This window comes from Eptatretus burgeri, chromosome 9 (assembly GCF_056783735.1).
Source record: "Eptatretus burgeri isolate ZD-2024b chromosome 9, Ebu_testis_v1, whole genome shotgun sequence".
NCBI lineage: Eukaryota > Metazoa > Chordata > Myxini > Myxiniformes > Myxinidae > Eptatretus > Eptatretus burgeri.
In genome coordinates this window covers 9548602-9606101 of record NC_140969.1, presented here as the reverse complement: position 1 = coordinate 9606101, position 57500 = coordinate 9548602, and the positions used below count along the sequence as shown (strand labels likewise).

At 43.3% G+C, this 57500-nt stretch overlaps 1 protein-coding gene and 1 long non-coding RNA gene across 2 annotated transcripts in view; one reads left to right on the top strand and one right to left on the bottom strand.

Annotated features, from left to right (window-relative positions):
• The window catches only part of SSR4 (signal sequence receptor subunit 4), an 11328-nt gene extending 862 nt beyond the window's left edge, over positions 1-10466 (bottom strand). The window contains exons 1-5 of the mRNA XM_085894051.1: positions 10310-10466; positions 8008-8126; positions 5513-5587; positions 1520-1609; positions 209-274 (exon numbers count right to left, since the gene is read on the bottom strand). Of these exons, the coding sequence (XP_085750177.1) occupies positions 209-274; positions 1520-1609; positions 5513-5587; positions 8008-8126; positions 10310-10364 (405 nt within the window). The 5' untranslated portion in view covers positions 10365-10466. The remainder of the gene's footprint in view (positions 1-208; positions 275-1519; positions 1610-5512; positions 5588-8007; positions 8127-10309) is intronic.
• A 9688-nt stretch (positions 10467-20154) lies between these two features.
• Positions 20155-28237, top strand: LOC147019502 (uncharacterized). The gene is made up of 3 exons (XR_015062016.1): positions 20155-21637; positions 23122-23290; positions 27949-28237. It is a non-coding gene; the product is annotated as an uncharacterized LOC147019502 (long non-coding RNA).
• The last annotated feature ends 29263 nt before the right edge of the window (positions 28238-57500 follow it).

The following is a 57500-nucleotide window of genomic DNA, read 5'->3' as shown; positions in this document are numbered from 1 at the left end:
TTCACCAAAATCTAATCAATTTATCCTCATCACACACCCAACCTGTCCACCAAATTTCGTCAGAATGCATCCATAACCTCTTATTTTTAGATATCCTGCTCATCGACAGACAGACAAACAGGGGTGAAAACACAACCTATGTTCACCTTCGGTGGCGGATGTAATGAAGGTGAAATTAAACAAAATGGTCAACAATTTATTTCCTTACCCTGTGCTCCACGTTGACTGTGAAGAGTGCCTTGACGCTCTCAATGTCTCCGGTGCTTCTTTGTGCCTGAGAAACAAGTTTGTGCAGACGTTTACATTATTCAAATCGATTTGTTATTACACGTGACAGCTTGCCAAAAAGCAAAAGGACATCGTTTTGGAACCTCCGAGATAAACTGCTACGATCTTCCATTCTTCATTCCTCTTTCCACTCTCCCAACCCTGTGCTTAACTTGATTTATAATGAAAAAGTTTTTTTTTTGTATACATAGTCATGACTCATGGAAGAGCTAGAGCAGAATTAATGGGAGAAAAAAAAATGGAAAGGGGGAAACACCAACAGCAGAGTCAAAGTGAGAGTAAGAAGGAGATACAGGGGTGAATAAACAGAATTAAACACAGCAAGAAGAGGTGGGGATGAAAGAGAAAAGGAACAAAGCAACTAACAACGAACAAGCAAAAAGGAATGAGGGAATGGTGGGAAGTCATGATAACGTGGAAAAGGGGAAATTCCTCCTTTGGAAATGCCAGTGAGAAATATCAGTGCCACTGCTGTGATGTCATTGGTACCCAGAGTATCCCAGGAAGTGACGGCACTTCCCCCAAGCTTTTTGGCTATTTCTCTCGTCTAACAGTCGTGTATGTTGGTCTGTATATCCATGTGTGGGTGTGTGGCAGCTCCACTACGAGGCTGAGATCATGTAACAAAAAAACTCCAAAACAAATTGGAGTGATTGGGCATGGAGTCATTTGGGGTAAAAGATCATGTGCATGGATGGGGGATGACCTGTCGTAGTGGTGAACAGCTGAATTGAGGCTCTGTAGCGATGAATGAGATTGAAGAGAATGGGGAAGTTGGTTCCACAGATGAGAGGAAAGAGGAACAAATGAGTGGAGGTGAGCAGTGAGCCTGGATTTTGGGAGTTTCACAAGAAAAGGGTAACTGGCACATCATGTGCATCCTGCCATGGGAGGGATAGAGCCAAGAAAGGGGAGAGGGTGCAAGACCAAAAAAGGAGGCGGTAGAATAGAGAAGCCACCAACCTGCCAGCGATGCAAAAGTAACAGGCCGAGACAGACACTCAGTTTTGTTGCGAGAGATCCCAATGATTTTGAGGGCCTTGCTTTCCACAGCACCAAGAAGGAGAAGGTGCGAAGCAGAGGTGCATTTACCTCTTGCTAAGCAGGAGCCAAAGCAATCAATCCCATTTCATTGCAGAATGGCGTGGACGACAATTCCTGGCATGGTTTGCCCTATGAACCAGAGCTCTATAACCCGAATACAGCAGTGAAAAAAAAAATCCCAACTCACCTTTCGAAGAGCACCAAAAGCTTCTTCATCGTAGAACTTCACCACGTAGGTGCCGCTTCGTGCATTCTTATGTTCGGTACTCCAAGACACCTTGAAACGGAAGAAGAATCACAGATTAGGATGAGAAAACACCAAGTGCAATTGACAATGTTTGAAGGGACAAATCTGATGAAACAAAAGCCTTCACCATTGGGAGGACAGCGTGCTTAAAATTAAAAAATAAATCCACTTGTCCAGGTAGGAAGACATTCGATATACTTACCCAGAACATTTCACCTGTACTCGTCTAAACATAGTAATACTTCGCACGGAACCAAAATGAACGAATGCTAGCCCAGGTAATCAGATCTTGTAATGCAACACAAATCAATCAAACAGTGGTTTGTGCATTAATGTAAACGATTAAGTATAATGTACACTGAAAATGCCTTTGCTCGTTTGAAACAACAGGAATCGGTGGGTGGCAAGCATAATGAGAATGTGTGTGTGTGTGTGTGTGTGTGTGTGTGTGTGTGTGTGTGTGTGTGTGTGTGTGTGTGTGTGTGTGTGTGTGTGTGTGTGTGTGTGTGTGTGTGTGTGTGTGTGTGTGTGTGTGTGTGTGTGTATATATATATATATACACACGATATTTTTTTTTTTTTTTTTTTTTACAATAAAACATGATTGTTACCTCTGCCACCGAAGACGGAGGTTATGTTTTCACCCGTTTGTCTGAAAGCAGGATATCTCAAAAAGTTATGGATGGATTTCTATGAAACTTGGTGGATAGGTTGGATGTGTGCCAAGGACAAATTGATTCGATTTTAGTGAAGATGTTGTACCAGACTCAGTGGTGTAATGGTTGGCGTCTGCTCCGAGTCTGGGATGTTCGTGGTTCAAACCTCAGCAGAGTCATACCCAAGACTTTTAAAATGGTACGTGCTGCTTCCTTGCTTGACATTCTACATTTAAAAGGATAGAGCACGGACAAACTCCATGTGGAGGGGGAAATTCTTCTTGAGGAAATGTCCCGCTTAGTTCGGTGAGAAAAGCGGCGCCATTATTGTGACGTCACTGGTACCCAGAATATTCAGGGAAGTGATGGCACTTCCCCCAAGCTCAGAGGCTGTGTTAAGTGTTTGCCTTGTCAGTATGTCCATGTGTGCATGAGCAGCAGCTCCATTAAAAGCCTTAGACCTTGTATATAAATAAATAAAATAAAAATATATAAAAAATCCAGATCTGGCCTATCAGAAGGATGGTATGACAACATAACCTTGCGATTGATGGTCTGACTTGGCCTACCCATCATTTCGGGCTTATGTTGTGCAATGTGAATAGACTTCACTTCTGATAAAATTTAGTGGACAAAGTTGTTCTGTGTTCCTAGTTGAAATGTGCAGCTATTCGATACACCAGATGTTGAAGCACTCTCAACATACACTAGAAGTTCAAATACAAATGCTTGGTCCACAATCCCCCCCCCTCCCAGCCCACTCCCCCATAGCTCCCTCCCTCATGACTTCCCTCCGTGCCTTCAATAACCCCTTAAATCACCCCTCTCGAGATCTTGCCTTCATCTACCTGAATTGAGAATCATGAGAAGTCACGTCTACAGAGGTTGTCTGCACATGACCAACAACTTAGATTCATGTCCATTAATGGTATCAAACCCCTCCATGTCAAAACTGAGCTGTTCCTCCTCGACTGGCCCACTCATATCTTCTCCCCCACCTCACCCTTTCACAGCTGCCCTCTTGCCCCACCCACTCTCCACATTAATACATCATGCCAAAAGTGCCTCCTCCCCATCCCAAAATGCGTGGACCTCAAACATCTGAGGCCTTCGCTCGAACCTGACAGATATATCAATCCAGACTGTTACTGATAAACCTGAGATCTATTTAACAGAATCCTTCCTCCCACAGGACGTCCATGGCTCTTTAGGGCCAAATCTACGATTGAGAGACTGACGTGTGTCGAATCGCGAATCGTGTGATGATCACCTGTTCAAAGTTAATTGCCACCGCCGAAGAATGATAATCCAATTCGTGATCAAAACCTAATCACAAGGGTTTAAATAACAAAGAAATTTCCAAACATCGGTGAGGACATGTTTAACAGTGCGTTTAAGGCCTTGAAGCAAGCATTGCATGGCTTATATAACTGGTAGTTTACATGAGACGGTGAATATGGATATGTTAGGAGTGCTTGAATTAACTCAAGAGGAGGCAGAAGAGGATATGAATCGGGCAGTTCGCCGACGTGCATTGAGAATCTGAGGATAGATGCAATCTTCTGGACAAGTATGACAATATCAGACTTGTCCGCCGTTAGACTCTCGAAGGAATTGTTTTCTTGGCTGCTGTGACTTTGATCAACCTACGATGAGGAGCAATGCACTGAATTACCTCCAACAATTGTCCATGGCGCTGAGATTCGATACAATGCATCATTTCGATTGGATGTTGGAGATATGTGCGGTGTTTCACAGGCTAATCGGCTGTTAAGACGCACACAACTAATCGGGTGTTTATCTCCCTTCGTAAATTGCTATCTAGACAGGCGATTCGCTGTGCGTGTACAACCAACGATGTTTTTATCACCGTTTAAGGGTTGGGCGTGTGTTAGCAAGGCGCATTTCATAAATTCGGCCCCAAGTGTCTTTCTCGGGCTATTGTCTCCTCCAGTTTGACATGACTCACCGCATCCCAAGAGCAGAATTACATTTTATATCAAGAACTCCATTCCTCACTGTGCGTGTACTGCTCTTACACCTACAATCCCCCCAGAAATATCTTTCCCTGTGACTTCCCCTCCGCTCCCACCTCGTGTCTGTGTGTGTTTGACCGTCCTCTAATAGTGATGACTCCATTTACATCTCTCAGCCAATTGGACCCAACTTTTAATCACTCATATGTAGTGATTGCAATTGTCACCATGCAAATTGGCTGAGTGTTGGTGCATTTCTCACCAACCATTGTACTTCAACAAATGACTTCTGTGACTCAAAGGGACTGACTCAATCAACAAACTTTCCAACCCAGATTTCTGTCAATGGCAAATCCTTCCTTCTGGACTTGTTGATGTCCAACTTTCCTGCAAATGTCTCCTGTTCTCCAAAGCCAGTCGCCGACTGGGCATCCTCCACCATACAAAGCATGACGGTGTACTGCTATATTCCTTTGAGCTGGCACACCTGCCTCACACCTTGCTCAGCTTGATGCCATGGAGACAAAGGCCATCAAGATTAATGAAATATCCCATGATGAAGCAGAGTCTATGGGTTTCCCACTTTCCCATCACAGACCAGTCTATGGTCTATGGTCTCTGTCTACTGCTGCCTCCTTTTGTGGATTGCACCCTCTGTTCTTTCCTTTCTTATCCCCCCCACCCATCCCCCCAGGTTTCTACAGGGTGCATGTGGTTCACTATCAACTTCCTTCTGGTGACTCCCAAAATCCAGCAACACTGCTCACCTCCACCCTTTCGTTCATCTTTTTCCCCACCTGTGGAACCAACTCTCACATTCTCATCAATCTCTTTCTTCCCTTCACATGTTCACTGCCGTCTAAAACCATGATCCTTTCTTCTGCCGTTATCCCCACCAACCATGTCCACCTCCTTCCAAATTCATAATTTTTCCTTCCATATTCATGTTGTCCACCTCTTGCATCCTCCCCTACCTCTTTCCTCCCCACACCCGTTTGTACAACTCTCCCTCCATTTTGGTCTTCAATCCTGCTGTTGCCATTTCCCCCTCTTTCTGCTGTCCCTTTCACTCCGTTGGGTCCCGACGTGTTCAGTGTTCTAACTTTTCCACGAGCCTCGACTCTGTAGACAAAAAAAACCCCTCAATCACCTTACTCTCCGATTGGTTTAGACTTTGCATACAAATAAGTTTGTAAAGTAGGAACTAAAAGGTATAACAAAACGTATAAAGAGTGAGAAAAAGAACAACTCATGAAATAAAATCGAAAAATCCCCAAAAAATGCAAAACAGCAGGAACTCACCTGATAACGTCCAACATCCTGCCCTTTGGTAACTGGAAGTTGCTTGCCACCAACGTCTGCGTAAAGCACCATATTCTATGGGACAGGAAAGCCATAAGATAAAAACTCACCAAAAATCAGAAAAACAAAACAAACAAACATTCACATGACTGGGTTTGGCAAAACAGATTGAGCCGGTCAAAAAAGACAAACTTCATATATCTGGGATCATAAAGCGATCACCAAGACTGAGCCTCTCGCCCATACGACCTTAACGTTCAACATTTAGGGATAGAGTGTAAATCAAGAAAACGTGTCCCCCATCTCCAATCCATCCAGGAAACTCAACATCCAAAAATTCAGAGGAAAATTATTAAATTTATGATTCAAAAGGGATTTTTTTGTTGTTGTTGTTGTTAATTGGGTCACAATCTGAAAGAAAAAAAATATAAAGTAGGTCAAGGACGCAAATCAAATACCAGGTGCACAACTTCATTGCAGATGCGCTATTATGATGCAAGGACATCTTGGAAGGCCAAGCAGTTTGAGATTCCGCAAGATTGAGCGATGACAAAGAACTATGACCGACATAAATGCAATACAGCACCACGCGCTACAATTCCCCCCCAATTTATTTTATGTCGCTTTTATTATGCAAGATGCGAATGTAAAAACTGTCACTCTAATATGGAGGTAAACCAAATAGTCATTGGTTAGCGTAAGCGGCATTATGTAACCCCAAGGGAAACACTTCCTCACCCCCAACCTCCCTGTAACACTCACCCCCCCACCCCCAAACATTACAATGGAAATTGGATGATGATTAACAAAATTACCACTGGAACGGCTTTAGGGAGGTGCTTACCATGCATGCCGAAGGGCTTGATTAAATCTTACGAATAATTTTTATTCAACATACGATTACATATTTCAGGGTCCCTTACCGTGAGTAACAGTCACACTCGACCCAAACAAAGCCAATGGAAATCTGATGCAACAAACCTGGACAGTGTATAATCAGCAGAGCCCTACAGGCCTAATGTGGTAGGCCCACCAGAAAACCAAGATGGTGGCAATACCATTTTGTCTCGGTGTTACAGTGGGTAGAGTCAAGCGGCAGATGTGGGTGTGGTCCAGCAGCTATCCAACCAATGGGTGCACATGAAAAAAAAATGAACCCCCCCAACAAAAACACCAACAACAGCAATGTGATGCTCTTGTATATCGACAACGTTTGGCAGGTAAAATGGCTCTTCTGGGTAAACAGTCGCACAAGCCACGCCTATTAGGCAAGAGATTAGCAGAGCAACAGCACCCTTCATCTCCGTCGGATTGTACTGCAGCCAACACCGTGAAGAGAACAACTCATTACTGGTGGGGTCGACAAAACTGACTACAAATACTGTGACGGATTTGGAAGCCATTTACACACAAACAGCCAGAGTCCCCGTAGCTTAGTTATTTCGATAAGTATGTGTTTATAGTTAGAATCCCTCCTGTCTAATGGGAATTTCTTGTGTGCGCTACGAGTTATTTTATAGTTAGGTTTTTACAACAACAACAACGACACCACCCTCACTCAACCCGGTCGCCATTGCCCATGTGTTTTTGGCTGAAGGCGTGGGCGGAGCCTCCATCACCTCAGATCCGACTCCGCCCCAGAAAGGTGGGAGTTGCCCCACCTACTGTGGGCCTGTCCAATGAGGGACGGCCAAAGGGATCGCGCGATGGGACCGTCCAATCAGGAGGCGAGTGGCGAGGAAAGAAACCGCTCCCACCTCAAGAGAGTAGAGCAGTGATTGTGGCGATTGGCTTGGTCTGCGGTCGTGGTTCGAACGGTCTGCGGTCCTTTGCAGTGTCTCACCGTGGTGGTGGTGACCGAAGAAGAGTGATCGAGGCGACCACCTCGCGTCTGGAGTGATCGTGGCGACGGCTGAGCGTCTGCGGTCATGGTGGCTTGGTCTCGTTCGTGGGCCGTGGACTTTGGGTCGTGGGTTTGAGTCCCACCGTGGTGGTTCGGAGTCGGTGTGACCGCATAAGGCGGGAAGGTACCCCGGCCCGGCACGACTGAAAATAGACCCACGGGGTCCATTTCTTTTGTGAGGGTGTGTGTGTGCGTGTGTGCGTGTGTTGCCGTCCTGCAAGTAGAAACTGTTAAGTGCTTTTCGTTCCTTGTAAATTGTATTTCTTTTGTTTGGACAACTCTGCTCTTTGTGTGCTTCCCCTCCCCGATTATTGTTATAAATCAACCCCTGTTAAATGTACCAGCTCGTTTTCTGTGGGAGGAACTGCTCGCTTGGCGGACAACACTGAACGCGTGACAAGGCGTCATGCAGCTGAAACGGCCACGCACGTACGGGCACGCGAAAGCGAAGGAACGGCCTGTGTGGTTGTTTCTGGCAGGCGGTTTGAAAGTTTTTTTTTTTTTGGCACGTACGGCCACGCACGTATGGGCACGTACTAGTTCATTAAATTGTACAAGATGAACACAGGAGGTTGGTGGGGGGGGGACCTACCTGTGCTCCATTTTTGCAGGACAACAAAATCTCAACAATGAACACCGTCTCGGTATTTATGACAGCATCGAGTGTTGTATAATAGTTGGGTACAACAGTTGGTTCTTCACAAGTTTCAGCTGAGGAAACAAAAACAAACAAAAAAAAAAAAAAGCATTTGATATACAAGATAAGAAAACAAAATGATCAGGAATTTGAAACAAAGTCAACGAATGTATAAACACCAATAAATAACGAGGATGGTACTCGGTAAAGCACATTCCTCCGCCAGGCTGAACGCCTTACGTTTTGTATCCCACTGAGAGGCCGGATCTGCATCTGGACCAAAACAAAGTCGAATCGCCTTGTTCTTGTAAACTCATCCACCAAGTGTTGTCGTAATCCATGCACCACTTTTTGAGATATCGTGCAAAAAATCATTTTTGACGCCAAGTCTCAATGGTGAAGAATCATTTGAAAAATTCTCGTGTCCGGACCCAGATCCGGTCTTCACCAAAATCAAATCAATTTGTCCTTGTACATACCTAACGTGCCAACCAAGTTTTGTCCAAATCCCTCCATAACGTTTTGAAATATCCTGCTCACAGAGACAGACAGACAGACAGACAGACAGACAGACAGACAAACAGGGATGAAAACATAACCTCCATCCACCTTCGGTGGCGGAGGTAATGGATTACTGCCACGGCACCGGACCTCCCAAAGACAGGTCCACTGGTGACGACCTGGTCGACCTTGCCAACACATGGTCTTCAGCTCTCGAGCACTCTCTATAGTTCAGAGAAAGTAGAATTGTTGCACTGGACATCAGCAGAGACTTTGACAGGATCTGCCAGAAAAGGCTCCAATCAAAGCTCTCAAAGTACAGTATTCATCCTCAGCTCATCTCATGGTTTTGCTTGCTTCCTCACCAGGTGGTCGAGCTCCACCTGCATTGATGGTGCCCTCTCTGACCCCTCACAGCATTATCTCTGGGGTGTCACACAATTATGTTGTGTCACCCTCCCCCTCTTTCTTATTTTCATCAGTGATCTCACAGCTATGAATAAACCGTCCATCCCTTCGCTAACAACTCCACCCACCACCAGTGATGAATCAAAGTAGACCTCCCAGCCCTTTGCTGCTAATCTCCTCTCAACTGTGATCTCGATCTCAACATCCAGTGTACAAGATTCAAGCCTTCCTTTTATGGCCAGCTCTCAACTCCAGCAGTCCTCCGTCATTATATTGTTGCGGCGCTGGCGGCCAAGGTTAATCCTCCCGACCCGATCTAATTGAAACTTGCCAGGTATATTGCTGGGGACCTGAGGATGTGCCTTTTCAAAGTTTGATAATCAGACAAGTGCTTCCCAAGTTATGGCCATTTATTTACCAACCAATGACATGACACGTTGCTGCGCCATTTATTTACCAACCAATGACAGGACACGTTGCTGCGTAGGCGTGGCTGTGTAGGCGGTGCGTGGCCGGCCGACGATGACGTCACGGCCGTGCCTGTCACATGGCAGCGAATGTCATGGCAAGCAAAGACAGGGAGGTAAATTTGATTTTAATTTGGATTTCAATTAACTGTGTGTGTGGAAGTGTGGTTGTCGTGAGAACGTGAGAGCAAAGGAACTGCCTGTGTGGTTGTCGTTTCTGGCTCGCGGTTTGAGTTTTATTGTTTGTACCTATGGGCACGCACTAGTCTATCTATAATTCCAGCAATCTCTGTGTGTCTGTCTGTGACCGCTGTTTATCGACAACCGCTGGTCCGATCAAATTGAAACTTGCCAGGTATATTGCTGGGGCCCTGAGTATGTGCCTTTTCAAGGTTTGATATTAATCGGACAAGTGGTTCCCAAGTTATGGCCATTTATATACCAAACCAATGACAGGACACGGTGATATGACGTCACAATTCTTCTTATTTTTTTTCCCCACTTTTTTTTTTGAACGTTCGGCCACGCACTCCTCTATATAAATACAAGATCTACAAACATCAAGATCTATAAATTCAAGATCTACAAACATCAAGATCTATAAACTCAAGATCTACAAACATCAAGATCTATAAATTCAAGATCTACAAACATCAAGATATATAAATTTAACCCAAATGACAAATCGCCATTGCACGAAAGTTGAAAGACGTTCGGTACTAACTGCGGCCACACTTTGTCAGTTGTTACATATCGACGAAGCCACGTCAGCACGACGCAGCGTCTTGATAGAAGCCGACATCGATGTCACAACTTTCACTACAACATTCCATTCACAGGCAGACACGAGAAAGCTCTGAAAGTCGTTCTTGCTCAATTACCCCGGCATGAAGAAGCAGCCAGAAGCAGCAGGCACAGGATCAAATGAAGCCTCATCTCTCCACGTTTCCGAACACGCGATGACGCGTCACGCAAAGCAACTTCCGCTACGTCATCGGGGGGGGGGTTTCCTCTTTTCTTCCTTCTCTTCTTCTTCTTGTTGTTCTTGTTGTTGTTGTTGTTTCATGAACTTCGAGTTTCATGAACCTCCAGCGGCCGCTCCAACCATTACGCCTCGTGTTCGGTAATTAATTGTTTTAAAACATTCCACCGATTCCTTCAGACGACACGACGGGGAATAATGTGGTAGATTCGATGATGTGATGGTTGGAACATTCGAGTCGAGGAGGTCGGTGGTTCAAATGGCGGCGAACTTTGTTCGTTCGCAGCACGAAGGCTGCGGGGTGGTGTCATTGGCTGAGAGAGGGTGCGGCTGTGTCGCTGATGCAGTGCCCTCCACTGGTTGGGGCAGGAATTTGGAATTTGTTCAGAGTGCCGGCGATAGCTTGCCCACTCTTCCTGAAAGACACCGTGGGATCTTTAACATCCACCGACTAATCCAGACGAAACATCCAGTATTGTTACGAATCTGGAAGCTTACTGCACTCAACATTCGGGTCCTTATAGAACTAAACAGTTATATCGGCGAGTGTGTGTTTATAGTTAGGGCCCCCTACCTGTGTCTAACGGGAACTACATGTGTGCGCTGCGGAGTCTCGTTTACAACAAACCTCCTTCACTTCACTTCCCACACCGACGCCATTGCCCACGTGCGTTCGGCCACGTACGTGGGCGGAGATTTCCATCGCCTCGGACCGGGACTCCGCCAGGGAAGGCAGGGGCGTGCACCTTGTCCAATCAGGCCACAGAGGGCGACTTTCCCACGGCACGCCGGCCAATGGGGGTTGAGATTGCCACAGAGAGTGATTTTTTCCCACAACGCCCCATCCAATGAGGGTGGAGAGCGCTTCAGACGCGATTTGCTCACCCCGGAGGAAAAAGAAATAAGGAACGCCAGGCTGGGTGGGAAAAAGGGTCTTGAGGGTCGAGGTCGTGGTGGTCATCATCATCGTGTTGCGGGTTCAAGTCCTGCCGAGCCGGATCGTCGAAGACCACATGTGGTGGACAGGTCCAAGCACAGGCTCTGGTCTCCATCTCACATGTCCTCGAGCTGGAAGCCTTCAATAAAGACCATCAGGGTCTGTGTGTGTGTGTGTGTGTGTGTGTGTGTGTGTGTGTGTGTGTGTGTGTGTGTGTGTGTGTGTGTGTGTGTGTGTGTGTGTGTGTGTGTGTGTGTGTGTGCCCATCGTTAAGTAGCAACTGTATAAGTGCTTGTGCGTAAATTTGCATTTCTTTTAGTCGGTTTAACCCTGCCCCTTGTGTGTTCCCCCCTCCCTCCCCCCATTATAAATAAATCCCCTGTTAAATGTTTCAGCTCGTTTCTGTGTTTTCTTTATTGGTTTAGCACGGTGCGTGTTGGGAAATTGGGAAGCGGCAAATCGTGCATTTGGACCGACGGACCTCGGTAACCATCCGCTCGGGTTATGCACAGTTTGAGCACGCTAACGACTCGTTCCGCTCAAGCTCCGCTGAGGGTGAATTTCCCTGGTAGTTTGGACGACGTGGGTATTTAGGTAAATTGAAATTGGCAATCGATCCTATCCCACGCTGTCAACCTATTGGCGATCTTCGCTCCGATAAGGGACCCGCCGGCTCCAGAGTTATCTGGGGTGACAACCTATAAATTCCGGGTGTTCGGTGGAGCCAACTCTACTGCTCCACCTAGCGGTCATTGCTCGCCGCCGAAACTCGTCCCCACAGTTCAGTATAACGTCCATCCGAGTGACGGCACACACATTCATGAATCACCCTGCATGTGAAACACCGGGATGACAGTTTATAGCTGAGTCGAGATTCAAACCCAGGCTGGACAGCTAAGAGGTGATTGTGCATACCTCTGAGGAGTCTTAGCCGTCCTGTCAGCCCTGAACCCCAGCCGGGTCATACCCCCATGTTAAAATGGTGTGTGATCGCTCCCTTGCTTGATGCTCAGAATTTATAAAAAAGAAAAATCACGGAGAAAACAACCAACCGTAGGTTGGCAATAACAGCGCAGGCTTTGGGTCAAACGGCCAACACGCATCAAAATTCCTTGTGATGTAACTCATCTAATTGTTGCGTGTACAGAAATTAATATTTTATTTATCTTCTATAGTCTACAGCTACACTAATGTCAGTGTGTCAGTCCATCCGTCCGTCTGTCCGTCTCCTCCGTAACTCCAAAACCCTGAAACATAGCGGACCCAAACTTTGCATGCACACTAAGGGAACTCCAAGGTAGTGCATGAATGAAAAATGGGTGTTTGGATTAATTAAAACACCCCTTTTGAAGATAATTAACAGCCTTATTCAAGTATATCCTTTATCAGACGCATCCTTAGTAACCCCTCCCTCCTACACTGGGGTCTTAATTCTCCATTTTGTTCGGCCTACTCAACAATGCCTCGACTTGGAACAGGCCGCCACGGTTTATCCTTGTAATTCCTGGACCAGTGTTTGTTGGTTTGTTTGTTTGTGGATTTGTTTGTCGGGTTTGTTTGTTGGGTTACTCCTCCTACAGTTCTGGCTCGATTACATCCAGCCTTGCTGCAGAAGATCAGTATAACCTCAATTAATGTTCCGGGTGTTTTTTGTGGCAAAAAGTTTTGTGGTGTGCAGGGCTGGCGCTACCATAAAGCCAACTAGGCAGCCGCCTTGGGCGCAGACCTCAGAGGAGCGCATTACTGACCTTTAAGGGTCACAGTTTTAAGAAAACACATTATAAAAGGAAAACATAATATTTTATTGTTCATAATAGTTTATAGTTCATTGTTAGTTCATAACCAGTTTATTGTTTTCAACACGAACAACACTATTTCTTTTTTTTGTCTATCTATTCTTCTTTCTTTAGGCCCAAGTCACATTTGCTCTACGGTGAGGATACGACGGCCGTACGCCCTCTGAATTGACAGAAACGTGCGGCGGCCGCAGAGTTTCTGAGGTGGCCTCAGAGTGGCCCTACGCCGTTTGGCCATATTTTACAGGTCGTAAGGTTGCCGTGGAATTATAACGCGGAGTTATAACTTTTTTCATTTCTACGTTCGCCATAGCAATTCGACAAGCCGAAACAAAAGAAATGGTCAAAAAAAAAATAATTAACCCATTCGTTACCGTCCGTCTGGCCGCACGTTCGCCTTAGGGCCTCCTGCGCTCGCCTTGCGAGCACCTTGAGGCTACCTTACGTCTGCCTTGAAAATTCTATGGCCGCCGCAGAGCCCCCTTAAGGTCACCGTGCGACATCAAATCAAAGACCGTACGGCAACCCCACGTTTTCGGTCTCCACAATTTCTAAGACATAAGGCCAAAGTCACATTTGCTCTACGGCTAGGATATGGCGGCAGCACGCTCTCTGAATTGACAGAAACGTGCGGCGGCCGCAGAGTTTCTGAGGTGGCCTCAGGGTGGCCCTACGCCGTATGGCTATATTTTACAGGCTGTAAGGTCGCCGTGGAATTATAACGCGGAGTTATAACTTTTTTCATTTATACGTTCGCCATAGCAATTCGACAAGCTGAAAAAAAAGAACTGGTTAAAAAATAATAATAATAAAATTAACCCATTCGTTACCGTCCGTCTGGCCGCACGTTCGCCTTAGGGCCCCCCTGCGGTCCCCCTGCGATCGCCTTGTGGGCACCTTGCGTCTGCCTTGGAAATTCTATGGCCACCGCAGGAACGCCCTAAGGTCACCGTGCGACATCAAATCAAAGACCGTACGGCAACCCCACGTTTTCGGTCTCCACAATTTATAAATACGCCGTGCAGCTCCCCCAAAAATAAAAACATATGTGACTGCTACATTGTGTGACCGTGGAAATACTGCGGCCGCCTTATAATTGCTAGTGGCCATAGATTTTGGAGACCCAACGGCCGCCATGGCAAATGTGACTTAGGCCTAAATACGCCGTGTGGCTCCCCGAAAAATAAAAACAAATGTGACTGCTACATTGTGTGACCGTGGAAATACTGCGGCCGCCATATAATGGCTAGTGGCCGTAGATTTTGGAGACCCCACGGCTGCCGTGGCAAATGTGACCTTGGCCTTATCTATTCTATTCTTTCAGTCGCAGGTTGGTGACAAAATTTGCAAAGGAAAAGGCACACAACGTGAGATTTCGATGTGTCTGAAATTGAAACTCTTATGAGACGTTTTTAACTCTGTCTATTTTTGTTTGTTTCTCTCTCTGACTGAAAGCAAAATATTTTGCAAAAATAAATTTATCAGTTTCAAGTTTTGTGCTTTTTATTTTTTTCTACAAAACATGTTTTTAAAAATCGAAGTTGGCAACAAAAAAAAATTTGGGGGTGGGGGGGATGCTGGCCTTACCTTGCCTTGCCGAGGCAGCAAAATAGTCTGGCACCACCGGCCCTGGTGGTGTGACAAAACCAAGATGGAACTTTTTGGCCTAAATGCAAAACGTTATGTTTAGCGCTAACCCAGCACAACACATCACCCAAAGAACACCATCCCTACTGTGAAGCATGGTGGTGGCAGCATCATATAATGGGGATGTTTCTCATCAACAGGGACTCAGGCACCTGTCAAGATAGAGGGGAAAATGAATAGAGCAAAATACAGAAAAATCCGAGAGGAAAACCTGCTGCCCTCTGGAAGAAAGCTGAAATTGGGATGGAAGTTCACCTTTCATCATGACAATGACCTGAAGCGCACAGCCAAAGCTACACTGGAGTGGCTTAGGAACAAAAAGATAAACATCCTTAAGTGGCCCAGTCAGAGCCCCAACCTAAATCCAAACAAAATGCAGGTCTAAACATCTTAATCTTAATGGTCATGGAGGTATTAAAGGGTCTTATGGATCTCAAGAACGTTAGGGGTCTTAGACTAGTCTTATGGATCTCTTATGTCTTATGGATATATGTCTTATGTCTTATGTCTTATGGAGTCATAAGACTAGTCTTATGGATATAAAGGGTCTTATGGATCTCAAGAACGTTAGGGTTAGAATAGTGGCCGTTGCTCAGGGAGTTTTGTGCACATGGTTGTTCAGAGCATTAAAATATAAATAAAAATCCCACTAAAATAGGTAGTTACTTGCTTCTCCGATGCATATTTTGTGGGTCATCCACGCCTTCTAGTGGTTCCCTCGGTATCTTATCCAGCCCCTACCAGGTGAGCATCCAAATGTGTTGCCTCCATTTTTGTTATTAAGATTATTGTTATTCTTCGAGTGTTTTTTAGATCCTCGTGGAGGATCTCTAAGTCTTAGGTTATTGTTCTTCATCTTCTTCTTGTGGACTTTTATGTTTCACAGCCTACAGTTTTCATCAAAACTTCCTGAAACTTGGCATATATATATATATATATATATATATATATATATATATATATATATATATATATATATATATATATATATATATATATATATATATATATATATATATATATATATATATATATATGTAAAAATACCCTGCACAGACAGTAACCATCTCCGATTTTGAAAATTCCTCCTGGAAAAAAAGTTATGACGTCAAAATATATCTGCTAATGGAAATCGCCTAAAAAATTATCTCTGAAACTGGGCAAGCTTTTTGAATTCTGTTTGTGGGAATCGAACAGGGCATTAGCAGAGATGAATTACCGCACATATGATACATCACTATGACGTCATATCAATTTTTATGACGTCATTCCTTTTTTTGACATTTTTTGTTTCACAACCCCGAGTTTTCGTCGGATCTTCGTGAAACTTGCCATGTATATGCAGAAAGCCCACGTGCAGGCAGTAACCATCTCCAATTTTGGAAATTCTTCCTAGAAAAAAAGTTGACGTCATAATATCGCCGCTAATGGAAATCGCCAAAACCATAATCTCCGAAACTAGGCAAGCTGTTTGAATTTTGTTTGCGGGAATCAAGCCAGCAATTAGCACAGATAATTTATCGCAAACCTGATACATCACAATGACGTCATATTCGTTTTTATGACGTCATCATTAAGAGGACGAGGATCTTAGCTCATTTGAACTTTATATCCTTTTTTTGCTGTATTATTTTTTAACATTTTTTTCTCAGAAACCGCTTATTCAATTGACATTATATTTTCAGGGTCGGAGCGAACCCCCACCCGCTCTCCCCAATGGAGAATATTTTAATAATAATTGTGATGTCTCAGGTGATGTGGTATGGACGCCATCTTGGATTCAACACAAAACCTTAAGGCATCTTTATTATAAAAGTAGCCGTGTCTATCTGTCTGTTTGTCATGTTATAACTTGAGAACGGATTAACGGATTTCAATAATTCCAATGACGCTGGATTCAGGGAACTCCCGTGAATGTTTTTGACGAAAACAAAAAAATGTAAAACTTTTTTTTATGGGTCCATGGGCACACGTGGCGAAACTGCAAACGCCAACTTGTGATGCTGGTTATCCCCACACTCCCAAGAATCCTTTTTCTTCTTGCCCTATTGATTAGCCATCGGCAAAGATTGGTATTTCCATCAGCAACAGCAAAGATTGGTATTTCCATCAGCGAAGCGATGGGTCTCATATTTAATATAGACATAAACAGAGGTATTTTGAAGGACATTATCATCAAAAGAAAACACAAAGCTTTTCGTTGTGCTCTCATCAGATGAAATTCACACAAAGTGAAGAAGTAATGAAGAAAAACAGTCTAATAGACACCTATCAACAGTCAATTCTGATTGAATGTTCTCTACTGACGCATCATCATCTCCCAACGGTCTCGGTGGGAGGAGCCTGTTCAGTGTTCAGCTCTCCAATTGGAGGTTGCAGAGTCTGAGGCGGAGCCGCTGAGGTTGTTATAGAATCCTCTTCATCACCATCTATGATCGTAAGACAAGTTCCTGTTCCTCTTCTTCTTTGCTCAAATTCTAGTATCTATATATTAATACTGAAGGACCAATTTTGTGCTCCTCCTAGCGGTCGCATCACGTTTTTCTTGGTACTGTGACCTGGACTGAAAGAAACTTCGTACCTGCAAGAGTGCATCGCACATAGTGGCAATAGTCAACCTTCAACTCTGAAGCAGAATAAACACTTTTCGTTTTACATTCGTTTACATGGCGACGTGTGACGTCACCGCTGAGAGGCGTAAGGACGTCATGACATCATTGGTCATTCGCTGACGTCATTACGTCTGTCATCGACAGACCGTCACCACTGAGAGATGTAATTCCACTCCTCGAAAATAGCGTCCGCAATGTAAAACCCTCTTCTGCACATGCTGACTACCTCAGAATGTGAATTTCACACAAAAAAAATGTAACAAGAAACATTGTATCTATATATTAATACTGAAGGACCAATTTTGTGCTCCTCCTCGTGGTCGCGTCACGTTTTTCTCGGTACTGTGACCTGAGAAGTTTTGACACGGTGTTTGTACGTCAAAGTTGACACGTGCACAAATCAGGGGACTTCTTCACAAGGAGTAGTGTACACCAAAAATGTCGTGTACAAGGACGTTTTGTAGGCCTCATTAGGTAAGGCCATGGAGTACATCGACTGGGATCCGGCTCTTACAAGAGCCGCCACTGGTTGTCATATTGGGCTCATGGAACGGAATCCGTCTGTGACGGGGTTTCGGCGTCTCTCATATTCTCATATTGTAGTATCTCTGAAACTGCTGATATAAAAAAATTGAAACTTGTCACATCTCATTCCACTCCCAATGGGCAATATAGTATTGTAATGATATCATCGGTGAAGTGGTAGACCAGTCAAAATTTTTTTAATCAAAATCCTTGTTTACCATTGAGATTCAATGTGTATGTCCAGGCCGTAATATTTTTACCAATTCAGCTTTTGCAATAAAATCTTCAACAAACCTTTATTATGAGATTGTGGAGAACATAAAATAATAAAATGTTCAATGTGTTTTTTTAACTGTCGTTTTCGTCAAGTTCAGTTCGTGTACAAAGCGGACGCGGACAGGCTTTGCATTTTGAGATGCTTTGTAGTTTTTCTTTGTGATTAAGTGTGTTTTCTTTCAAATAATGTTTTCACATGTGCTTTGTTTCGGCACGTGAACATGTGCATGTAAAAAGAAAATGTATTGCAAACACGATCTCTACGTACTTTTAGAGTTTGACCGAGTGATGCTGGATACCCGGGGAATAACAGAGCGTATGCTCTCTTACATGGAAACACAACTTTGTAGTGCAGTGCAGCTGTGCGGCGTGCAGTCGTAGTTTATTACAAACTTTCATTGTGATCTTTTAGTTGCAGAGAAAGTAAAGCAAAAGCAGCATTTGAAAGAATTTTCTTTTTCATATGCTGCATTACCATCTAATGTGCTCAAGAAGCAGTTTCTAATTTCATGCCAAAGTGAACTCCAGGAGAATGGACTCCAGTGAAAAGTCAATTAAGCAATGGTCGAGATGCCAAATATAATTGTGTGCAAGTCTGTGAGATGTTTTTGGTTGGAACCAGTGGTGCTGTTCACCAACTATTGTGAGGTATGCACTTATCTTTCGGTGTTAAATAAGAATTTGATCGTGTCTACAGAAGCCTGTGTGCGTGAAGTTTTCAACTTCGGTCCGCTACTGATGAATCGACTTTGACCACTGCATACAGCTTTGCGGTATCGGCATGCAAAATATCTCTCCTTTCATGACTAATGTACTTGTTATTATTATCCTCATTTTTTCTTAAATTGTTTTTTCTCATTTTATTCTCCACCACCCTCGTTCCCCTTCCTCCTACCTTGTACACCTTGTGTATCGATATCCCCTTTATTGCTTTAACAACACCAGAAGCATTGCAGTATTTTGATCGAATGTTTCCAATCATGGCATCGTTGACCTCTCTCATGGCAAACACCGATGGATCAATCTCCACTTGACGTTTTCATCAGCAGCCAAGCCTGCGGCAATGCTGCCTTTTGCAATTATAAGCGTGTAGAGCGTTTGTCATGCGAGCTTGTCTTCCATTTGTGTCTGTTGTAAACTTAAGTCTGGTTCATCTCGAGGCCAAGACCTGAGCTGTACTCATGCTAACAAGACAGTGCATAACTCAGCTTTTTTGTTTCACATATATATTTTCAAATTTAAGGTTATGGCTTTAAATTTGCACAAGTTAACCTTTTAAAAAAAAATCATTTCAGTTAGCTCAAGATTCTTGTGCTGCAACTACTTGTTTTGTTTCACACATTGATGAAAAGAAGACCATGTGCAATCCCTTGAACTCCTTGGCCTCATGATCTGCCAAAGCAGTTATTCCTTGTTAATCAATACATTTGGAATTTTTGATTCAAAGAAACTTGATTTACTGCGTTTTCAGTTGCCTCACACCGAATATTTTAAATAATAATCCGATATAAATATATATATATATATATATATATATATATATATATATATATATATATATATATACAGTATATATATATATATATATATATATATATATATATATATATATATATATATATGTATATATATGACCGTGTTGTTATCAGTCTCAAGATTTTCTATTCAACATTGGTATAATTGCAGTGCCACCATTTTCTGGCTGCTTTCTGTTGTTGTGAAATGGCTGTTGCTGACGCGTTTGTATGTTTTGTAGAACAGTTTGCAGCAGCTGAGTCATGGGCAATGAAGAAATTGTATTTCAACATGTCCATCATTTATAACACCTTTTGTGACGAACAGCAGTCCAATATTGTGTGTTTGAGCAGCAACAATGTAAGCAGGCCAACATTTCCATTCTCTTTATCAAAAGGTTTTCCCTTTTCAAACTCGATGTCGAGAATACATTAAATTTACTTTAAAAAAACTACAAATGCATGCCTCACCATAACCTCTGCATTTTCAACTAAATTCGTTTGATTGAAGAATTCCTTCACTCGCTGTCTCTCGGTGTGTGCCTGTCACCCTCTCTTGCTGTATCTCTCTCTCTCTCTCTCTCTCTCTCTCTCTCTCTCTCTCTCTCTCTCTCTCTCTCTCTCTCTCTCTCTCTCTCTCTCTCTCTCTCTCTCTCTCTCTCTCTCTGTCTCTGTCTCTGTCTCTCTCTCTCTCTCTCTCTCTCTCTCTCTCTCTCTCTCTCTCTCTCTCTCTCTCTCTCTCTCTCTCTCTCTCTCTCACACACCCTGATGCTCCCTTGTGAGTGTTTGTTTCTGGGTTTGGCAAAAAAGCGGTTGTTCTCGTATCCTGAGGTGGGCAACACTGCCGTGTACCCTCCCCACTTATTTTTGTTATTGTTTGTACTCCTGTTGCACATTATGCTCCTCACCCTCACCCTTTTCCCACACCCCTCCTCAACTTAGAGAGAGGTGGAGAGAGGGACTCAGAGGGAGACAGAGACACGGAGGGAGACACACAGAGAGAGAGAGAGAGAGAGAGAGAGAGAGAGAGAGAGAGAGAGAGAGAGAGAGAGAGAGAGAGAGAGAGAGAGAGAGAGAGAGAGAGAGAGAGAGACGGACGTGACAGGCCCTGGATACAGACGAAGCTGAGGGGTATTTGCTTCCAGCACATCCCTCCCCCTGTGTTTCTATTCTGTTACTCACATTATTTAATGTTCGTTGAATAATAACCTTATTTCATTTCTTATTTTTGGGCAATATTGGCCTTAGCCTTATAAGTTGTAACTCTTTTCTCTTTTGCTGAAAAAAAAACCTTCCGATTAGTGAAGGTTAAATTAACGCTGCCAAAGTACGGCCGCCACGGCCACTGCCGCCTCTTTCGTTTTACAGCCTTTGGAACCCTAACATGGAAAAATGGGTTTTTATGCATGCCTCCCGATGGTGAGGTAAACTTGGAGGACATTGTCTCAAAATGCGAAGCAAATGAAGATTCAGCTTCTGGACTGCCTGTCATTGTTTTTCTGAAATGATACAGAACAGTAACTGAATGCAGGAAATGGTGGAAAGATAAGGTGATTTATTGGTCACAGGTAAATTTGAGACCATGTGTGAGCAAAAATGTGGTATGGTGTGTTCTCACGAAAAAAAAAAAGCCTCTTCTCGGATACCAATGTGGTGTCCTCTACTTGTCCATCATGTGACACATTAAATCCCAAACTTCAATCTGATCATCAATTTGTCACTCATCTTTGCTCTTTCTCTCCCTTTACGATTGTGCGCGTATCTCATCGTGCATGCCAAGTATTGTTCGGAATGCAAAGCGATGAGAAAGGAGACGATGCGTGGATGCATCAGTCACCTTCCAGACGTGCTGATCCTACAACTGTTACGTTTTAACAATGTGGGAAAGAAAATCAAAACCGTGGTCGACTTCCCATTGATGTAAGTACCTGGGAATGATGGAATGTCAACGTATTGCTAGCATGACATGCCAACTCCAATCAACTCATCGCAATAGACTTTGCCATTATTTTGTAGCTTTGGATTACAAGGGAGAAGTAATTATTGTCCGATGAGCCGGGGCAAGTGTGGCTGGATTTGTTTTACCCTGATCAGTATGTTCAACTCTTTTTTGTTTGTCTTCTCCCTGATCAACCACTCATCATTGTCCGATGCACCTTCCTCCTCCAGTGGTCTTGAGATGGTGCCATATTGTACCGTTGTTGCGGTTAAAAGCAGTTATGACGTTCGACCTGTACGCTGTCAGCAATCACCAGTTGTTGTCTACGGACGTGGCTCATTTTATGAAAATCAGAAGTCATTTTAATATAAGGATCTCCAAACTAAAAAACTTTTCAAGGATTTTGGTTTTTTTATACTCCAAGCATGTTAGCTTATGATCCATCCATCCATTAGGACCATACTCTGTGCAGAGCATTGATGCTGCCTAAGCAGTCTCCTAAACTATTGGGCATGTGGTGGAATAGAACTCAATTTCCACACGATGGATCAGCATACCAAAAGGGAATCTTTAATTTCGTATATACGGAGGGAGAACATTCAATGATTCACTGAAACATTGGAATGAACTTCACTAACTGGAGGCCTCAAGCAATTCCTCGTATACTCATTTGACATCGAAAAAATGGAAGGGTGAGACATTTGGCAATTCCACTATGAGATGAGCTGATGGGCACTATGGGAAAGAACTCAGAACTGCAATACGTGGCCACTTTTGGTGGGAGGGAAAGAATAACACAACCATGGCAAAAGTTTGCAGTGTTATCAACCAGGTCAGCCTGTTTCTATGCAGCGAGCAAGACCCTTTTCATCATAAGATATTCATTTATCACTGTGTGGGTCAAAAGACTCGGGAAAAGGGAAACTTTACTTACAGCCAATTCGACTGTAGTACAAAAATCAAATTTATAAAGAAGCAGCAACAATTCAACAAGTGAATATAATTGAGAATAAATGAACATAATTATTTTTCTTCCTATTATTGTTCATGAATCATTGAATAGTCTCCTAAACTATTGGGCACAATCCTGGAAAGGTCACCACTCCGACACAGGATACGTACAAGCTGGCACTCATTTTGTCGACCTCGGAAGGATGACAGGCAGAGTCAACCTCACCTGGTATTAATTCAACAGCTGAGCAGGATTTGAACTCAGGATCACAGGATCCCAAGCCCACCAATTAACCATTAAGCCAACACCAGGCATATAGCTTCTGATGGTTTTGCAAAATATTTTTTTAAATGTTTATTCCTTATTATAATTTGGTCACAATTTAATGTTGGTGTTATTTTATTGATGACTGTGTAGATTCAAGGACAATGTGGCCAAATAATTGTTTCATGTTGCAATGATGAGAGTTTTGTTTTGAAGATGTCCTTGCTGATCCCACGGTGTGATGTGCAGACTGGAGGCTTTTTGACGACAAGGAAGTGTCCAATGTGGGAGAGCATCAGGTGTGCAAAAAAGACGCATACCTGCTGATGTACCATCGAAGGCGCACTCCTTTAGGCGCTGCACCTTGTGCTAGAGATGCCACCATATTGTGCTGGAGGGAGAGGCAGTCACACACCAGGTACGGTGTTCTTACAAGACAATCAGAGCTGAGGGAGTGCAGAGTTATAAATTACAAGTTAAAAGACTCCCAAGTCGTTTATCCCATGATGTTGCCTTCCCAATTCCCGGTGTATGCCCTGGTTAGAATAGGTGTACCATATAACCTGTGTGTCGTCAGGAAGGGCATCCAGCCATAAAACATTTCCTCAAGAAAAAGCCCAACCCCTGCACAACAGGGAAAAATGGCTATAAAAACGGTCATTTTTTATTTTTATATTGCCTTCCCAATCCAAGGATTCCACCCATTTGCACAGGCTGTTTGAACCAGTTGAATATTCACCAGATAGTCTCGAGCTACCATGTGAATAGTTTCACCATGTTAACCTCTTCTTGCTACGTATAGCCTTCAGGCTTCAGGCCTTGTGCTTCTGGTGTCAACCTATGGGCTGGTGCAATTGTAATTATGTGAGCTGTATGACCATGTTGTATTATACATGCACACTAGCAGGGGTACCCGGTGTTGCCCGGTCTTTATTTTGTGGGAGCCTAAAACACTTCCCTCCGCCCATGAAGGAATGGGGTCGGGGGTCATTTAATATTGCCTTTTACTTAGCCACAACATCCTTTTTTCAAGATTTTCAATTTTTTTTCCTTGAAAACACTCCACAGCACTCACTGATGAACCTCTGAAAGTTTGACGAAGACCCGTTCAGCCATCTCTGAAAAAAAATGGCGAAACGTGCACACAGACACCCTAACAGCTGAGTCATTCCATCTAAAAAATACCAAATTTAAGAAAATGTTCCCAGTTGACCCCCTCAGATTTACTTTAAACTTTCATAAAATAGTTCCCAGGTATCAAAATGAAGCTTCGTAAAATTTTAGGTCCATTTATGCGGTCAACTCTGAGATATTGAGGGTTGAAAATGCGGTTGTGGCCCTATTTTTATGTCCGTTGCGAGCATCACAAAATGAATGGCTACTTTTAAACTCCCACAACTTTTTAAATGTTAATGCTGGAGCCTTGAAATTTTCAGAGATTATTCTTCTATAACTGCTCTGTAAGAAACAAACATAAAACGGAGTATACCTCTATTAAATTTCATGACCTGATCAGTTGAAAGCCAGAAAAAAATGTTGGTTTTGTATGAAGCACCAACTTTGAGACCCCATATATTTTTATTGACCCATCCCAGAAGCTTGAAATTTTTTCATGTAATAACTGTATGGTAGTAGTAGTATTCAAATACATGTTTACTTTTCTTAATCAGTCATATATATATATATATATAATACAGTCATGATCCCTCAAAAATTGAAAATTTTCATTTTCCCCAGAAATTCAGGTGAGGATTGCAAATATATGACAACGTATACCACTTGACATTGTTCACCATTGGAAAGAGCATATTCAAGTTTACAAAAGTGTCAAATATCAAAGTGGTATATTTCTTTAAAATATATTTTCTATTTTTTAAAAAAACTATTGTTAACACAGTCGTGAATGCATGCAGTGTGTGCATGGTGTGGGCACCATGGTAATCATGAATGATTAGTTATATGATTCAAATTAATAATACAAAAATATATCGCATACTGCAATAACAATGTAACAAAACATTTCACGTAAATGATTTGAATAGGTCCTTGATCTGCTTTTCCAAGTCAGGTGCGAGCTTGTACTACCTCCCAGTTGATGTTAGGGGAGCATCAATAACTTTCATCACACGAACCAAAGGAACCCAACAAATGTCCTCCCTTGAATGTAAGTATATACACTGCTGACACCAGCAGATCAGCCACTATTCCTGAGTTCTATTTTTAGCCCAGCCAGATGAGTTAAGCTCTTGCTATTTACAAATGAGAAACAAAGAATTACAAATTCAAATTTCAAAGTATTGTGTTCATGGTACCCTAATAGCAGATGATATGTATGAACATTGTATATACATGTACTACACATATGTACTACATGTAAAAGGACTGTTCATTAAATAGCACACACAGCGTGCACTGCACTGGCAGAACATCATTTATTCAAATATTTTTTAAAATATTGATAGAAACATTATACCACTTTGATATTTGACACTTTTATAAACTTGAATATGCTCTTTCCAATGGTGAACAATTTAAAGTGGTATACCTTGTCATATATTTGCAATCCTCACCTGAATTTCGGGGAAAAATGAAAATTTTTAATTTTTGAGGGATCATGACTGACTAAGAAAAGTAAACATGTATTTGAATACTACTACCATACAGTTATTACCTGAAAAAAATTCAAGCTTTTGGGATTGGTCAATAAAAATATATGGGGTCTCAAAGTTGGGGCTTCATACAAAACCAACATTTTTTTTTCTGGATTTCAACTGATCAGGTCATAAAAAATAATAGAAGTATACTCGGTTTTATGTTTGTTTCTTACAGAGCAGTTACAGAAGAATAATCTCCGAAAATTACAAGGCTCTAGCATTAATATTAAAAAAGTTGTGGGAGTTTAAAAGTAGCCGTTCATTTTGTGATGCTCGCAACGACAATAAAATAGGGCCACAACCACATTTTCAACCCTCAATATCTCGGAGTTGACCGCATCTATGGACCTAAATTTTTACGCAGCTTCATTTTGATACCTGTGAACTATTATATGAAAGTTTAAAGTAAATCTGAAGGGGTCAACTAGGAGGCATCCGGTGATATGAGGTGGAATGACTCCAGCTCTTTTCGTATAGATAAGCAGTACACATGTTTTTGGTTCATGTACATAACCCAGGGTTACTTTTTTATATTGATGAGCGATGGAGGCAGCGGTCTGTTGCCTATACATTGCCCAAATAAAGAGACGTATCAGAAGAATGTGTATGACCGTTTTTACAGCCATTTTTCCCTGCTGTGCAGGGGTTTGGCTTTTTCTTGAGGCAATGTTTTATGGCCGGATGCCCTTCCTGACGCCAACCCTGGTCGCCTCTTATGACACACATGGATATGGTACACCTATTCTAACCGGGGCATACACCGGGACCAGTACACTGGCACTCATTTCGCCGACCTCTGAAGGATGACAGGCTAAGTCAACCCCCTGGTGTTAATTCAACAGCCAAGGGGGATTTGAATTCAGGATCCCAAGCCCACCACCCTCACCATTAAACCAACACCAGGCTTGAGCTAACAATAATAACCATGCACGCACTAAATTCTAAATCCCCGAACAATAATTAAATTGTCAACCATTCGTCTTGATCAAAGCAAAACGTCCCAATAAAATACACACATTCTCATTTTCATAACATCACATTCGGAGCTTCATTTTCATCAAACGCGCGGGCAAATTCCTTCGTTTCTGCTATGCCCTAATTTTGTCGACAATGACGACTTCATGTAGTTTAAGAATAGGTCCAATGAATTGCACCTCATGCTGGAAAGCTATCCATCGTGACACAAAATCAGATGTACCAGGGAGGCAGGGTATTGAAGTCGCCAGGCATTGCGGATTAACCTTGTGACTATTGCATGGATGATGTGCCACCCTGTACCAATGTCGTTCTTCTCTTTAGGAAATCACAGCCGGAACCTGCAAACGAGTATACTCTATCCTTGCCGGGTGGTTGCACCCCGGCGATTCCAAATTACCCTGAAATAGATGTCGTGGGTGGGTTGAATAACTTATCTATCCAGTGGAAGATAAAGCTGCATTTAAATGAAGTTCACACAGTGCGGCTTTAATAGCTTGGTTTTACGCAGGTTATTAGGTTATTTCCTAGTTTATGAAATACAAATAAAATCAATGACTATGTTTGAGAATGTAAATATTTACATGAAATGAAGATGCCTAAATCCATATCAGAGTAGAATAGAAGCAAATCATTTGTTTTCCCACTTTTATACAGGGTGGGGCAGAGAAAGGGACGATTTCATAAACTCAGTTATTAAATATACATTTAGTATTTGCCAAATTACAAATAGGTCATCTTAAAGAACATAGCATGCCATTTATTTCTTGAAGACCACATCCTCGAAGTGATTTCCGTCTCTGCACACGCATTCCTCGAGTCTTCCACGCATGTTTCCCATGACATGGCGTAGCATCTCCCAAAAAAATTTCAGCAATTTTTAAGTGCTCCCATTAAAAAAAAGTCACATGCTGGGTCTGGGGACCTTGGAGGCCAAGTGATGATGTGTCACTTACTGGAGATGATGTGGTTCTGAAAAAATAGTCATACGGAAGCCATTGACACTGGCGGTATGAGACGTCGCGCCATCTTGTTGAAACCAATTGGCCTCATTAACTTGAGGAAACCGAGGAGCTAATTGATCAGTCAAAAAAGGTTGCGATCATGTTGGCACAGAGGAGATCTGTTTTTCAAATCTCCCGTTTCTCTCCCCATCCCTGTATTTTGACTGAAAATTAGTTGAAAGAAATGCAGTGAAGTATAACTAATTCCATGTCATGGAAGTAGATAAGGCAATTTATCCCATAGTCATTAATTATTTTCGTACTTTATAAATTTTGTCTTTCTTTTTGAGATCAATTTTTATCATATTAAATGCAGGAAAATAACGATGAACGCGTGCAATGTTCGACAGACTTGGAAGAGTTAAATTGAGCCTAAAATGTACGAAAAATCTCACGCCTTCATATCGTAAGCACGTTCTCATTGTCTTTCTCTTGGATGACAGGATGGCCTCGGCCCGAGAAGTATGCACACTCGCCTCGAAGCTATCTACCCTGGGTTCGTATCTCGACCCAGCTGCAAACCTGTCATCCCGGTATTTCACAGGGAGGAGTAATTCATTTAAGTGTGTGCCGTCCCTTGGATGGATGTTAAACGGGTGTCCCATCTGCTACCATATGAGTTGATGGAAGTTGAATATCTCATGGTGTCCTTTGTGAAGAGTAAGCGAGCTATCCCCCCCGGCAACATGAACAAATTCCAAATTCCTGCCCTCACCAGCAGAGGGCATTGGATCAGCGGCACAGCCAATGATGCTACTCCACAGCCTTGTGCTGCATGCAAATTAAGAAGGATTGTCTTACGATCTCTTCTTATGGGATAAATATTGTGTTGAAATTTTACATCCTGTAGATGTAAGGTACGATATCCATTGCCTTTTCTATAGGGTGACAACAACCCATTCACACTCCCTGACATCGGATAACGCCTGCATTGTCAGGAAATTGAACAATAAATAGCAAGGCCTCCTCCACGCTGTGGATTGTACGGCTCATGCAATGGACATCTATCATGCGATAGCGATAGCTCGGCCTTGTTGCATTTTACTTGAGGGAAACCAAATTGCACTTTCATCCTCACTCTCATGTTAATTTGTTGGACGTCGTCACTTTTTTCAACTTATTGACTTGTCTTGTAAACTTTCATGGAAAATGGATTATTCATGGCTTAAAACAATGTATTAAAGGGTTGAAGAAGCTTGACCAACCCCAATTATGGGAACAATATGACGACTATGTGTGCAAAACGGAATTATCTTGTGAATAACACACACATGCCTCGAAAACAGTTATTGAGGGGGAAAGGTTGAAAGCCATTTTTTTCAGGATTGAGGCACTCGGGGCAAAAGATGCACTGAAAAACAATGTTGCATTCAAGAAAAAGCCAAATTAAATTATTTTTAATTTTTAATTATTTTTTATATTCAGAGCCAATTACTTTTTTTGTTAATTTATAAATACTTTAATACACTAGCGAAGAACCTGTCATTATGGATGAGTCAATTCTACCAGAATTACTGACGGGATGGCTTGTAATACCCCTACTCGAGCGGCGCTATACGGTACGCATTCACATTGAGAGAATTGAGGTCCCACCCCCCCTCTCCACCCCCGAATCCCTGGGGATATTCATTTTTTTTATAACCTAAAATCTTCCCGTGCAACCCCGAGTACAACCAGCAGTTTTCAACTTGTCCCGTCCAGCGGTTCATGAGTGCATAGAAGTCCAATAAGCACACAGAGACACTTCCCAAATTATATTTAGTGTGATGACTTTTTGACATAAAAAGATGCTGATTACCCCTGCCACTGAAAGTGGATGGAGGTTGAGTTTTCACCCGATTATCTGTCTGTCTGTCTGTGAGCAGGATATCTCAAAAAGTTGTAGACGGATTCAGATTAAATTTGGTGGACAGGTTGTGTGTTTGACAAGGATTAATTTATTCAATTTTGGGGAAGATCTGGATCAGCATCTGGATTCTATAATTACCTCTGCCATCAAAGGTGTGCAGAGGTTTTGTTTTCACCCCTGTCTGTCTGTCTGTTTGCTTGACAGTGAACAGGATATCTCAAAAGGTTGTGCACAGATTTGGATGAAATTTGGTGGAGAGGTTGGGTGTGTGACAAGGATGAAATGATGAGATTTTGGTGAAGATCCAATTCCGGATCTGGATCTGGACACTAGAATTTTAAACGTTCGAACATGGGTGGAGATCCTCCAACAATGGATGGAGATCCTCAATGCCAGACATGAAATCAGAGCCATCTCCCTCAGAAATCAGAGCCATCTCAGACGTATCATGTGCTTTTGACACAGTCTGGCACCCTGCCCTGCTCACCAAACTCTCTACCTCTGGTATCCAAGGCCATCTCCACTCATGGCACGCAGATTTCCTCTCCTGTCACAGCCAACGTGTGGCCCTTCATGGAATTCTCTCATCCCCTCTTTCTGTCCAGGCTGGAGTTCCTCAAGGTAGCGTTCTGTGCCCTGTTCTTTTTCTGGTTTTCGTCAATGATCTCTCCGACTCTCTGGAAAATCCTCTTTATCTCTTTGCTGATGACTCCACAAATGCCTGGGGTTGGCTAAATGGTTTGGGTGGTGGGCTTGGGATCCTAGGATCCTGAGTTCAAATCCCACTGGCCTGTTGAATTACTACCAGGTGAGGTTGACTCTGCCTGTCATCTTTTCGAGCTCAGCAAAATGAGTGCCAACTTGCTGGAATCCTGTGTCGGAGTGGCGATCCATTCAGGATTGTGCCCAGTAGCCAAGGAGACTGCTTAGGCATCACCAATGCTCTGCACAGAGTATGGTCCCAATGGATGGATGACTCCACCCTCTGCCATACCATCTGTCATCCTTCAGATCTGAAAGCAGCAGCTTCTTCACTCTCTGCAGATCTGGATAAAGTCACAAGCTGGTCCAACACGTGTAACATGTCTTTCAATCCTGACAAATCTCACACTCTCACTATGTCTCTCCGAAAGGACCATCTGGAAACCCCTCCATCTACTTTCTCAACAATCCTCTTGAAGAAGTCTTTTCAGTCACGAATAAATTGCTTCCAACAGCATGGAAGTGATGGCTCATTTTCCAGACAGCGAGCATGCTAAGGATTTACATGACCTTAACCTTGGTGCCAACCCGCTACCTGTTAAGTGGTCACTTCGAGTGACATACGATTTGGAAACAGATACCATCATCTTTACTGTTCAAGTGACATTGACGAGTCCTTCACAAAGCGCGTAGTTCTTTCTACAGCCAACAACATTTACTGCCCCGTCGTTGTTAAGGGAAAGATCTTGCTGCATCAGATGACCTGACCTGACAATGCCAGAGCTGTGTTTTGATGGAATGAACCACTCTCCAAACATTTCAAGAAACAATGGGACAACTGGTGTGCTTCTCTCACTGAACTCACCACCGTGAGCGTTTCGCGTGCTTATTTTGCGAATCCAATGTCTGAAACCTCATGCCGTGAGTTACACGTTTTCTCAGACACATGGGCTGAGGAAATTGGTGTTTGCAGTTATTTGTGGCTTGTCAACGGCAACGGTGAAGTCATTGTAAGTTTTGTTCCAGGAAAAGCAAGGCTGTCGACGCAACAGACAACAAGTATTCCGCGTTTAGAATTCCTTATTTAATTATATGCTTTGTCAGGTGCCATCCCCAGCCACCGCTCTCGATGAGGTCTTAAGGTGTATCCTGAGTAACCTCACTGGGTTCTGAAGCCGTCATGTTTTGTGACTTGCTCAACCATGCCTTGACTTGGAACAGACCGCAACGATTTCTTAATGATGATGCTTTTTTTTTCTTCACTTTACTCACTCATATCGAATGCTTGTTCATCATAGCTACGAATCACTGGGTACATTGCAATGCTTGTAAATGCCCAGAGACGTCAGCGTTCGTAGCTTTATTTCATTTCCACACATGCCATAACCTCAAAAATCTCGTAAACTAAGCCAAATTGCCAAAGTTAAGCTCCAGAGTTGAACTTAGCAGCTGTTCCGACTCCTAAAAATGTGTTCATTTGTCCAATTTGGGCATTGCTTGGGCATCTCCGGGAGGTGTTTAATATGATGGATCATTGCTTGCCAAGTCAACCATTCTTTATCAACCGTTTCATTGGAGTACTTCCTTGAGAGCTTTAGCCACTTGGTGGGTGCTCTACAATATTCGCACTGTCACTGAATACTTTATATCGATCAACTTGAACAAAGGTCATGGCCACTCGCGTGCGTTGGCCACGTGTTGTTCTGCGGTGCAAGAGGCGGTGGCTGGTTCACTGAAAATGTGAAATTTCATTTTCCACGACGTTTCCCCTTTTTGTGCATTTTTCCATAATACGACGTGCCACTTCAGCATAGATGAATGCAGATAATAATTGAACATTTCATGTTTAAAAGTTTCTTCAACCGTTTCATAGAGTGCTTGGTGAATCCACTTTGCCCGCGTTATTCAAGCTTCAATCAATTGCGATACCACGGCTCAATACCTGAGGTAGGAAGGCAAAATAAATTATATGATCACAATGCGTAAAAAAAGTTTTTCAGTTATGAAGTAATGAATCACCACATCATGGCCAGAAAGCCGAGAGGTACGCACTCAAGTGTAGTAGATAGTAGAAAAATCGTGCAAATTATGATACAAGCATCAAATTTGGCATTTCTGTTCTGCAGGGCTTTCTGATCAAATCTGCCCGATTGGCCATTTGAAAATTCAAATTTTGAAAAATTTGAAGAAAAAAAAAACTTCAAAAAAATGTGAAGTCACAGCTGGCTGAAATTCTTGAAGCGCAAGTTGTGCTGTATCACGTGATTGGGTTTTCGTATATCATGACTCGCCCGCTAGGGGTGGCAGGAATGTACTTCCGGACGCGCAATAAAGCGGAGTTGATACTGACACTCTTGCTTCTCGTGTTCCACTGCACCTCGTACACCATACAAGTGAACATCCGAGACAGAGAACCAAGGGGAGATGCAGTCATCATTGATGGCTCAGCACTTATCAATGCCCTACCTCCTCGCACTTCAAAGATATTTGATGACTATGCTCAAGAAGACATCTTCCCAAAGGTGGAATCCGATGGTGCCAGGTACGAGAGGGTGGTCGTAGTGTTTGATGTGTACAAGAAGTCAAGTCTGAAGTCCGAGGCAAGGTCGAAAAGGGGGCAAGGAATCAGAAAAAGAGTGACAGGTACCAGTAAGACCCCAAGTAACTGGAGAAGCTTTCTTCGAGATGACAGCAGCAAGACTGAGCTGTTTCACTTACTTGCGGAAAAGATGTGTGAAGCACAGACGACAAGCACAGTCATTGTCACAAAAGGAGAAGATGCCATTAGCAACAAAAGGAAGTCACTGGATGCTGTGTCTCCATGTTGTCATGAAGAAGCTGACACTCGAATATTTGTACACGCCAGGGATGCAACGATGGATGGTAGCAAGTCCATTATCATCAAGGCTAATGACACGGACGTACTAGTCATAGCAATATCTGCACTGCCATCCTTACAGGAACTAGGTCTTGAGAACATGTGGATTGCCTTTGGCCAAGGAGCCAAGGCGCGATGGATTCCAGTCCATGAGGTAGTTTCCGCAATAGGGCCTGAGAAAGCTAGAGGGATCCCATACTTCCATGCGTTCACTGGATGTGACGTCGTGTCTGCCTTCTGCGGTAAAGGGAAGAAAACTGCATGGCAGACTTGGAACGTCTTTGATGATGTTTCTGAAACATTCACCAATCTCAGCCAGCATCCAACATTGATTCATGATCTTGACTTTTTTGAAGTTTTTTTTTTCTTCAAATTTTTCAAAATTTGGATTTTCAAATTGCCAATTGGGCAGATTTGATTAGAATCCCCTGGAGAACAAATGTGCCAAATTTGATGCTTGCATCATCATTTGCACGATTCCTCTCAAAAATTGCTGTTATCTGCCCCACTACTCTGTGTAGCCTGGATTTGAATCCTGACTCAGCTATGAACTGTCATCCCGGTGTTTCACAGGCAGGGTGATTCATCAGTGTTTGTGTCGTCTCTCGGATGGTCGCTAAACTGGGTGTCACATCGACCAGAATCCCTCACCCCCTCCCTCCTTCACCCCTCTCCCTCTCTCTCCCATCTCCCTCTCTCGCCCCTCTGCCTCTCTTGCCCCTCTGCCTCTCTCACCCCTATACCACCCCGATCTCTCCCCCCCACCCTACCCCTCTCTCTCCCACCTCTCTCTTTCTCTTCGACCCATCCCCTCCACCCCCCCCCCCCATTTTCCTCCTCTCTCTCTCTCTCTCTCTCTCTCTCTCTCTCTCTCTCTCTCTCTCTCTCTCTCTCTCTCTCTCTCTCTCTCTCTCTCTCCCCCTCTCTCTCTCTCCCCTCCCCCCTCTCTCTCTCCCACCCCCTTGCTCCCCCACCCTTCCCTTCTGTTGAGGGGACTGTAGCATGTACAAATTGGATTCAGAGTGAGCTGACAGGATGGGTGCAAAGGTCGCTGCATGTATGAGCATGCATGCATGCAGGCAGACCTTTGCCAGGAAGATAGCTTGTGTTTTGAATGCTTGAGCCACATGGTGTGTGTGTGTGTGTGTGTGTGTGTGTGTGTGTGTGTGTGTGTGTGTGTGTGTGTGTGTGTGTGTGTGTGTGTGTGTGTGTGTGTGTGTGTGTGTGTGTGCGTGTGTGCGTGTGTGTGTGTGTGCGTGCGTACGTGCAAGTTGCTGTTGCCTGCTATCTCCACATGTGGGTAGGTTTGAGGAGGAGGTGAAACAGAGACCTCCCAGGACTCAAAGTATCCGTTCGTGTGTGTGTGTGTGTGTGTGTGTGTGTGTGTGTGTGTGTGTGTGTGTGTGTGTGAGACTGTGTGTGTGTGTGATTGGTGTCTTCATATGTGAGTTTCTCAATGTGGAATGGAGTCCTCCCAGAGTGGGCTCAAAGTATCCACCTTTATTTTGGAAAGGGGTCATGAGTCACGGACCAAGTTGTGAAGTTTTCTGTTCTCAAAGTTTTGTGCTGAGGGCTCTCTTCAGGATCGTTACCTTGCCCCGGACAGCTTCCAACTGTAGTTTGTTTGTAGTAATATTCCCAGGGATGGTTTTTAATATAATATATGTGAGGTTCTTTGTCATCAATCCCGTAGCTCCAACTATTGCTGGTTCAACTTTGGCATTCTTCAGCTTCCTGGGTATTTTCACTATTTTCTTGAGGTCTTGGTATCTGGTCATTTTCTTGATTTCTGCATTGTTTAGTCCAAAATCACTTGAATTACCACCTCAATCAGCAATGCCTTGTTCACTTTTTGTACCAAAATATAATATCTGGTTGCAACACTTTGTTTTTGATGTTCATGCTCGATGGGATCATTAGGTCATGTGTGAGCAGTACTTCCATATTTTCAGTGATTGCTTTTGGTTCATGTTCCCATAAATTTTGTGGAACTGGGATATGAAAGTTTTTGCAGATGTGCCAGTGGTTAACTTTACAAACTCTGTTGTGTCATTGTGTGTACAGCTGTTCTGACATGAGTTTGTTGTTGTGTGTGTGCTCAGTCATTATGCAAAACATATCATTGTCTTCCCCAACCCCACCTCCCCCCCCCCACCCCCTCATCTTTCTCTCTTTTTTTTTTCTCCTCCCTCTCTCACCCCTCACCCTCCCTCCTGCAGTGTATAGCACATTTGGTGAGGTGTCACTCTCCCCACCTCACCCTTCCCCCTTCCTTGATCTTCCCCCTTCCAAGCTTCCCCTCCCTTCCCTCCCCTCCCTTCCCTCCATCCTCTCCCCTCCCTTCCCTCCATCCTCTCCCTTCCCTTCCCTCCATTCTCTCCCCTCCCCTCTCTTTCCTCCGTCCTCTCCTCTCTCCTCCCTTTCCTCCGTCCCTCATTGGGATTGTCATGTGTGTACTATGTGTTAACGTCTTTATAGTTGATGATGAACTCTGGGAATGGCTCAAAACCGCTTAACACTTACCTTGCGTAGGTCTTCTTGGGTTACTTTCCGCAGCTTCTTCGACTAGAGGAGAGTGGGAGGGGCCAATTATGTACATATATATATATATATATATATATATATATATATATATATATATATATATATATATATATATATATATATATATCCCACCTGATTGTTGGGTGGCAGACAACGTTTGTTGCTCACAGGTTGGGCATTTTTGGCTTTTGTGAGACACAATCTGTGCCTTGCTGCTTCACCAAATTTGTAGGTGTTTTGCATTGTGCAAGTGTTTGGTTTAAGGTCACAAGTCAATGATTGTGTGTGGTGTGCCCTCCTGATGAGCCCAAAGAAGGGCGAAACCATTGTCGGCGATTCCACTATCCTTTGCTTGTGACCTGTAAATCTCGATTTATAACAGACCCGATGTACCGACAGAAATCGCATCCGTCATCGAAAACGATTTTGAATCTCAATTGCAGCGTATTTAAGGATTGCATTGATGAAGCATGAAGTTTGCAATGGCCAATTCAGATTGGGAAATGTTCCTTTACATCACTCTTCATTCGGACACCGCAGTGCTTCTTCTGACCAAAACCATCATGATGTAAACATTCCATTATCATCTGATGTGAATCGGCAAAGTTGCAGTTTTAAATCATTAAATAGAAAAAAAGAAGAAAAGATTGGAGTCAACAGAAATTGCACCAGGTTTCTATTTTTGATGGTGATCTTTTCCTGTGTTTGTTTTTCCAAAGACAGTTGGATGAATTCGAAGCCAAGTTGGTACTTTGATTCTCTTTGAGCTTTTGCATCTGGATTTGATCCCCAATGTCAAAAACTGTCTTGCTGATACCATGCCGGCAGGGGGCACTATATGTCTAACTAAGTATGATGTTCTTTGGATGGGAATATAAAAGCAGTTGTGGTGTTAAATTCCACCGTGGTCATTAAAGATCCTCTGGCATCTCTAAAAGGGTATGATATTGTGTGCCTGTACCCTCACCAAAAACCCTGCCTGGAGATATTGAGGATGTTAAAGATGAGGATATTATGTTATTCATAAGAATGAGGTTAGTAAGTCAAGGAACAGCAATTTGGAAGATGAAATTACAGTATTACTAATTAGGGGGAGAGGTAAAGCACAGGCATAATGTGCCAAATTATCTCTTCCTGTGACTAAGACTCCCAGCACATATCCACATAAAATATTTATGGGTTGGGAGGTATGACTTGTGCTCCCTGTTGAACCTATGATGTGCCGATTTCATGCTTCTCTGGATAAGGCATACACCGTTCACCTTTATATATCCTAGGATATATTACGTACACTCACAAAATACAATGCAAGCAGGACAGCCAAATTAACCCATCCCCTGCACAATGGTCATGGTCATCACTCCACCGGATCCAGTCAAATCCCAATCAACTGGAGGGAATCAAATGCTGGTCAATAGAACAACTCGTTACCCAATGACGTCACCAAACGGTTTATCCTACACTGTCCCATTTTCACAAGAACAAAATAAAGCGAATGAAAGGGAAGATTCTGCATGGAGAATGCATGGAATAATTTATTTATTTACATCTGATCATCTGTCACCCTTTGTTAAAGTTCATCATTTACCCCCATTGTCAACCCTAATCATCATCATTGTCAGAAGCACTGAAACCAAATTGTAAACGACACTTTTTAAACCATTTTAATTTAAATTCCGTGAGAGTAATAATTACTGCAGCATACTGTTTAATTCGACATGCCGCACAATGACAGGTCATATATATATATATATATATATATATATATATATATATATATATATATATATATATATATATATATATATATATATATATATATATATATCCCATATATATATCCCATATATATATCCCATATATATATCCCATATATATATATATCCCATATATATATCCCATATATACATCTATATACAGTGGGCAGAACAAGTATTTGATACACTGCCGATTTTGCAGGTTTTCCCCCTTACAAAGCACGTAGAGGTCTGTAATTTTTATCCAAGGTAAACTTCAACTGTGAAAGACGGAATCTAAAACAAAAATCCTGAAAATCACATTGTATGATTTTTAAATAATTAATTTGCATTTTAATGCATGAAATAAGTATTTGATCACCGACCAACCAGTAAGAATTCCGGCTCTCACAGATCTGTTAGTTTTGTCTTTAAGAAGCCCTCCCATTCTCCACTCATGACTTGTATTATCTGCACCTGTTTGAACTCGTTATCTGCATAAAAGACAGCTGTCCACACTCAATCAATCAGACTCCAACCTCTCCACAATGGGCAAGACCAGAGAGCTGTCTAAGGACATCAGGGACAAAATTGTAGACTTGCACAAGGCTGGGATGGGCTACAGGACAATAGGCAAGCAGCTTGGTGAGAAGGCAACAACTGTTGGCGCAATTATTAGGAAATGGAAGAAGTTCAAGATAACAGTCAATCTCCCTCGGTCTGGGGCTCCATGCAAGATCTCACCTCGTGGAGCCTCAATGATCATGAGAAAGGTGAGGGATCAGCCCTGAACTACACGGCAGAACCTGTTCAATGACCTGAAGAGAGCTGGGACCACAATATCAAAGAAAACCAGAAGTAACACACGACGCCGTCCTCGATTAAAATCCTGCAGCGCACGCAAGGTCCCTCTGCTCAAGCCAGCGCATGTCCAGGCCCGTCTCAAGTTTGCCAATGACCATCTGGATGATCCAGAGGAGGAATGGGAGAAGGTCATGTGGTCTGATGAGACCAAAATATAGTTTTTTGGTTTAAACTCCACTCGCCGTGTTTGGAGGAAGAAGAAGGATGAGTACAACCCCAAGAACACAATCCCAACCGTGAAGCATGGAGGTAGAAACATCATTCTTTGGGGATGCTTTTCTGCAAAGGGGACAGGACGACTGCACCGTATTGAGGGGAGGATGGATGGGGCCATGTATCGCGAGATCTTGGCCAACAACCTCCTTCCTTCAACAAGAGCATTGAAGATGGGGCGTGGCTGGGTCTTCCAGCATGACAACGACCCGAAACACACAGCCAGGGCAACTAAGGAGTGGCTCCATAAGAAGCATCTCAAGGTCCTGGAGTGGCCAAGCCAGTTTCCAGACCTGAAACCAAGAGAAAATCTTTGGAGGGAGCTGAAAGTCTGTGTCGCCCAGCAACAGCCCCGAAACCCGAAGGATCTGGAGAAGATCTGTGTGGAGGAGTGGGCCAAAATCCCTGCTGCTGTCTGTGCAAACCTGGTTAAGAACGAGAGGAAATGTCTGATCTCTGTAATTGCAAACAAAGGTTTCTGTACCAAATATTAAGTTCTGTTTTTCTGATGTGTCAAATACTTATTTCTTGCAATAAAATGCAAATTAATTATTTTAAAATCTTACAATGTGATTTTCAGGATTTTTGTTTTAGATTCCGTCTTTCACAGTTGAAGTGTACGTATGAAAAAAATTACAGACCTCTACGTGCTTTGTAAGGGGGAAAATCTGCAAAATCGGCAGTGTATCAAATACTTGTTCTTCACACTGTATGTAAAAAAAAAAAATATATATATATATATATATATATATATATATATATATATATATATATATATATATATCCTATATACATCCAATATATAAAAATATATATATAGTATTTATTTATATATTTATAGATTTTATAGAAATATATATATATATATATATATATATATATATATATATATATATATATATATATATATATATATATATATATATATATATTGTTAAGGATTCAGCGGTGGCGGGATTCGCACCCGACTCTTGACCCGAGTGTTAAGGATTCGGACGAGTGATGTCAGTCACACCCTACTCTTGACAACCAAATGTTGAAGATTCGGCGTCACTTAACAGCACCGCCGTCTCCAGGGTTATAACGCCAGCTGGCTCGGCACAATTCTCGGGTGACGCGCCTCAGATCACGATACCAAAATACACCTGTGCCTTGCCAGCTGGGGGAATAGACCCCGGTTACAGACTGGTTTTGTCAGAGACCGAGCGAATTCTGCCAGTCTGTAACCATTTTGGTTTTATATACCAATCGAGCGAATCGTTCCTCAGCGCGGCACGAATAAATTCAAGGCGGCAAATCCCGTATAACTCAGCCAGATTTATTGGGGACACATCGGGGAACACAACACAAGCAAAGCATTCACGACAATGTTATAATTAATCTATAACCCGTTCTTAACTAGGGAGCTACGGATTACGGGGGGAACCCTAGCGAGATAAACCTTAGACAACATGCAGACAAGACACGGACAACATGCAGACAAGACACAGACAGCATGCAGACAAGACACAGAGTACTTGGTGATGCTTCATGGATGAGAGGAAAAGTGTCAAAAGCACGAATGCGGCTCGTGACAAGCCGATGTCAACGGATTCAAGCTCCCGGCTCGAGCACGCCGCGTGGCAAGATGGCCTTTTTCTTCTCCCGGCACCGCTTGCGCATGCAGCCTCGGCGCGTCCAGACCCCACGAGGTCGACGGCCCAAGACGAAAGATCTATGATATGCTCCAGCTGGCTTTTCACAAAGTCCAGCATACAAGTCCAGGCCTGGCCTGTTCACCAGACAAGGCCAAATCGAGCTATTGGGCTCCGCAGCGGATCGACAAACGTGTCGAGCCGTGAGGTGGGTAAGGACAGAGGCTCCGTGGTCAGACGCAGGTTGAACCTGTCGATGACCTCCTCATCAAGTCGATCGCCGACTCACACAGCAGCCAGTTTCTCTCGATGCAGATTGCAGCCTCCCACTCGTCGTTTCTACACAGCAGAATCCTCACTCGACACTCAGGCTCAGTTACTCCCTTGGCAGATCGCCGACTGACCCTCAGGTTCAGTTACTCCCTTAGCAGATGGCAGACAGACCTCATGCAGTCCCTTCCCTGCCTTTCTTTCGGCTCGCTCCTCACTAATGCCGATCGCAAAAACAACACAGCCGTCCCCTGTACAGCCGACTGCCCAACCTCGGCGCTCTCAGTCCCACCTTCGCCTTCCCGGTGCTCGCTTCTCTAGGCCACTCCCTCTCAGAGCGCTGGGCGGGGCCTATTGTCCGGAGAGGGGAACGAAGAAGAAGAGCCTCTTGATACACCACCACTGCACGTACAAATGAACAGCCTCCAATACCTCCCGACACACATGTAACATCCAATTACCGAACAACCTGGCTAAACATGCATTTAATGGGGGATCTGGGCTAATCCTATATTTAATAACACAGAAGGGCCATTTCTGTGTGTATGTATGTATGTATGTATGTATATATATATATATATATATATATATATATATATATATATATATATACTTGGTGTTGGCGCAGTGGTTAGGGCAGCGGCTTGGGATCCAAAAGGTCCTGAGTTCAAGCTCCGTTGGCCGCTTGAATTAATACACACCAGGAGGTTGACTCAGCCTGTCATCCTTCCGAGGTCGGCGAAGTGAGTACCAGTGTACCGGGCCCGGTGTATGCCCCGGTTAGAATAGGTGTACCATATCCCTTTGTCATAAGAGGTGACCAGGGTTGCGTCAGGAAGGGCATCCAGCATAAAACCTGTGTCAAATCACTATGCGGATCATATGGATGATCCGCTGTGGCGACCCCTAACGGGAGCAGCTTAAAGAAGAAGAAGAAGATATCCTATCTGTATGTATGTATATATATATATATATATATATATATATATATATATATATATATATATATATATATATATATATATATGTATCCTGCTATATAATCTGACAAATTATTTGGATTGTGATCATAGGTTTCATTGTTTTACAGCATCCAAGTAACATCAGAGATTGTAAGGTTTTGGAGAATGCTGGGTCATGTGATCACATGTGCTCTTTCAAAAAAAAAAAAAAATTTAATCAAAGAAGAAACAAGCACCTTCTTTGGTCATGATCTTGGAAAATTGATATCTCGTTTTGCACAATGAGCCCCTGTACCTTCCATTGTGCAAATCCAGTGATTGCAGTTTTAAATGCTGATCCAGTTGGAAAGGTGAATGACTACCAAAGGTAATGGTTGCATTGAGAGGACTGGCAAATCAATAATACTCTCCTGCCACGTTTGTTTGTATGCAGTTCGTGACTAGGTTTGCATTAGTTCTTGCAGAGGCGTGGCTGTGCTGCTGATGCAGTGCCTCCTGCAACTTCGGGCTGGAAATAACAATTACCCCAAGGATGCGGAGTGAAAGGTGGAGTTATGGAATTGTTTCACTTCTGTCTCATGTCTGTACATCTGCAAATGTCAGTTTATGATCGAGAAACAATTTCAATTTAATGTTATAGTTTGAGCACAAATCAGAAAACAAAGCTGTAGTTTAGGAGTACTTCGGCTCTGAATTTGTCCTGACTGCACACTTGCAGGGAGGAGTGAGAATATTTCACTGTCTGTCTGTCTGTCTGTCTGGCAATCAAACAAAATTGAAAATTATTCCAAATAGGAAACTTACTGTGTTCTCGGATGTCATGAAGGACACAAACAACAGGCATGAATAACTAATGTAATGTGTTAAATAAGGTGGTGTAAAAGATGCTGTGTCAACGGTGGTAAACTTCTGAATTTTTTTCCCAACAAACTTTAAAATCTTTATTTTATTTCCATTGAATTATATACTTAACATGGTACAACACAAATCGCCTTTCTGGCACTTTCAAAATCCTTCTGTTTAGCAGTACTTGGGACAAAATGTTGTGGCATTTGATGTCATGACTGATCAAACTTGCCGCTCATAGACCCCACCCATGTACTTGTTTCTCAAGACATCATGGGGTAATGTGTTCTATGAACTCTCTAGTTTGTTCAGATACTGATGATAACTCGCCTCATCTTTGCGAAGGATACTATATTGTGGGATTTTGTAGTCCACCAAGTGATGCTGGTAGACAGGACGCCCAGTTTAACACCCATCGGAGGGATTGCACGCACACAATGATGTGTCACCCTGACTGCAAAACGCCAGGATGATGGTGTTATGGTTTTGCAAAACTTACCCCAGGGGGAGAGCATACATGGATACATATGTGACCCAAGGATCCGTTATTTCATTGTACAGATAGTCATGTACAGATAGTCATTGCTCCCTTGTCAAAGGGCTGTTTGGGGGGCATGTGTTGGCAAGGCTGTATTTTTCCAGTGTAATTCCCCCAAACAGACACACACTCTTCCCCTCTGTTACTTTCAATCTTTCTTCCTTCACACCATCGATCTGTTCAATCCCTGTGATACTTTCAATCATCTCTCCATGACTCCATTGGCCCATTTCAACGGTCCACCAATTATAATCTCCCTTCCATAAAACATCCTTTCAAAAATCCTTCCTTTACCCCATCGGTCTTACCTTCAATCCCGCGGCCGTTCAGTCATGTGGGGTTCCTTTCTGTGCTCCCTCCATCTGCGCATTGCTTGGTAACCCATTGGGTGCTCTCGCATGCATTGTCGTGTCACGTCTCGCTTGCATGTTTGTGGCGCTTGGTGCTCGTCGTGGCCTGTGAGGTGTGGCGCTTCTCGTGGGCGTGATACAGGGCAAAGCAGTGCAACTGGGCGTTTTCTGCGTGATAGAGGGGGTTGGCGGCTCTTGTTGTGGCTTTGGGCATGTAGAGGGTGGGGCGGGGGCTTCGTCGAAGGTTCCCTCAGAATAGTGTTGCAATTTCGACAAGTGATGTCATACACCCACCCCCATTGGCTGCAGACCAAGAAGCAGATGTGAAGAAGAAGCAGAAAGGCGAAGAGAAGCACTCATGACAAGCTCATGCGAGCAGGGACGAAGAGTGCTCCTGAGCAGATGGCTCAGAAATCAGAAAAGGAAGAAGCAAAAGGCAGAAAGCAGACACATATGGCTGAGGGAAGCAGAAAGGAGAAACGAATGGGACAAGCTCGCATGAGCAAAAGACTAAAAGACTGTGGAGGCTCGTGAGGGAAGGAACAAAAACATGTGAGGGAAAAGAACGGAAAGTTTCACAAACAGTTGGTGTCAAGCTTCTGTGGAAAAAGAACACTCCTTCCATGACCGTCATCCTGCCCTCTCGCTCCTATCAACCAAGAAGGACAAGGAGGGTGAACGGCAGCACCTCATCGATGGGGACCTGAGGAGAAAGAATCTGAGGCAGAGGAGGACGAGTCACACATCGAGCTCACTTATCTGGGACCCCAGAGAGGACTCACCTGCTGGGTCTGGGCACTTCAGGGACGCGGCTGCATATCCCCATCACTTCACATCGCCACTGCCCATCTTCCCCATCCATTTTCCTCCACATTCTCCTGTTTATGTGTATGAGGTGAGGGAGAGAAGGAAAGACTGCTTTCCTTTTCTCAATTCATTACTTTTATTTTATTTTCATGTCCTTGTTTTATTCTTTGCCCCTGAGTGAATAATGGCCAAGTCTTTTGTTTAACAAAGATTGAATAAGAATATGTGTTATGGTTGATTCTGCTCTTATGTGCCTTTTTGCTTTCTTGCTTATAAATACTTGCTTTTAAATGATTGCTTGCTTGTGTGTTTGTAATAAATAATTGTTTGTTGTTATTTCCGATCTGTCTCACTTGTCTTTTCCCTTATTGGTCTGACACAGTGCATAAGTATAGTTAGATGAGAAGTTGTACCCCACCTACTTTGCTTTGTTAGCCAGCACACACTCGCTGTAATGCTCGGCAGTAATCTGAGTGTGCGCTGAGGGCACTGACCCCGATTAGCCGGCCCTCCACAGGTAAGGTATCACATGCAGTAGTGTAACCCTGCCTGGATTGGCCGTGCCAATCAGCGTTTGCGGTTACTTCGCAACCTGCCGGTGCGCGGAGTTTATCTGTTCCCGGTGACCTCAGGACCGGGCGTTCGAGAGGGAACCAAGTGCTTCCCCTAATGGCAAGCCTCAAACCCCAGATCTGTGACAACGGTTTATAGCTGAGTCGAGATTCAAACCCAGGCAAGACAGCTCAGAGGCGAGTGTGCATATACTTTACCAAGCTCTCGGCTCTGCAACCAGGCCATCCTGCGAAGGAGTATCATATACTGGAGGGATGGATATTGGAATGCTCAATGTCATTGGATACACATCCGTTCGATACTTGTGGCTTTACCACATCGGAGAACTGTAAATGTAAAAGGCTGTGCATAACAAAATATGTATAAAGCACATAAAAGGCTGTATAAGACAAAATATAAAAAGTTTGGGAAAAAAGTTCCTAAAATCATCAAGAGTTGTAGTTATCAAGGTTTGCACAATAATTGCAGGTGTGTCTGTGAAGTTAAAGAAACAAAAAAACTGAGGAAAGGGACAAGCTGCATAACTTTTGGCAATAGCAAGCTGATTGGGAGTGTAACACACCCTAGCTAGATGATGTGTATGAACTTATTCACTTGAAGTACCTTTTAACAAGGAACATTGCTTTGTGTTGTTGCATATTATTATGGCAGTGAAAACGGAACATTCTGATTTTTCAGACTACTCACGTGGCTTCTGAGCCCATGTGGGACAATTTGATGATGTCGGTTCTCGGTTGTGTTCCATTACCAATGAGCTTGCTATTGCTCGCCAAACCAGCCATTCGTTATCAACCGTTTTGATGGAGTGCTTCCTTGAGTGCTTGAGCCACTTGGCGAGCACTCTACTTGCTAATTGGTAATGGAACACACCCCTCATGATATATTCATCTTGGGTATAGAACCTTTGCCAAAAGGTGTAATTATCAGTTCTTGGAGGCACTGTTGCCCAAACGTTTTCAGTTGTCAGCTTTCAGTGTTCAAAAATTTATTGCTACGATATGATGTGGTTCAAGATTGATGGATTAAAATGGTGGTATCCAAAGAAAGTGGATTAATTTTATTTTACTTTTTTGCAACATTTGTTACTTGGATCATCTGTCAACTGTTTGAGTTAAAAGGATAAATGAAAATGCCATCAGGTGCAACCAATATTCAGATCCTCTGTCGAGGAACCCTCTGCTAGATCATTTTTGGCCCATTAACTGCAATATGATCATTCATGGTGGAGTTCGGCCCAAAGTTGATAGTGCTCTGCGCAAGCGTCACCTTTGACTGCTGGTATGTCTGCACATAATACTTCTGGTGCTTCTCCCAAATACATAAGCATTCCTTGGATGTGGGACTTGCAGGTGCATCATCAACTTCTCTTTCGCAAATATTATGATATACCCAGATCAATATAATGTTTTAAGTGAGCATGACACTGCAATTTTTTGTATGTACATGGCTGGCAATGGTATTGCATCATCATAAGGGGAACAGCTCAATTTCAGTCATCTCCATTTATTTATACAGTACATGGGAGTGAGGAAGGAAGAAAGAAGATTCATTCATATGTGTCCAGCACCTTGCTGCTGGTTGCATCATCTCTGGAAATGATGTGGTTGTGGGCCTGATGCAGTGCCTCTTATAGGTTCTGGCAGAAATTATTAATTGGGCCAAGTTGCTGGCAAAATTGCTAACTTTTTTGAAAGGACAACACAGGATCTTTAATGGATACCAAACCAGAAGCAAAGCTGGCAGATAGGATGACAGCTTTCCGTCCCATCTTCCAGGCAACGTACTGATTGGTACAGTTTTCTGCTTGTGAAGCACCAGAGCATAGGTTTATAGCCATACAGGAAATCAAACTTAAAATAGACAATTTATCTTTGGTATAGACCCTGAAGACAGTTCATAGACAGTTCAAACTCAAAATAGCTCAAGAAAATAGTAAAATCAAAAAAAGCACGTCATCCCGGCATTCAACACTTAACCTGTCCCGTCGCTTCGCTGACGGCAGTGGAACAACATAACCCATATATCTGAATCTATCTGATTATCTGACATCCAGAAGCAACAGGCTTAATGCCAGATGTTACTGTTGGTGTCGGGATGACGGATTTAGTAAAATGGCAGTTGTAGTAAGACTGTGACATCTGGGACAACATTACGGCCACATGTCTAGCATTAGGGTCAGCCTTTACGGTGGTATATTATTCATTATTATGTTACTGTGTATGTTACTGGAGGTTTCGGGAAACCACTTCTGATAACTGTGAATAAGCTTAACCAAGTAACTTCCATTTCTTAATTGTTGTGTCACAATTGTTGTAGTAACACCATGTTCCCTTTCCTGTGATTTCAGAGTTGATCAAGATTACTGGTGCGACTGTAGAAGACAGTGAAGTAGCCCACTTAGAATCTCATATATTATTGAGTTCTTATTATTTATTTTTTAAAGTAAGAAATATATAATTTTATCTGCTCAGTATACAAGCCTTAGCAATGCTAAAAAGTAACAGAAAGAAAGACATTTGTTGATCACGATGTTGCTGAACAATGCCATCGAAATTTGGCACAACAACGTCAGCAATGGTGCCATGCCAATTTGAGCACAGCAAGTCTGCAAGCAAAGCGTGACATCAAAGCAGCTCAACATCGACAAGCATTTGTCCATTCTCAGGAGTGCCAAACAAAAAAAAAAGTCTCCGGAGTATGCTTGCCCTCCATTCTTCTCTCTCTTCAAATGGCACTACAGACGACTCCACTCGTGAGAAGGCCGAATACCTGAATTCTGTGTTTGCTTCCAAATATTATGTCCGCAACTCCTCACTCTCTGATTGTGTGTCCTTGGCACCTGAGAAGAGGGAGAAGTTTCTGGCAACCTTCAACTCTGATTCTGCAGCTGGACCAGATAGCATCAGCTCACTTGTCCTAAAAACCTGCTCTGCTGCTCTTGCACATCCTCTTTCTGTTCTGTTCACCATATCACAACAGCTGACAGACATGAGATCAGGACCATCTCTCAAGACATATCTGCCTCACTCTCCAAACTTTCTACCTCTGGCATCCAAGGTTGACTCCACACATACAGTGCCTATAGAAAGTCTACACCCCTTTTCAAATTTTTCACCTTTTGTTGCCTTACAGCCTGGAATTAAATTGCATTAAATCAGACTTTTTCCAACTTTACTTCCACATCATAACCCACAACTTCCAAATGAAAAATTAATTCGACAAATTTCAGAATTATTAATTTAAAATACAAAACTAGAATATATTGGTTGGATAAGTGTTCCACCCCCCTTATAATAGCAATTGTAAACAAGAAAAAGAACAATCAGAGATTGCAGACCCTCGCCAGGACTTTTGTGTGGTGTTTGTGTACTGGTGTGTTACGTCATTAATAAGAGTCATAATTACAACTGCCACTTTATAAGTACTGGCAGTGATGACCGGGTACCAAGACGTCCCGCTTTAATGCAACCCCACTTTGATTGGACTCCTGACCCTGACCCATTACGTTTTTCATTATTATTCAATTGAATTTAGAAAGGGATTAAAATAAATTCAATTCAAATGAAATGAAAGACCAAAGTATTGCATTGGAGTCATCAGAAGGAACCCAAACAAGCAAACAGCAAAGATGAATTCATCAGGAGGAACCTGGATAGGATTTGCATTTACCTGATCCTCCTCTACCCTCAAACCCATCCAGCCACAGCCACGTGAGCCTTTTACAAATGAATAAATAAAAATAAAAAATAACCCAGATCAAATTTGTCACAAATAATTCTGGCTGCCACACAATACGTCAGATCAAGTTGAGATTTAAAACATGTATTCCCTATCACGACTCAATAATAATTGTGAAATTTCACGTCAATTGATTAAGCGGTTCCAGAGAAACATGATTTCATATTTTTCTTCAATCCAATATGGCTACCAAACCATGTGACCTATCAATTATTCCTTAACAAACTTGGACAACCATGGCTTAGGGAACATTTGTGTGAAGTTTCCCCTCGATCTGTCCAGCCGTTCTGGAGAAGATTTTATAGGTTTTCCTGTAAATCCAATATGGATGCCAAACCATGTGACCTACGATATCATATGTGTGATCCTATTATTCCTCGTGGATAGGCGGTCATATGTGTAAAGTTTTGCCTTGATCTGTTCAGCCACTTTAGAGAAGAAGATTTTTGAAGGTTAAAAAAGAAAATTAAACAATATGGCTGCCAAATCACGTGACCGAAGACGTCATCAATTTTTTTTTCTATGGACCCATTTTATCTCTCGATGACCCTCAACATTTTTCCTACTGATCACATGGAGCATTCCACATATGCAATGATGACGTCATAATGAAGGCTCCGATGAAATCATAAAAAAATGCACTTATTCACCATGAGAAGAACTTTCCGTTTGCAAAGTTTCAATTTTTTCCTTTATGCAGTTTCAGAGATACAGAGGACCAAAGTTTTTTTTTTTTCCGTTTTTCAAATATTGCCGCCACATCACGTGACCTATGACATCATAATTATCATTAAAACATTCACCATGAGTAGTAGCACCTATGGTGAAAATTTCGTCTCAATCTGACTCGCAGTTGCAGAGTAAAACACTGTTTACATACTGCAAATCTCGAAGGGAAGCCCTGGAAATCATTTGTACCCAACTTCTTGCAAACGTATCGATTTACAAGACATGCAACAACTCATCAGAGCCCTGCTGAACTTCTACATGGACGTACATTGCACACCAAGTTGCACATTGGGGATCGTCAAATCAGTGTACTCGCTGCAAGACTCGAGGATGTGAGACGCTGTGTTCAACAGAAACAAGAGAAGTCTAAACGATACACAGACAAGCGTTGGGGAGCGAAACCTTACACCTTCCAATGTGGTTCTTTCGTGTGAGTTCGGAAACCTGGACTTCACCAGAAAGGACAAAACAAGTTTACACAACCCCTCAATATCAGTGAACAGAGAGGTCCTGCTACCGACAGACTCCCTGATGGGAAAGTGTGGAATGCAATTCCATCCAGCACCTGCAATTGAGACCTCAAATGGACCTTCTGCTGGAAGTTCGACAGGTTCTGAGGACTATAGGGCACCTAGCCTTGTCCAACAAATACCTCCACAAGTTTTTACCCCAGGTGCTCGTCTTGGGACGAGATACCGTAGAGCCCCTGAATGGACCAAGGACTTTGTCATGTGACATGTTATCTTGCATTACATGCGTCCTTTTTTGGGGGGGGGGGGGAGGGTTCATTTCCAGTTGTTATATTCACGAAAAAAGGAGTATGTGGTATTGGGAGTTTCATGAATTAATGATTGCATGATGAACCAGAACTGATGAGGCGGAACTGATAGTGATGCAAATTCTCTATGTAAATGTGTATCATGTGGCGCAGCCTCCAGGTGGGAGAGGGTATTACAAGTTTCCACCATCTACAGTGTCGTATTCCTGTCCGACAGTACGTTTTGCAGTGCAGTGAGGTGCTTTGAATTACACAGTGGGGGTTGTTTTGCAATCCGTGTCGAGGTTTTCAATTACATGGCAGCGATGTTACTATCTATAATTCCAACAATCTGTGTGTGTGTGTGTGTCTGTCTTTCTGCGACCGCTGTTTCTCGCCAACCACCGGTCCGATCTAATTGAAACTTGCCAGGTATATTGCTGGGGCCCTGAGTATGTGTCTTTTCAAAGTTTGATATTAATCGGACAAGTTGGTTCCCAAGTTATGGCCATTTATTTACCAACTAATGACAGGACACGGTGCTATGACATGACAATTGACGTCACAATATATTTTTTTCACGTACGGCCACGCACGTACGAGCGAAGGAACGCTGTGTGGTTGTTGTTTCTGGCATGAGGTTTGAAAGTTTTTTTTTTTTTTTTTTGCACGTACGGGCACCCACTAGAGTATTTAGAATTTTTAGCAGCGTCTCTCGTAGCGAACGCTACGTTCTTGTTCTTGTTCTTGTTCTTGTTCTTGTTCTTGTTCTTGTTCTGACAAAACCTAAATCTCCAAGACTCGGCTCTTGTATATACGAGATCCGGATCTCCTTCAATACTGAGCACATGTACACATCCTCACATAGACGGTGCCTTTTGAGAGCGTCTATCATGAACTTTTAAATATATTCGGACATTTGCTTTAAAGTTTCGAAAAGTTCACGTTACTATTTAAAGATTATTCCATTTATCGTATTGTAATTTCGTAAATACATTATTTATTTCGTAAATACACGATATATCGTAAATGACGCGTTTCGCTATTGGCTTAATCAAGGCACGTGACGAAATATCGGAAGTTGTTGTTTTTTTAAAATAAAAATGAATTTTTTTTTTTTAGACAAAATCTTTAGGACGCTGCTCGTGGACACATTATTTTGTCCTTGTTAGAAAACGGCAGTGACGTCATCGGGAAGCGAAATGTCGGTTGGTTTTGTCTGTGTGGGCGGGGCTTACAGAGAGATGGCGTTTGAGGTAAAACGGCCGCGCTGTAAGTGTGACGACTTGCAAATAAAAACTGTGATGAATCATTGCTGTGTTCAACAGATGCCTTCTTTTTTTTTTTTACACAGCGGGAAGTGTTTTGAATTTCGATGTTTGCAGCGTCCGCTCCAAGTCTGTGGCCTCCTGCGTCGAAGTTCCGGGCAGCAGAGGCGGTAATTAATTGATCTATATTCTTTATTTGTTATTTTTTTTTTCCATTTGCAAATCGTTAATTACCATCGGCAGTGAATGAGAGAATCTGCATTTTTCTTTTTTTTTGAATCTTTTGTTGTTGCAAATCGCTGATTATCGTATAAGCGGTGAAGAAGAGGCAAAAGATTTTTTTTTGCGTATACAGAGTGAAATGAATGCGAGAAAAAAACCTTCGGAGTGTCGGCTTTATTTCACTTGATTGAAGCCGATTCTACAGACACATAAAGGAATACACGTGCAGTCGATCACCGCAAAATAAATCGGCAATTAGCCAGCATAAGCACGGAGTCCGGTATACTCTCAATTCTACCATTCAACGAGCACCAAGTGAACCACCGCCGTAAATGACAATGCCCCTGGGACAATCCCACCGACCGCGCGGCATCACGGTTTTATCTGTCCCGTGTGCGAGCCGCGCGACACGTGATCGCGCGTCACATCCTTTAATTCATCACATTCTCCGCGTCTTTAAAATGTAACTAGAGGCTCAACTAACGCACCATGATTACTTCAACGCTATGGGAGTATACATTTCAAGCAGCGCAAACTATTTAAAGTACAGAAGCATACATTCCAAGCAGTGAGGATTATTTTGAGTTATAGGAGCATGGTCAGGTGCCATCGAGGGATGCCGATTATCCCCCTTTACAGATCGAGTCGGCGATGGGGTTTTATCCGTCGACCTCTCCCGGAGTAAATGGTGGTTTCACTTGAGGGAGGCTTCCGATCCTCTTGGGGAGCCTCGACTCGTGCCGGGGATGAATCCTCGATCGCTCTCGGGTGGAATGCGGAAGCTCCGTCGCCACCATTCTCGGGTGGAGTTCCTGGGGGGGAAACACCTGGGGAGGGAATGTCAGAGGGAGGAGTGCCGGATGGAGGACTTCCTGCAGGAGGAGTACCTGCGGGAGCCAGATGGCGAACCGACACTGGTCTCCCTGCCATCAGGAAGTCTAACATGAGCATACTCAGGATTAGCATCGATGAGTTTGACCTCCTCCACCATTGGTTCATACTTGCTTTGTCGTACCGGGCGCTTCATGAACACTGTTCCGGGATAGGTAAGCCAGTTGGGCACCGATTGGCCGTCAACATAACGTCGTTGGTGAGTAAACATTCGTTCGTGAGGAGTAGCATTGGTGAACGTACAGAGCAAAGAGCGTATGGAATTCAGAGCGTCGAGTAGGGTAACCTCCCACCGCTCGGGCCCCAGTCCTCTCGATTTCAGCGCCAGGGTTACGGCTTTCCAAATGACTCCATTATACCGTTCCACCTGCCCATTACCCTGTGGGTTGTAACCTGTCGTTCGACTAGTTGCTATGCCGTGTTCATATAGGAACTGTTTGAGCTCGACCGACATGAAACACGGCCCTCTGTCTGAATGTATGTACGACGGTTTCCCAAACATGGCAAAGGGGTCAGAGAGACATTTCACAACAGTGCCCGAGATCATATCCGAGCACGGGAATGCGAATGGGAACCTTGAGTATTCATCAACAACAGTGAGTATGTATCTGTTGTCTGTTTCAGTCGGCAGGGGCCCTTTGAAGTCGATATTTAGTCTCTCGAAGGGGGAAGTGGCCTTGATCAATCTGCCGGGAGCGGCGCCATAGAATCTGGGTTTTAGTTCAGCACAAACTGGGCAAGAAGCATTCATTTGTTTAATATCTTCGATAGAATATGGAAGGTTTTGTCTGCGCACGAAATGCGCCATTCTGGTTACCCCCGGGTGGCACAGAGACTCATGGAGGTCTTGCAAAGCCCGACCGATTGTCGCCGAACAGTAGACCCGAGAGAAGGTGTCTGCAGCAGGGTTTTCCCTCCCGGGCCGATAAACGATGTCGTAACTATAACAAGATAGATCTATCCGCCATCTCATTATTTTCTCGTTCTTAATTTTCCCGTTATTTTTCCCATCAAACATGAAGGCAACGGATCGCTGGTCCGTGACGAGTGTGAAGTGGTTGCCCAGTAAATAATGTCTCCATTTACATAGGGCTTCGACAATTGCGTACGCTTCCTTCTCTATCGCCGAGTGTCTCTGCTCGCTTCCAGAGAGAGTTCTCTAGAAGAACGCGACGGGTCGTCCGGACTGATTGAGCGTCGCGGCGATTGCGTGATCGAAAGCGTCCGTTTCCACCATGAACGGCACCATGCTGTCGATCGATAATACCACGGAATTACTGATATCATCTTTGAGGCTGTGGAAAGCTTTACTTTGTGTCTGACGAGCGGTTGCTGAGAGAGACTCAAATGAGATTTGTTACCTGCATCAGCTGCGGCTGTATGGAGATGTGGCTCGTTTTCCTGACGCTGATCCTGCTCACCAGATTCTCTCAGCGAGGGAGTCGTGTGAGTGGAGGAGGCCAATGGGCCGACCACGTGCCTCGTGGTTGCAGCAGGTTGATCGGCATCTCAAAGAGATGGGGATGGAACAGGCATCTGCCTGGGGGATGGCCAGACAGAGGCCCCTGGAGTACCGGCGGAAAGTGGACGCAGTGACGCGCTGCTCTGGCGCATGCTCCCATACCTGACCTGACCTGACCTGATAGGGATGGTTATGAGATTTGTGTTGGTCCCCATGGGTCTGGAGCTATGAACCTGAATAGCACCAAGTTCCTTGACTTTGCAAGAAGTTTTGGACTTTGGGTGGCTGGTTCAAATGTTTCATCGCCCACAAGCTCATCGCTGTACTTGGTATTCCAATGCTATCCGTGTGACAAAGGAGAATGACCATGTGCTCGTTGATGGTCGCTGGAGGATGATCCACAATTGCAGGGTCTACCGGAGTGCTCAGTTCCTCAATACTGACCACCGGCTTGTTGCAGCAACTCTTAAGTTGCAGCTTAGATCTGGGAGAATGGGACCACTCCAACCGAGGCTGGATGTTGGCAAGCTCAAGGATGAGAGGGTAGCTGAGGAATTTGCGAATATGCTGAGTGGAGATTTGGGGGGTCTGGGTGCTTTGGGGGATCCTGAAGAGTTGTGGAGTGCCTTCAAGACCACCGTCCTTGATGTTGCCAGTGGATGTCTTGGAACTCACCGTCGGGCAAAGAAGAATTTGGTCTCTCAAGGGACACTGGATACCATTGACCAGTCGCAGGGCCAGGCTGAATGGCAGAGCTGAGCTGTTCAGGGAGCTGAGGCGTAAAACTGTATGTGTGCTAAGGGTGGACGAGGAGGCCTATGTGCGAGGAATCTGTGAGGGAGTAGAACATCACCTGTGGTCAAGTGATTCTCGTCTTGCTTCCAGGGGAATTTGCGCATTGCGTTCATCCAAGCCCATCCCTCGGTGTACTGCAATTAGAGTAGAGGGTGGTAGGCTCTTGACAGAGGAGTCCGAAAATTTTTGAGCATCATCTTGGGATAAATTGGTCAACAGAAAAAAATTTTATGACGTCATCGGTCACGTGGTTCAGCAGACTTTTGGAGGTTTTCTTTAATAAAAAAAACAGCTGAACAGATTGAGGCGAAACTTTACAAGTATGACCGCCTATCCATGAGGAACAAAAAGTTCCCCACCTATGATATCATTCGTCACATGGTTTGGCAGCCATATTGAATTTACCGCAAAAATCTCCATAATGGCTAGCCAGATCGAGGGGAAACTTCACACACACGTTCCCCAATCCTTGGGGATACCAGCGTGTTGATGAATAATTGAAAGCTCACATGGTTTGGTAGCCATATTGGATTGAAGGAAAATATTAAAAAAATATTATTTCTTGAATCACTGCATCAATAGATGTGAAACTTCAAAATTTTGATCTCCTATTGATGGGGAATATATGTTTTAACTTTCAATGTGATCGGGCGCATGGTCTGGCAGCCAGAATTATTAAATTGTTTGATTTTTATCCCCCGCCGCGTGGCGGAAGGGGGATATTGTTGTCACCCAGGGCGTCCGGCTGTCCGTCCGTCCGTCTGTCCGTCCGTCCGTCCGGGCGTCAACATTTATAGCTGTGAGTGCGATAACTCATAAACTGTTCGCCATATCGATTTGAAATTTGGGTCACACATGAACCACCTGAAAAGGAAGAACCCTATTGATTTTGGACGTGGCCGGATCCAAGATGGCCGACTGGGGCGGCGTCAACATTTATAGCTGTGAGTGCGATAACTCATAAACTGTTTGCCATATCGATTTGAAATTTGGGTCACACATGTACCACCTGAAGAGGAAGAACCCTATTGATTTTGGGCGTGGCCGGATCCAAGATGGCCGACTGGGGCGGCCATCTTGAAAAAAATGTTTTTTGTAATAAATGGAAAACCGCTTATCTGATTTCAATTATTTTTGGTTACTACGTTCCTCACCCCTGGGGAACTTTTTCGAGATGATGACCAAATGGTGTCTTGTTTCCAATTCACCTCCCTCATTATCTGGAATATGTATGACCTTTTTCATTCAATGGTGGGGGATTCCCCATCTCTGATGGTATATTTAAATTTGTATTTCACCTGGAAATTAGAACCATTTTTTTTTATGAATAAGGCTAATTTGGCTGCACCTGGATGGGTTTTTTTATGGTGGAGGAGCGGCAGCTGAAACTCAAATCCTTTCCAGTTTCCTCCTGATGACTTCATCCTTGCTTTTTTGCTTGTTCAGGTTCCTTCTGATGACTCCAATGCAGGACTGTTCCTGTTTGGTCTTCCATTTGATTTGAATTCAATTTTTTAAAATCTTATTCTGGATTCAATTGAATAAAAAGGATGTAATGGGTGAGGTGTCCAATCAAAGGGGGACGTCTTGGTACCTGATCATCACTGCCAGCAGTTGTAAAGTGGCAGTTTAGTGTTGAGTGTACATTGAAAACCATTCAACAGAGGAAATTGAAACTTAACCACATGTTACATGACAATTTGATACAATGCACATTACTTGGATGATGCACGCCCCCTCAGAACTTACATGGTGAATTAACCAAAGCCTAATGCCCAGAGACAGTCACTTCCTCGCATTATAAATTGGATTCATTGCAATCGCTTCAGCCTTTGTTGTGCTGAGCTGGTGAAAAAACGCGAAGAAGAAGTAGAAGAAGTATAATTTGGCATTTTAACGATCTCTCGATTTATACTTTTTAAAAATACAGTACTTTTTATACCATCAATATTTTCTGCCATCTTTATCATCCTTTAGTTATGAAAACATTAATACGAGAATAAAAGCTACTTTCTAAAGGCTTATTAATGTACTCAGTATGAGACTTTTCAAAGTATAATTTGTGCGCATTTACCTCGGAAGTGTGGATTGATGAAATTACAAATTTGCTGCCAGAAGAGTTGGCTCACACCAAGTCCTTCTCAAGACTGTGTGGGGTAAGTATTCTATGAACACCATCAAGTTAAGACACTCTCTCGAGTATGCTTCCCTTCCATCCCTTCAAATGGCACCACAGCTGACTAAGCTCATGAGAAGGCTGAATGCCTCAATTCTGTGTTTGCTTCCAAATCTTGTATCCCCAACGCTCACTCTCGGTACCCATCCTTCCCTGTCATGCCCAACTGCTCCTGGACCCTGTGTATTTTGCATCTGAGAATGCGGAGAAGTTTATTTCCACCCTCGACCCTGACTCTGCAACTGGACTGGACAGCATCAGCTCACGTGCACTAAAAACCTGCTCTGCTGCTCTTGCACATCCTCTCTCTGCCCTTTTCACCCTCTCATTTATGCGAGATCATCTTCCATCTGCTTGAAAATCTGCCAAAACATCATTGCGTGACTTAAAAAGGTGCAAAAACTGATCCCCTCGACTACAGACATATCTGCTTACTTCCAATCAGCAAGGTCATGGAATCCATCATCGCAGTTGATATGAAAACCTTCCTTTTCTCGAACAACCTCATCTTTGATCACCAATTTCGTTTCAGACCAGGTCACTTCACCTTAGACATGCTGCTTCCACTCGCCAAACAATGGATGCAGGCCCTCAAGTCAATGTCAGCCATCAGATCAGGGCTTTCTCTCTGGAGATATATCCCACTTTTAATACAGTCTGGCATCCTACCTTACTCTCCAAACTCTCTGTATATGACATCCAAAGCTCCACACATGGCTCACTGGCCTCCTCCACTCCCATAGCCAACGTGTGACCTCTAGGAATCCTTTCATCTCTTCTCCCTGTCAAGGCTGGAGTGCCCCAAAGCAGTGTTCTGGGCCCAGTCCTATTACTAAACTTCATAAATGATCTCTTCGAATATCTGGAAAATCCTCTTGATGTATTTGCTCATGACTCCACCCTGCGCTGTGACATCCCTCATCCTTCAGACAGGAAGGCTGCAGCCTCTTCCCTCTCTTCAAACCTTGACAAAATCACAAACTGGTCAAACACTTGGAATACGTCTTTCAATTCTGAAAAACCTCACATTCTCACTGTCTTTCTCTGAAAGGACCATCTGGAAAACCCCCCTATCTGCTTTCTTAACAATTCTCTTGTTTTTGAGGAAGTTGAGTCACTAAATCTGCTGGGTCTCACTATCAACCATGATCTTTCTTGGGCAAATCACATTTCAAAGTTGGCTTTCAAAGC